The following is a 70,349-nucleotide window of genomic DNA, read 5'->3' on the forward strand; positions in this document are numbered from 1 at the left end:
GGGGGTGGGTACAGACAGAGCCAATCAGGAAAGGTGAGGGGATGAACTTCACAGAACTGACACTCCATGGAGACCAATAATCAAAAGGTAAGGGAGGTGTCCTGGGACCCCAGCCAACCACCATCTCTAGAGAGGAGAAGGTTCTCGAAACCTGGGAGGAGGAAGGGAGTGATTGACTGGACAGGGAGGAAACAACTTTCACTTATAAGGGAAACCAGGGGAGGGGCAAATACATATCGGCAACTATGAATAGCAGTTGCTATAGCAACTTAGCTGACAGGCTAGCAGTGGCGGGAAAAACTGGGGAAACGAAACCATTTTACACATAATAGGGGAGAACAATACATAAATTGCGGGAATAACACAAGAAACTTAACAACACACTACCACACAGGACCCTGCTGGATCTCACCGAAGCACAGCCCGCTGACGTGGTCATGACGCTCCTGCGTGTGGCCCCGTCCTGTGACAGGTATGGGGCCCACCTGCCCAGAGGGCTCAGGGCTCGCCAGCCCATCAGCCTGTACAGCCTGGCCCAGGTGTGTGACCAACAGAGAGTTCCAGGGCCCTCTGGCTGCTTCCTTGGCCAGCCCCGGCACGTCAGCCCCCGAGCCTGCTGCGGTGCTCCCTTGCCGCCCCTCAGGGGCCTGTCCCCAGCAGCCTGGGCTGCCTGTGTGCTGCTGGCGAGTGGCGATGGGCACAGGCAGAGCTGGCAGCCAGCTCAGGTCCCCACTGCTGCCCAGGCCACGGTGCTGTGTCTGAGACCCTCCTGAGACAGAGCTCTAACCCAACAGAGCTGCTTTGACCATGTGGAAGAGCATCATGTGCTCGCCCAGGACTGCAGAGCAGGCGCTGCTGATACTCCTGGATGTGCTTGGGAGCTGGCCAGAGCACAGCATGTGCACCTCGGATGGGGACAAAACGGGTGTCTTTGTCCTGGCTGTGAGTTCCTGTAACTGGCCTTTGCTGTCCCAAGGCTGCCTCTCCAGCAGCTCTCCATCCTCCTTCCCCCACTGCATCTCCCCGCCTCCGGCGCTGGGCTGAAACTCGGCCCAGGGGCAGCTTCAGGCCCACCAGGCCCCGTGCTCCCCCTGCGTCTCTCTGAGCCTCTCCCTCCCCTGCTCGGGCCCTGCCACACACACACCTCGGCACTGAGCGCTGTCTCGGGGGGCTTTGTCCTTTGCAGGCAACTGTGGTGATGTGGAAGATCCTCCAGATGCCCTGTGTCCCACATATGGTGACGGTGCATTTGCCCCGCCTCTTTCTGCATCTGCTCTCCCAAGTGTTTTTCAGCACTCTGGATACGCCAGAGGAGGTCAATGCATTCTGGAAGGGATGCCAGGAGGAATACGGCCTTGCCACCAGCCCCAACAGGTGCTCCATCCCACTCCTCCTTTCCCTGCTACGTCCCTGGGCAGGAGCCAGTGCTCCCAGCATGACCCGGGCTTTGCTGTGCACGCAGATTTGCAGTGCAGACCCTGAAGTCCCTGCTCTGCTGAATGCAGCATGAGGATGTGGTGCTGGCAATGGAACGCAGGTGTGGCTGGGACACGCTGCTGTGTGCTGACACCCACCACTATGCCGTGGGTCTGCTGGCCAGGTGAGACCCCCTTCTCCCCACTGCCTCTGACAGTTGTGCTCTGTGCCTAGGGAGCTCCACACTGTCCCCGAGGTCGTGGCCCAGAAGGCCTTGTCACCGAGGGATGGCCAAGCAGACTGGAAAAGGCTGGGAGAGGAGGGTGCCCACCAGGAGCTGTCTCCCAAATAGCCCAGGGCCGCTTGCAGGATGCTGGGGAAAGACCAGACTCCATGAGTCACTCCTGGCAGAGGTTTGTCCCCCTGGCCCACAGTCTTGCTTCCTTTTCCTCCTGCCAGGGAGATGTGCCGTGTCTCCATGCCCTTGTGTTCCCGGATCACTCGCTACCTGCTCCGGCTGCTCAGCACACAGGAGCCACGCTGGGAGCTGCCCGCCCTGGCGTTCCTTGTGGAGGTGAGCTTGATGGCCAGCGCTGCCTGGCTGAGCTGCCTCCCAGCTCTCTGCCCTCTCGGAGCCGCAGCTGCCTGGCACGGTGCCCGCGCCCTGTGCTGCTGCCAGGGCCCGGCCCCGTGCGGCCCCGGGCTCCTGCCGGCCCGGTCCCTGTCACTGCCCTGTGCCTTTCAGGTTCTCGAGTGCCTGCACTTGAGTGAACGTGCTGCTAACAGAGTCCTGCCAATCTTGTCAAGGCAGCTGCAGAGCGAGTGCAGGGAGAGGCGTCGCCTGGCGCTCAGGGCCCTTCTAGAGCTCATTGAGGAGCCCTCAATGGTGAGAAGGGGGCAGCGGCTGAGGCTGAGCTGGGCAATGCGGTGGCTTGGGCTTGGCAGGGCTTTGAGTGCTGGGGCAGTTGCTCCCAGCTCTCCTGCCTCCCAGTTCAGCTGCCCGAGTGCTTTGGGACAGGCCTTTGGCCTCTGGGCCCTGCGGCAGCAGGATGGTGTTTCACAAACTTGTGTTCTGCACAGACCAAAAAAATGTGGAGCCTGACAGAGAGTCTTGTGGACTTCCTGTGGGATGCAGATGGAGAGATAGTTTTCATGACAGTCATGCTCCTCAGCTTTATCATTTTGGACAATGACATGCTGATGCCTGGCCCCATCACACTGCAGCTGCTTGAGGCGCTCCTGCCACTCTTTGACCACGTAAGGCTCACTGCTCCCAGCCACGGCCACTGGGTGCTGTCCGGACACTTTGTGCCCTGTGGATTTGCAGGCCTGTGCCAGGCTGAGCCCCGTGCAGCCAACGCTGAGGTCTTTTTTTTCTTCCTTCCATACAGAACAATTGGCAGGTTCAGCTCATCTCCATACTGCTCTTCCGAACGTTGGTGACTCTTCCGCAGGAAAAGGGAAAAAAGGCCCTGAAGACGCCCCTGCGCCAGAGCCTGCTGCCCCTCTTCCTCCACTGCCATGATGAGAAGCGGCTTGTGGCACAGGTGAGGACTCGTGGGCTGCTGCTGTCCCCCTGGCAGGGGGCTCGGCTGCCTCCTGCCCTGGCGCCTGCTGGACTGCAGCCTCCTCCAGGCCTTGGCACAGGGACGCGGGTGCTGCGCCCTGGGCTGTGGGGCCACCTCCGTGTCTCTGCTGCTCTCCAGGCTTCTCAGGAAACGCTGCTTTGTGTGGCTGAGTTCCTGAAGAGGAGAGATCTTGAAAGACTGGTGAAGAGTCAGAACATGTGGAAGTTCAGCGAGTGCCTGGTAAGGACAGCCTGCAAGCCCCAGCCTCAGCCCGGAGAAGCTCCCTGAGCGCGGTGCTCAGTGTGCGGGGAGGGCAGCTGTGGCCCTGCCGGGTGCTGCAGCCAGAGGCCGCGCGGGCTCTGCTCCAGGCTGCCGGGGGAGCCCCGGCCCGGCGGGGCTGCGGGGCGGGACAGCACCGCAGCAGCCGGCCCTCTGCCCCTCCCCTCGGGAGCCCGGCGCCGGCGGCTGCTGGCCGCGCCTCAGGGCTGTGCGGGCAGGGGAGGCCGGGGCTGAGCCTGCGCCAACCCTTCCCTCCTTCCGCTCTCTGCAGCTGGCAGAGGACAGGAGCCGAGCGGCCGAGCACCTGCGCCGGGCCCTGCCATACCTGCGGAGCCCACAGGAGTCTCTGCGAGAGACAGCCATCAGGTTCATGGGTGAGTCCCGAGCCCGAGCTCCCTCCCCGGCCCGCCGCAGCTCGGCCCCAGCCCCGCCTGCTGCCCCGGCAGCACCAGCCATGCCCTGGGGCACATTGGAGCCCCGCCTGGCCTGGGCGTTGCTGCTGCCGCCCTCTGGCAGCCGTGCCCTGGGGCGGCAGCGTGCGGCAAGGGCCGGGCTGAGCCCTGCCGGGCCAGCAGCCCGTGTGGCCACAGCGCCGGCAGCGCCGCTGGCAGGGAGCTGTGCCGCTGGGGCCGTGACAGGCTCTGTGTTCACAGGCATGGCCGGGCGGCGCCTGAGGGGGCAGCAGCAAGAGCTGCAGCTGATCTGCACTGGTGAGTGAGTGAGGGCAGCGGGCTGACAGTGGGGGCTGCCGGGGAAAAAGCTGCAAGCCCTGGCCCGGCTGCGGAGGGCTCTGCTCCCGTGGGCAGAGCGCACGGAGCTTTCAGGGCCACGTGGGCCATTGCTGGCCATCAGCTTCAGGCTGATCCCCTTGCTCCCTGCTCCCTCCTGGCCATGGCAAGAGCCGGCTGGGATGGCCCTGGCAGGGGGCTGTCCTGGGCTCCCCGCAGATCCGGCTCTGACCGTGCCTCTGTTCCTCTCTCTTGCAGCCCTGGAACCCCTGACGGAGGACACGAGCAGTGCCGTGTCACAGCTGGCGCTTGACACACTGCATGTCCTCCGGGCAATACAGCGTGGGCGATATTCCACTATGTGGAGGCTGCACGATCAGCTGCGCAGGGCATGGAGGGCTCGGCCTCGCCTGTCGGGGCTTGGCTGCTGCACTGCCAGATGACTGAGGAGGAGAGCTGATCTGGGAGGCTGTCTTTGCTGGGGCAACCTGAGCAAGGGGTAATTTTCCTTTTCTTGAAGATTTTTCTTTTCTTCTTTTCCATTTTTTATCTATATTGTAAATAAATAATATAGAGTATATGTCATTATATATATTTGTATATATTATAGATTATTGTAACTAACTCAATTCTAGAATGTGTTATGATACACAGACTGCCAGGAGCTTTTCTTTGCTGCCCAGGGTCTGCAGGGCAAGAGGCAGGAAAGGGTGAAAAGGGAGCTTGTGCTCAGCAGCAAAGTAGGCTGAGTGGTGGTGAGGCCCTGAAGGGGGCAGAGGGTGCTTGCGCTCAGCCAGCTGCCCAGGCGTGCAGTGGGCAAGGGAAAATGGCCAGAAGGCCCTTGTCCTGTGGTGGTTCTGCTGAAGCCTTTGTGCTGCCGCCAGAGCGGCTGGGCAGGGCCCGGAGCTGCAGGGATCCCTGTGAGAGCGGTGCCTGGAGATGGCCACAAGCCCTGTGCCAGGCAGGAAGCGCCATCTGTATCCTCCTGCCCGTGTGCTGCTGGCTGCCTTGCTGAGGGCTCCCAGGTGCCTCTGCATGGGGCTGCTCTGGAGCTGCTGTGGGGCTGCGGCGCTGCTGCCGGGCAGCTTGGCCGGGCTGGGGCAGAGCCTGAGGGGCTGGGGCGCTGGCAAGCCCTGAGCAATGGGCTGTCAGAGGCCGTAAGCAGCCCTTGTTTGTTTTGGGATCACCGTGATTTTAGGGGGTAGTGCAGGGGGGAAAAGAGAAAATGTGGGCTTCCCTCACCCATGGCTGGGTTTTTCCCAACCATGTAGGAGTTGGGTCTTCCTCAAGGCCCTGACAGAGATAAGAGATTTTCCCTTTTCCCATGTTTTCCCTTTTTGTATCTAATCTCTTTTCAATAATGTGTTGTTTGTTTATCCAGAGGAAGCGTTCCAGGTGGTCCAGTGTGGATGGGGAAGTGCTGGAGAGCAGCTGTGGCATGGATGGGCCGTGCCTTGGAGAAGGCTGAGGCCATGGTTTGGGAGCAGCTTTTCTTCCAGCCGTGGGTGGTGTGAGGTGGGTCCCTGTGTGCTTGCCAGGGTGGGATCAGAGCTTTAGGGAGCTGGCAGCGAGCACAGGAGCATCCTGCTCTGGGCAGCTGCTGAGGGCTGGATGTGCCGTGGCTGGCTGCAGGCTGGGCACATGTGCTGCCCTCCTGCTCTGTGCCAAAGGCAGCAGGGATGGGCAGCTCTGGGCACAGCTCTGGGCACAGCCAGCATGGCCTGGGCACTGCAGGCCTTGGCACAAGGGCACAGGAGCCCTCAGCTGATGGGCACTTTCTGCTTTCTCTCCTTGCAGCCGGGCTCTGCGGGTGCTGAGGCTGCTCTGGGCTCTGCCAGGGCTCTGCTGGGCTCAGCCCTGGGCCCAGCTGGGCTGGCTCTGCCCTCACATTGCTCTGACAGCTCTGCATCAGACGAACCCATTGTGGGCACAGCGCCTGAGCTTTCTGCTTTGGCAGGTGAGTGAGACTCTGCTGCAGGCCCAGAGATTGCAGCTGGGGACACACATCCAACTGGCAAGAGCCAAAACTCTCCACAGTCCCAGCTGAATGCCTGGATCTGCACATGGTGTTTTGTCTGTCCCATTCTTCCTTCTTTATTGGCTGGAATTGTGCAATTGCACTTTCTTCCTCCTCTAGCAGTGCCACGAGTGGGCCAAAGCTGGCGAGTGGGCCGTGCTCCTGAGGCAGTGCAGTCTGGAGCTGGTGGATGGAGAATTGCCCTTCTGCACTTCCAAACCAGAGCAAAAAGCCGTAAGTGGGACTTAGTTTCTCTTTGAAATCTCTGACAGTTTCAAAAGGAAGGTGCAGCTCATTCTCAGGCTGAGAAGGAACGTCATCTTCTAAGAGATTTGGGCTTTGACAGAGTTTCCATGCCCAGTTCTGCTTAGAGCTGGAAGGGCACAAAAAAAATTTAGTCTTGCTTCGACCACAATTTCAAATACCAGTGTTAGAAACAAACCCAAAATCTTTTAAGAGATTGCTGAGGTCAGTAAGATGGATCCATGCCATCAGCACATTTACAATGGAAATAACTGAGTTCTCTTTTTCAAGAGATCATTTACTTCTTAATGCAAAGAATGTAACTTTGCATTTATGTTTTGGTTTTTTCACTAACATTATGTTATGTTTTTACTAAAACTTGGATTTTATTCTTATCTTTTACAATTTACCTATTTTTTCCTTTTTCCTTTTTTTCTTTTTTCAATAGAAAACATGTCCTATCAAAGGAATGTCCTTTGCTCCTGGTTCCCGTGTGGAGCAGCTCCCTTCCTGCTGGCTGAGCTGCTCAGGCAGAGCCCGGCAGCTCCTGGCCCTGCAGGGCTGAGGCTTTTCCCCGTTGCTGGGCACAGACTGATGGAGCAGCACTGCTGAATTCGGGCACACAGAGGGACCAGCAGCAGCTGCCTTTGGCCACCTGAGGCTCCAGGGCCCAAACTCTGAGCAGCCAGGGCTGGAAGAGACTGGCAGGATCTGATCCCTGACTCTGGGCCAGGGCTGCACAAATGACCCCACAGCAGCAGCAGCAGCAGATGGAGCTGACTTTGAGCACAGCCCCTGCCCCTCTTCCCTCCCGTGTGCAGCGGTGTCACAGCAGCCTGAGGCACCTGGGAGCCCCCAGTGCCAGCAGGGACTGGAGATGGCAGCCCTGGGCTCCTGGAGGCTGTGCAAGGAACAGAGCTGGGCACTCCCTGTCCATGGGGAGCTTCCAGATGGAAAAGGCTGCTGTGCCCAGGCAGCTCCAAGGGCACAGAAAGGAGGCTCTGGAGCACTGGATCTGTGCCAGTGCCACAGTCCTGGGCAGCAGCCAGCGAGCCCTGGGGGAAAAGAGGGCACAGCAAGAGGGACAGAACCAGGCAAGGGCAGAGACTGGAGAGAGCCAGGCCTGGGAGCAGGAACAGCTGCTCCATTGCACTCTTGGAGGAAGCTCTTGGCTGGTTCAAAGCGCTGAAAGGCGTGAAGGGCAGAGAGGAGGCCACAGCAAACAATGCTCCTGCTTGCACAGCCTCCCCTCTTCGTGTCCCAGAAGGAATTGCATGGACTGTGTTCTTCTCTCCGAGTTGTCTCGTTCAGCATGAGCAGCTCAGCACCAGGAGCTGAAGGAGCTGAAGCCTCAGGCCACAGGAGCTGGGCAAGAGGGAACTTTTGGAGCAAAGGAATGCCTCTAAAATAGACCCAGCTGAATGCAGTGGATAGAATCATGGAATCACAGAATCCTTTCTGTTGGAAAAGCCCTCTGAGCTCACCCAGTGCAGCCGCTCACCCAGCAGTGCCAAGCCCAGCACTAAACCACGTCCCTGCAATGCCAAGGCCTGGACAGCAGCACTGAGTGAGGCCTGGACAGCAGGCCCTGAGCCAAAGGTGGCCTCTGGATGAACCTTCCAAGGAGAGGTTATCTTTGTATCTGCTCCCTAATGAAATATGCATGGTCATTAGCACTGAGATAGATGTAGCCACTCGTTAGTGAAACATGTATTGACCTTTGTGTATTTAGAAGCCAGACAAGGCCATGAAATTTGATATCTGGCCTTGTTTGGGGCTCTATGGTCAAAGTCAGCTCCCTTGGTTCCTCCTTGAGCCCTGGCCAGGCTTTGGGAGGGACCCAAGAGGAGGATGAAAGCAGATGTTGCCACACTAGCAGTGCTGTCAGTTTGTTCATTCAGCCCTGTCAGAGCTGGGCCCTCTCCCAGCGGGGTTGGAGCCTCACCTGGGGCTGGAGGCACCTGCGGGAATTCCCAGTGCCCAGGAGTGGCTCTGCAGCCCTTGGCTGTGACAGCTTCCCCAGCTGCTGTGTGGGTCTGGGGGATGGTAAAGGCTGAGGGTAAATGCTGCTGGATCTTTGTTAATCACTGCTGCAATCTTTGGTGGGGATGGTTGGGTGCATTGCTGAGCTGCTCCTTTTGTGATTCTTTTCTGCTCTGAACTGTAGGAAATGACACTGATTCCTTCAGTTGGAGTCTGTGTCTCTGGTGCTGACCCTGCCCACTGGTAAAACAAAACTGGCACAGCCTGGCCAGATCCCAACAAAATGTCACTTGTTCAGTGTCAATGTGAGGAATCAGTCCCATCAGAAATTCCCAGCTGGGAAACCCTTCCCTGGAGTTCCCTGGCTCTGGAGTGGGCTGAGGTCAGAGCCCCGTGTGAGCAGTGGGGCAGTCGGGTAAAAGAAGCTGCACCCCTGGATATCTTCAAATGCATCCAAAAATTGCATATGGAAAAGGAAAACACTTTGTGGGTTTGGGCAGACATAGATGAATTTGTTGAGAGTACATAGGAAACAGCACCTTCAGAAGGAACAATTTTTGTTGGAATGCTCCCACATTGAGCAACAGAGAAAGGTTTCAATCTTGAGCTCAGATGCACTTGTGCAAGTGAAATATCAATATAATAAATAAGTATATACATATTTATAGGATAATAAGACCTTCATATTTATACTTATAGATTTATGTAGATATGTCTATATTTGTATTTTCATATCAATATGTACATATAAAATACTAATAATGTGAAATAGTGCTGAAAATACTAATTTGGTATCTTTGGCTGCTCAGGGATGTAACACTAAATACCCTACAGAACAGGATTGGCCAGGACGCTAATGTCAGTGGTCAACTTTGTGAGATTGTATACAACAGAAAAAGGAGAAAGAGATGAAATTGGCTGTTTTTACAGGGTTTTCTGATACTGTGATGCAGAGTGCTTTGTCTGTGCCTGTGAAAAATACAGTGATTAAGCCTGCAGGATTTTTCATGTACCAGACTATTCACAAGCTGCAGGATTGGTTGAAAGGGTGAAGGGGTTGTTAAAAGAGCAGTTGGAAAAATGAGGACATGGGAACTTTGCCCATGGAGAACCCATCTCCCAGATGTGCTCCATGCCCTTACAATGGCCCACTGGGGAAATGGAAACCCTCTGGCTGTGCACAGCTGCCCCCAATTTGCAAATCCAGCCATGGGCAGTGAGACTTGGGCTGCCTGGGAAATTGTTCTGGCTCTGATGCCCCTGGCAGGGCCAGCCCAGAGGCTGCATGCATTGGAATTGGGCCTTCATGCATTGGAATTCATTAGGATAAATTCAAAGCAAATGAGAGCTGTCAATCCTGAAACAGGAATTCAGATTCCTCCAGGACACTTTGCTTTGGTAACTGCTCCCTTGGAGCTTGGCCTTGCAAAGGGTTCCTGTCATGGCAGGAGGAATTGATGCAGAATATCCAGGGGAAATTACAGTAATTCTGTTAAACTTTAATGAACAAGATTGGATTATTCAACCCTATGACAGGGTAGCACAATTATTGATCTTGCAATTTTAAGAACGATTGTGAAAAAGGAGATCCACCTCCAGTCACCAGCATTTGTGGAGATAAAGGGTTTGGGTCCAGCAGCCCTAATAATGGAGCCAGAATGTGGGTCCAGAGGCCAAAAGGCCCTCCCAAGGCAGCTGAAGGAGCAGCTCCTAGGAAAGACAACTCTGAGTCCTGAAACCTGGGCAGGGACAATGGGAATGTGTCCCTGCAGCCCAGGATTGTGTGTGAGAACAAGTAGATCTGACAGGAGATTGTTTTACACATCCTGCCAGACCAGATCTCCCTGTTTGCCCCAAGGGCCCCTCTGGAAAATGCTCTGATCCACGGGGCTCCATGTGAAGGCTGCTGTGACACTGAGGGACTTGCACAGGAATTCCATCCAGGAGCCTGGGTGCCCCTCAGGGACTGGGACCCCGCCCCTCCCAGCCAGAGGGGAAAGGGCCCCCCAAGCCTTGTTAGCCACAGACAGCATGGGAAAGCTGAACAGCAAAGGGCCAGGGGCATTATTCTGGAATTAAAAAGGTGCCAGCTCCATGCACAACAGAATTCTTGTTCCTAACTCCAATGAGATTGAGAAAAAAGAATGAAGAATGGTGTCACTAAAGTACTACTGATGTCTGTAAGGTGTACCTTGATAGTCAGCCAGAATCTTTGTCTGCCACAAACACCTCCAGTGTTTCACCAAGGAATTGGTCATCAAAATGTAATGATGGGTTATGATGGATTGCTGATCTTCCTTTGTAATTCTTTGCTAATGATGATGTGCTTTGGTGAGCTTATCCTTTTGTAATTCTTTGCAGCTGTGCATGATATAAATTACACAATTCCTTCAGTTGGTGTCTGTGTCTTTGGTAGTGACCCTGCCCACTGGTGAAACAGAGCCCCCTCTTGCCAATGTGTTCCCTGGGAAGGCAAAAGCCTTCACTCCAAAATTCCCCCCTTCCTCCCTGTTCCCCCCTTCACACCCTGAGCATGATGTGCTCTGGTCTGGGCTATGCCCGGGCTCAGTTGGGGTCCCCTGTCCTGGCTGTGTCCCCTGCCCAGCTCCTCCCCAGCGTGGCTGACGAGGGGCAGGACAGGCCTTGGCTGTGCTGCAGCTCAGCAAGAACAAAACCATCTCTGCGTGCTCAGCCCTGTGCTCAGCACCCGGCCCAGCAGTGTCTCAGTGCCAGGGGCTGTGCCCTCAGTCCCTGCCAGGGGTTTCCATGGCAACTGCCAGGCCAGGTGACCCAGGTGTCCCCCCAGTGCCAGTTGCCATGGAAACAGTGCCCAGCCCTGCCCCTTTCTGTCTGGCTGACCTGGCCTTTGGCCCTGGCAGTGCCGTTGGCTGCTGGTTCCTGGTGCCTGAGCGGCCAGCGCGGCACAGGGCAGGTGGCCATGGCACAGCCCCCAGCAAGGGATCCCCTCTGGCTCTGGGCACTGACACCAGCCCTGAGCAAGGCCCCAGGGCAGCTTTCCATGGCCACCAACCATCACAACGGGACCGGGCATTGGTTGCCATGGCACCAAACCAAGGAACAGGTACCTGTGGCCATTGCCATGGCACCTGGTGGCACCAACGAGTGTCACTGCAATTGTACCTGGAACAGCCCTGGCACCGCTTTGTCCTGAGGGCTGCCATGGCAGCCGAGGGCAGCAACAGCTCTGCAGGCAAGTGTCCATGGAACCTGGCTGCAGGAATCGCTCCTTAGGCTGGTTTCCAAGGAAACCTGAAATGATGGAGGTTGCCATGGCACCCAGACGCGGCATTGGGGTCCCTGCAGTCTCCATAGCCACAGTCCCTTGCAATGGCACCACTGCATGTTGGGATGATGATCCACCCTCACAGCTGGCCCGAGACAGGTCTGGAGTGCTCTGGGTGGCACCTTGGGCTTGGCACACACTTGAGGAGGATGTCTGTTTGCAGTGGGGAAACTCAGGAGTTTTAGATTGCTTCACAAAGAAATGAAGGAAAATCCCTCTTTGGCTGTGTGCAGCCAGTTCTTCAAGCAGGTCCCAGGTGAGTGAGGTGAGACACGATGGGCTTGGGGAATGTGGAGCAAGGTTGTCCACACTGGCTCAGAGCTCAAGGCACAGCTTCTTTGAGCAGGCCAGAGCTCCTTAGGAGTGTCCCTGCATCAATATCAGTCACTGAATGCTGCAATCATCTCTTGTGTAATAAGAACAGCAATAAAAGACATCCTTTAAAATAGGTCTACATATTTCCTGGAAACTCTTTGAACTATTTCTCCATAACTGTCAAAGGAAACCCTCCTAATCAACTACACTGGAGCAGAGGGAAATCAAGGCAGAGCCAGGGTTTGTCAGGACTTGCTTGATCCTCATGAGCCTCACTGTGCATTTGGAGCTGAGCCCTTGAACATCAGGGCCTGGAAGGAGATTGCACAAACCTTGCCAGGAGTCACAGTCAGAGGAAACACCCAAAGTGTCTCCAGGCATTCATGGCTCCCACGGAGGTCCCTCTCCAACACAGGCTCCTCATGGACTCCTTGGAGGAGAGAATTGGTGGCCAGGATTGCACAAAAACCTCTCAGACACTCAGTGTGGGAAGGAAAATCCAAAGTACCTTCAACACATTGAGTGTCTCAAAGCATTAATGAGCCCCACTGAGTGTCACTACAAAGCTCTCCAGGGACTAATTAACACAGATAATTGGGGCCATGATTGCACAAACCTCTCACAGAGTCTGTATCAAAAGGGAAACACCAAGTTCCTTAAAATAACTGAAGTATCTTGAAGCATTAATGAGCCCCACTGAGTGTTGTTACTGACAAAGCCTCTGCAGAGACTAATTACAACACATAATTGGAGGCCATGTCTGCACAAAGCTCTCAGAGACTCCAAGGCTAAAGGCAAACCCCAAGTCCTTTGACAAACCTGCAGTCCCTGCAGGGAGCGTGAAGGAGCTCCCAGGGCCATTCCTGACCAAGACTCCCCAGGGACTCCTTCCAGCAGATCCTTGAGGCCACTGGGATGTGGGCTAGGGGGGGATGCTGAGGGCAGGACAAGGGGCTGACAGTGCCCAACCTGGCTGGGGCTGTGCCAGGAGGCCCCAGGGCCTCAGAACAAGGTGTCTCCTCCCAGCCCTTGGTGGCACAGACCCTGCTTTGGCCCAGGGCACCGAGACTTGGCTTCTCTTTGTCCCACCTGTCATCACTGCCTCCAGTTCTCTGCTCTGCCTGGGGCCTGGGGACACTTTCTCAGTTGTGTCCCTGACAGGGATCTCTTCAAAGTACAAGAAACTTCAGTGTTTTAATAGAACTGAGTTCTTGAGGGTTCTTGAGGGTTCTGTGACATCACAAAGCTGGTGGTGACATCAAAGAGCTGGCTGTGACATCACAGAGCAGGGGGTGAGGCCATAGAGCAGAGTCTGCCATCATAGAGGGTGGCTCTGAGGCATCAGAGAGTGGGTTGTGACATCACCTGGTGGCTGTGTAACATCATGGAAGAGGCTGTGACATCACAGAACAGATTGTGACATCACAGGGTGACTTTGTGACATCAGTCTTCTGTGATGTCACAGCATTGCTGTATGAAATCACAGGGTGACATAGAGTTGTCCCTGTGACATCACAGGGCCAGTGTGACATCACAGGGTCAGTGTGACATCACAGATGGCTGTGTGACATCACAGGGGCTGTATGAGGTCACTCTGCCCTGGCCCCCCTCACAGTTCCCCCCAGAGCAGTCCAACCCTACTCGTGCACAGCGGGGTCCCCTGTCCCCCCGGGTCCCCCCGCCCCCAGAGGATGTTCCACGAGATTGACCCCAGAGCCTGACACGGGGACGGGGGCCGGGGCCCTGGGGGTGGCACAGGGGGGCAGGGACCCCTCCGGCAGCATCCCCGTGTCCCCCAGGGACAGAGCCTGGGCCAGGGCTCCTTCACCCTGCTACCAATGAGGGCTTGAGAGCGCTGAAAAAATCCCCAGCAAGGGAGCATCAAAAACCAGATTTAATATTAAGGGACAGCAGCACAAAGTTCCTTGGCAAGAGCCACTCTGCTCCTGACTGGACACTTCAGGCACACCAGGGAAACAAAGCAACAACAAAACCAAACAGAATCCAGGGAATCAAACCAGAAATTAACTGAGAACTGTCCGTGTGTGTATGTGTGTGTGTGACACAAGTGAGGGTAAGGATAAAAGTGAATATGGCCTAAAGACTTAACAAGCCTCACACTTAACAGGACTTAAATTACACCTTAAATGTGACCGATACCTTAAACATCAAAGTTTAGCAAAACAACAGCACTTAACACTATTTTACCTTACTTATAACCTATGACTTAGCAATTCAACAGAGGAATAACACTTAACAATATTTAACTTTACCAGTAACTTAAATAAAATGTGACAATTTAGCAAAAGAACAGCTCTTAGCAGCATTTAATTTAGCTTAGACCTTGTGACTTAACCTTACTTACTGATATCTGGATATCTGACTGACTCAGCCATCCAATGCATTCCAACCCCTCAGAGAGCAGCATTTCTGCCACATTTCCCCAGCACAGGCACTCCTGTGTGCACACAGACACAAAGTATCAGTGCAAGGCACCTGTGAGCAATTCCCCTGACGGCAGGCAATGCTCCCTGTGGATCCTTTGGCATCTCCCCAGCAAAGGGCAAAGGGTTGAGCCTGGAGGAGTGGGGGGATCTATTGGAATATGTATCCCAATATAACCAGTTAGATGGTGCCCAGGCCAGTTCTGACCTTCGCTGCTGGGCCACAGGCAGCACTGCGGTGTTCTACCCCAGAGATACCTTGGCTGGCGGCAGAGTGCAGCGGGGCACAAGACAGGACTCCGTTCTCCTCAGGAGAGAGCTTCTGGCGATGGTAGAGAGAAAGGGAATGGATTCTGCTAGAAGGTAGCCAGATGTTTATTCCAAGAGTACAGAGGTCTGCACTGGGCCACTGCTAGTAACAGAATAGAGGCCGCATGGTCTCATTCACATTTTAAGCTCAGGACAGGGGAAGGGGAGGGGACAGGTGAGTCACCAACCAGGTGAAGGGGCAGGGTCTCAAGAGACTAGGGACACCTATCACACGACACCTTGCTGGTATGTTAGCCTGATTGACAGGGCACACTCAGCGAGGGGCGAGGGGGAAGGGAGAAGGTAAAACAGGATATTGCAACACACCACAACAGGGATCGGCCCAGGCTCTGTCGTTGTTGGGGATCCCCAAGTGCAGCAAACGGGAGAGTTCCCGGCTGGGAGAGGCCCCACTCAGAGGGAATCGCTGGCCCAGGAGAGCTCCAAGGGCTCCTTTTGGAGCGCTGTTTGCTGGGCCCCAAGAGAGGGGCTTCAGTCCCAGCAATGGTTCATCCTGGCTGCACTTGGCACCAACAGCTTTCTTTGGCAGTGTGAGAACAGGGACGTTGTGTCACCGAGGGAACAAAAACAGTTCCCAGGGCTGCTGCTAAAGGAACCAGGAGCTGGTTGGGCATCAGCAGTGCCTGGAGCAGACAGTGTTTGTGATGAGCTGCAGAGGAGCTGAGCCCAGGGGCTGTTGGCCAAGGCTGAGGCCCAAGGAGCATTTCTCAGCTGGCAGGGCGGCCTGAGAAGTGGAGAGTGGGGAATGCAGCAGCACAGGGCCCATGGAACCAAGGGACCATTGTGACACTGTGGGGCCTCATGGAATCATGGTCAGCACTGTGACATTGCTGGGCCTCATGGAACCAAGGGACTCTACTGACACTGTGTGGCTCCATGGAGTGTAGAGATCATTGTGACACTGAGTGGCCCCATCAAACCAAGGGTCTATTGTGACACCAAGAGGCCTCATGGCACCATGGAGACCATTGTGACACTTTGTGGTGTTATGGAACCAAGCGGCCATTGTGACACTGTGGGACTCCATGGAGCCAAAGGTCCATTATGACATTGCAGGGCCTCATGAAACCTTGAGGAGACCATTAAGACACTTCACAGCCTCATGGAACCAGGGAGCCATTGTGACACTGAGGGGACTCATGGAATCATGGAGACCATTGTGATACTGCAGGGCCTTATGAAACCTAGGGACCATTGTGACACTGCCGGACCCCTTGGAAACAAGTCACTATTATGGCACTGTGGGGCCCCATAAAAGCAAGGGAACAAAGAACAACTCTGGCTGGTTTGGCCTTCCAGGGACCATCTGACTGGTCCAACTGACCTTGGCATATTGAGGGTCTCTTCTCTGCTGCTGCTGAAACACTGGGGCTCCATGTTTTCCTTCCTATGGAAATGATCTCTCCTCCTCCAAGCACGCATGACCAGAATTGGGATTTCACCTCCTAATTTCCTTATATTCCGTGATTGTTCCAATAGGAATATTGCCAAGAGCAGTCTGTCTTGCAGTGGTTTCACAAGGGTCACTTCCCATCTCTCCTCAAACCACTGGGGAAGGCTCCATGCTTTCCTTCCCATGGAAAAGAACTGTCCTGCTTCTCCAGGTGCCTATAGCCAAGACTGGGCTTCCACCTCCAAAATTCCCATAATCCAAAGACTGCTCCCAGACAAAATCTGCCATTCCTGACAAGTCTGGCTGGCCTTGGCCTAGTCAGTCTCTCATCTGCCTTTCAAACATTAGGCTCTGTGCTTTCCCTCCTATGAAAAGGAACTGTCCTGCACCTCTAGGAACCCATGGCCAGAATTGGGATTTCACCTCCAATATGCCCTATTCTGATAGACTGGAGGAGATTGTTGGCTTGAAACATTTCATGTGTAGGGGAGGAAGGGGCAGGTCCAGCTCTGCCCTGCCCTTTAACCCCAGCCTTGCCCTGCCCTGGAACCCCAATCCCCCCAGAGCCTCTATCCCAGCCCAGCAGTGGCTGCCAGTCCCTGGCACAGCACAGGCAATGCTCCACAGCCACCTCTGCAGCCCCCAGCCCAGCTCCTGAGGGACCAAATGAGCCCAAGGCCCACCTGGGGGAAGGGCCCAGGATGACCAAGGGGAATTGAAGGCTGACCACAAGGCAAGCACACATCTTGAACCCACCTCCTCCTGGAATTTCCATCTGAACAGTGCTGGAATCCAGGAGCTGATATCTGTGTATGTGCTTCTCTGGATCTTTTTTGCCTTTCTCTCTTTCTGTGTCTTCTTTTGTTTCCGTGCTCCTGCAAATGTTGAGTAACCTAAAATTGAACAGGCTTAGAGTTTGTAAAGTTGAATGGGCCAAGTCAATGCTTTCAGAAGTGTTTTTTGTTGACTGATTATCTGTCGTAGTTTGACATGAGAAGAATTTTAAAAAGTAGTACAAAACTTTTTGTGTAACTGACAATCTGTTAAACCACTAAGATACTGAACACGTCTCTGTGAAACGCATATGTTAAAGACAAAATACTCGGGAACCTCCTCTTTCTTTTCCAGGCCACAAAGAAGCAGTGGGCCCTGGCCCCCATCTCAACCAAACCAAACCAAACCAAACCAAACCAAACCAAACCAAACCAAACCAAACCAAGAAACCCTGCCATGGTCAGAGCCCCTTCCCTCCTCGCCAGGCTGCCCCTCCTCCCCATCGGCCCCATTCTAACCAAACCAAACCCCAACAACTACCAAACAGGAAAACAAAACAGGCTACAAAACCCCAACCAGAACAAAGCCAGCCACAGCTATTAAAATCTTACCATCAAGTCCCTTTCCTCCAACACAACTCAAACCAAAAACTCCTACAACCCACAACCCAGAAAAAATAACCCTACAACTAAAAACTTCAACACAAAAAAAAAAAGTCAAAAACAAACCATAAAACCAATCCTAACACAGTCAAACCTCAACTTCCACCACAACTTACTGGCAGGTCAGGTGTCAGTCCTTTCAAAACGTAAATCCTCCCTTGAGTATAGGAAAAAAGCAAAATATAAGCATATAAAAAACAATCTGAAACCATCAAAGTCAGTAAAAAAGAAAATTAATCCCAAATAAAAAAAAAGAAAATTACCTAAATCTTAAAACTATAATCCTCTTAAAAACTATAAAGAAAAAACACTTTTTTCTTTAAAAAAAACCCTATTAAAAGTATTTTCAAAATAATATCAAACAAAAACCTCCATACTAAAATAAAAAAATGTTAAAATAACTGGAATTTCATCTAAAGTTTAAACAGGAACAGAAGTCCAGTATCCTCAAGAGAAAATCTCTATTCCCAGAGATAAAAATAATTTTAAAAATAAATAATAAAAACTTTTACCTTTAAACAACTCATCTTTTAAACAATACCCCATAAGTAGACATGGCCCATCAGCAAACTGTAAAAAAGCTTGTAGCAATAAAAATGACTTCACAATAACTAACTTCTGTCAGCAACTGCTATCCATGACCAAATAAAGAACCACAAAAACCCTATTTTTTCCTCATGTAAAAAAATCTCCATATGCTTAACACGAAAACTTCTCTCTCAAGGTAATCTAATAAAAAGACTATTCTAGAAATAGTAAACTAACTAGAAATTTTAATTTAGTTTCTCCAATTGTCAGTAAAAAGATGTAAAGACAAAAAAAGTGTAATCAAGACTCTATTTTAATTCTTTCTACTTTTTTCTTTTTTAATTTGCTTTTAATAAAATTCATTTATACCTTACTAAAATTTTAGGCCTACTTTACCTTTCTTGTAATCCTATCTTACAACAAAATACATACATAAATAATTACCCAACAATAAAACCCACCACACTCACAAATCCATTAATTAAGAAATCTCAAGATTAGAAAAATCTTGAATTAACAAACCAAAACCACTACAAAGTCATAAAGAACCTTTTTGCCAAAGTTTCTCTGCTTTTGTAAAGTTACCAGTAAAGGCTGTTTTGTTGTTTTGAGCTCCTGAGGATCTCCTGTTGGTATTTCTCCGGGGAGTCCAACTCACAGTACACAAACAATTCTAATTCCCTTCAAATGTCTCAGTGAGACATTTGTTTCAGGGATGGGGGTGAGGGCTTGTGTGTCCTGCTTGGCACAGCCCAGGCAGGGCTTTCCCAGCCACATTCCACACTCCATTTCCCAGCTGGAGCCGCTGGTGCCTCTGAGTTGTGCTGCCCCAGCCCCAGGGACGCTCTCCTTGTCTGCCCATTCCCCCACGGTCTCTGGGCAGGGATGGCCTCAGTGGGGGCTGCTGACATCCTCAGCAACTTGGAGGCTGCTGCTGAATTTGATTTTAATAATTTGATTTTAATTTTCAAAGCATTCGTGGTTAATCAGACAGATCTCAGTATTCCATCTAAAGTGAATGCAATATATTTAAAAAGACAGTGAGAATAGATTTTTTAGGTCAAGTTCAGGGTTTTTTTCCTGTTAATTCATTGGTATGTGCAATCTCCAAGTGACACTGAATCCAAGCACCTCCTCATGCAGTTTGAATAGATATGAAAATCAAGACCCTTCATGGCTGACAATCAATCAGACTCTGTCCCTACCCCCACCCCACCATTTCCCCCATCCAAGCCCTGGCACTCAGAGCAGCCTTGTGCAAATCTGAGCTCCCTCCAGCCCAGGCTGCACCCGCAGCTTTCAGCTCCTTGGCTCCAACTCCCACCTGCTTTCCTTGGAGAAGGAGCTGCCCAAGACACAGAGGGATGTTCATTTATTGTCAGCCAACAAAGCCAAGGGAAGGCACAGCTCATCAAATGCAAAAGTCATTCCTCTGCTGGATATTAAATCCACTTTCCACAGCAGACAGTCTCAGAGCAATGGAAAACACCTTCTGTGCCCAGCACAGATCCCAACACCCCCCCCAAACCCTTCCTGCCCCAATTTTGCCCAGATTTCCTCTTTGCACACACGAGTCACAGGCTGAAGTCAGGAGCTCCCTCCATGCCCAGCAGGAGGAAAAGAGAGAAAGTGAATGAAGACCTCTCCTGTGCAGAGCCAAGGTCCAAGTGCAGCCCCTTCAGTGGGAACCACAACTCATCAGGTTTGTGTCCTTTGGGCTCAGGGCCTGGTGACACTCAGAGACACAGAAAGGTTTCTTGCCAATGAATAGAAGTTGAACATTTGAACATTTTAATAACCACAGCTCTTAATCACACCTCTTCCCTCAGCTCTCTGGGATGTCCCAGCAGCATCTAACATATCCATCATCCCCAAGGGATTTCTGTACAGGAACAGTTTTAGACTGAGACATAAGAAAAGGTAATTCTGTGATAGATTTGACCAGAACAATATATTTAATTCATATGTATTTGAACTTGACAGATTTGGCCACTCCCTGAAGTTAAAGCATTAAGCTAGTCAGTTGAGAGGCACTTGAAAGGCCAGAGGGCATCTGGAGGAAGAAATGTGAGAGAAGCAGGAAGGACATGAATCCAGTGAAGAGATGTCCTGAGACATTTCAACTGGAGAGATGGAAACACCGGAAGGAAGAGGAAGAGGAAATAATAGACTGATCATTGGTGATCATTATTTAAAAGTACTCAAACAACCCAGAGAATAAAAATCTGCTTGTTTATTATGAAACTAACAGATATTAACACCTGTGCCTCTTTCCAGGCAGACATCAGCTGTGTGACCATGAACAGGCAGTGCCATTTGTGCCGTGAGGTGCCCAGCAGGGATTTGATCTCTCCGAGAGCACCTGAGGGAGAGCAGAGCACCTTGCAAGCTGCAGGTTTCTGACAGCCCTGCAGTGCTGGAATTCAATGCCCTCCCCATCTCACAGCAGCCCTGCATTTCCCTGCTGCACCCTTGGTCTCCAGCACAGCCATGGAGGCTCTTTGGGCTCTGGACTGTTTCTGCAGCCCCCAAGCACAGCTGAGCTCTGCCTTAGGCACAGTCAGGCCTGGCCAGCGCAGGCCGTGCTCAGCAATTGCTTGTGTGTGCCTGGCCTTGCTGTCAGCCCCGGCAGCGGCTGCGTGGCCCCTTTGTGGCCCTGTGCTGGCCCAGCCATGGTGGCCCAGCCCCTGTGCAGGCCCAGCCCAGGCCAGGAGCATTGCGGCTGGGAACGGCCCCTGTGCCGTGGTGCCCACAGCAGCCTTGGGGCTCTGTGCCCCATGGCCTCCCTGCTGGGCAGCCTCTGCCAGCTCCTGCAGAGCCCATGGCACCTGTGGGCCTGCACAGACAGCCCAGCCCCGGGCTCTGCCAGCCTCTGGGCCAGCAGAGAGGCAGCCAGGGCTGGCCATGGCCGGGAACAGGCCCTGAGCCCTGCAGGAGGATGGAGCTGGGCCACAGCCAAACTCAGCCCAGGCCAAAGCTGGGCTCAGCAGCCAGGGCTGCCAAGGGCTGGGCACAGAGGCTGGTGCTGGCAAATGTCCTGGGCCCCCTTCCTGCTCTGTCCATGCCCCCAAGGGAACAGATCTGGGTCACTTGCCTGTTTGCAATGCCTTGCACAGGCACGGGCCCTGCCCCACAAGGCCTGGCCTGAGTCCTGCCCCTGCACACTCAGCCAGGCTGAGATGGACACTGATGGTTTCTGGGCCAAGCTCTCTGAGCCCAGCACAGCTCCCTGCAAGCTCTGCCAGCTGCCCTGAGCTCTGGGCAGCACCAAGGGCCTCTCCCCAGCCCAGCCCAGCTGGCTCTGGCCCCACAGCTCTGCTCAGGCCAGGCTGCTCTGGGCACTGCCCCATGGCCTCAGCCCCTGGCAAGGGCACAGCAGCAGCTGCAGCTGCCACAGGACTCAGCCCCAGCCATGGGGGAAGGTGCTTGGCCAAGGCCAAAGGAGGCTCTCTGGCTGCCCTGCTCCCCTCTGCCTGAGGTGCTGAGAGCTCTGCAGCCCCTGCTGCCATCCCATCTGCCCAGGGCAGCAAAAGAGCCCCAGCCTTGGGGTCCTCAAGAGCTGCTCCTGCTCCAGGCCCAGGGCCCATGCCCAGAGCTGGGGCAGCCACAAAGCTGTGCCCATTTCTGTTCATTGCTGCTCTGATGGGGATGGATCCTCAGCCACTTGGAGACTGCAGATGAATTTTAATCCTCCAGAGGCCTCTTCTTTCTTGTGCTTTTCAGTTCAGGAATTAAGTGAGAAAAGCTCATAAAAATCTGCTCAAAAGACACAAAAAAGTAAAGCACTTGGGAATAAATTTTCAATTTTTCTGTGGTTAATTAGACAGATTTTAGAAGTCTATTCAGAGTGAATATGCTATATTGAAAACAATCCAGGCACAATTGTTTTGTCCTGTTTTCTTTACCTGTTTATAGATTGATATCAGCAATATCCAATTGATATTGACCCCGAGCACCTCCTCATGCAGTTTGAACAGACATGATAACCAAGACCCTTCATGGCTGACAATCAATCACACTTTGTCCCCACCCTCTCTCCACCATTTCCCTCATCCAACCCCTGGCACTCAGAGCCTCTGAGGAATGGAGTCACATCCAGGGGTGTCCCCAGGGTTCAGGATTGGGGCCCGGTCAATGAAATCTCTTTACTGCTGATCTGGATGAGGCCATCGAGGGCACCCTCAGTCAGTTCCCAGGTGAGCCCAAGCTGGGTGGCAGTGTGGCTGTGCTGGAGGGCAGGAAGCTCTGCAGAGGGATCTAGACAGGCTGGAGCCATGGGCCCAGGACAGTTGGATGAGGTTCACCAAGGCCAAAGGCCTGGTCCTGCCCTGGCCTCACAAACACCCCAAATCCCTTACCCTGCCCTGCCTCTGATCCCCACAGCCTGTATTGTTTCCTTTATCCCTGCATTGCCAGGGACTTTCTGCGACAAGGGAGCTCTGCTCTGGGCATGGAAGGAGGTGCAAGTGTGGCCACTGGAGTGGGAACCACAACTCATCAGGTTTGTGTCCTTTGGGGGTCAGGAACTGGTGGGACTCAGAGGCACAGAAAGTTTCTCTTCATGGCCAATGGACCAGAGTTTGACAGGACACAATTTAATAACAATCTCGCTCTTCCCTGTGCTATGTGCAATGTCCCAGCACTATCTAATGAGTCCACCACCCAAAAGTGATTTCCATACTAAAATTAATTTTAGACATATGTAGTTCTGTGATAGATATAAACACAATTAAGTTCTTGTATAAGGATGCTCATCCTGGAGTGCAGGCAAAACAGCCTGAACAACTGCTACTTTGCAAATCTATCAGTGGTGGATGGAGAAGGGAGGTCAGCCTGCTCTTGGTGTTGAGGAAATGCTGAAACCAGCTTGACTCATTTCATCTCCTCATGCCCTGGCGGATCTCCCCTCTTTCCCCTTCCACCCATCAGCTTTTGTCTCCCCCCAGCCCCCTGTGAAGAGCCTGGCTCTGTGTTCTCCGTCCCCTCCTCAGTGGCACTGCCAGGCTGGGATGAGGAGACTCTCAGCCTTCCCTGCTCCAGGCTGGACCAGCCCAGCTCCCTCAGCCTCTGCTCACAGCCCAAGGGCTCCAGCCCCACCTTGGAGGCCCTTCCCAGACCCTGCTCCAGCTGCCAGACATCTTTCCTGCCCTGGGGACCCAAACCCGGCCACAGTGACCTGGATAATCCCCGTCCCTGATGTCCTGGTCACACAGCCCTGGCCCCTTGTCCCCTGTCAGGCTCTGGGGTGGATCCTGTGGAACATCCTTTGGTGGAGGCTGTGGCTCCAGGTGGGCTGGGGAGATCCCAGGGGACAGGGACCCTGCTGGGCATGAACAGCATTGGACTTGTTGGGAGAAACTGTGAGGGGGAGCTGGGGCAGAGTGACCAAGCCAGTGACCTGACACAGCCCTGCTGGGATGTCACACAGCCCCTCTGTGATGCCACAGCCTGCTCTGTGATGTCACAGCCCATTCTCCAATGTCACACAGCTGGTCTCTGATGTCCCAGCACACTCTGTGATGTCATAGTCTGCCCTGTGATGTCAGACCTCTGTCCTGCAATGTCACAGCCAGCTATGTGATATAATAGCTCACTCTGTGACCTCATGTTACCAGATGATCAATTGTCTACCCCAGGTGAGCTAACACTTGGAGCTTGTTCTCCAAAACCCCAGGCCTGTGGAAACCACACAATGCCCATTGTGTGAGAAGGGGAACTGCAAGTTCAGCAGCCTCAGTGTCCTGCCAGCTCAGCCAGCCCCACGGGAACGTTGGAGTCCACAACCACCAGGAACCACCACAGAGACCCCAGGACAGAAGAATGCATGCAAAACCGAAGGGGAAATACGTTAATGATTTCAGGGACATGATTATCATATGTATGTTTAGTACAGGAAAATCAATGAATATGTGTGCAAAATACAGAAAAAAAAAAAAAAAAGAAACTTTCCTGTACTCAGCATGCACAGCTTTGGGAGGAGCTATCCCTCGTGCATTCAGCTGAATAAAGAATTGCTGCTTCTTAATGGTACACTGGTGTTAAGAAGTTTTCTGTTTTACAGAATTTTTGGTAACACCCACTGCTGTTCACAAACAGAGAAGGGCTGGTGCCAGATGTGGGGCTCGGAGGCTGCCTGGGGTACAGTGACCATGAAATAATCAAGTGTTTAATGCTCTGTGAAAGAGGGATGGCCAGCAACAAAAATACACTGGAATTAGGAAGGGCAGACTTTGGCATATTTAGGATGCAGATTTAGGGAGTACTGAATCAGGTACTGATGTTTTTAGGGGAAACAGCCCTTAAAAACAAAAGGGTCCAGGAAGGATGGACACATTTCAAGAAAGTAATCTTAAGGGGGAAGGAGCAGCCTCTGCCAGTGTGGCAAAATATGATCTAGTGATCAACTGGCCTGGTTGCTCATGGAGCTTTTGTGGAAACTCAGGGAAAAAAAGAGTGAGCATCCCCTTTAGACAGAAGGTCAGGCAACTTAGGAAGTGTTTAAGGATGTTATTAGGTCATGCAGAAAGAAAAGTTGAGATGTGAAAGCTAAATTAGAGCTTAACCAGGATACTTCCATGAAAAAGAATAGAAAATATTTCTATAAATAAATTATTAGCAAACAATGGGATAAGGAGAACCTCTGCTCTTTATTGGATGCAGTGGAGAATATAGTAACTAAAGATGAGGAAAAGGCTGAGCTACTTAACACCTTGCTTATCTCAATTTTCAATATTAGGACAGGCTGTCCTCAGGACAAGTGTTCTCCTGAGCTGGTAGATGGGCACAGGGAGCAGAACAGCCCCCCCTGTAATCTAGGAGGAAGCAGTTGCTGACCTGCTGAGCCACTCAGGTGCTCACAGGTGTATGGGATCAGATGGGATCCATCCCAGGGGGATGAGGGAGCTGTGGATGAGCTCCCCAAGCTGCTCTCCATCATTCACCATCAGTCCTGGCTCACCAGGGAGGTCCCAGAGGACTGGAGGTGCCAATGTGAGCCCATCCCCAAGCAGGGCTGGAAGGAGGAGCTGGGGAACTCCAGGCCTGTCAGCCTGACCTGGGTGCCAGGCAAGGTTATGGAACAGATAACCTTGAGTGCCATCACAGGGCACCAACAGGATGGCTGAGGGATCAGAGCCAGCCAGCGTGGATTTCAATATCTGCACTGATGATCTGCATGAGGGGACTGAGTCCAGCATCAGCAAATTTGCAGATGACACCAAGATAGGTGTGAGTGTGGATCTGCTGGAGGGCAGGAGGGCTCTGCAGAGGGCCCTGGACAAGCTGGATCCAGGGCCCAAATCCAACAAGGTGAGGTTGAACAAGTCCAAGTGCCAGGTCCTGCACTTTGGCGACAACAGCCCCTGCAGCACTACAGGCTGGGGACAGAGGGGCTGGACAGCAGCCAGGCAGAAAGGGACCTGCAGGGTGCAACGAGGTGTATTTGGCCTTCAAGGGCAGAGAAGGTCAGAGTCCGGCTAGCTGAGGTTAAGGCCGACACCCAGCTGCATAGTCTGCCAGCACCCCTTGGCGTCATAAGGCCTCGGGCTGTGCTGGTTGCGGACTGGATCACTGCTAAAGGACGAGAAGGAAGGAGCTGGACACCCGCTGGGGGCGAAATAGGTTTATTGGAAAACCCACGATGCCAGCCAGGGAGGTACCCGCTGACGTACCAGCAAATGACCCAGAACAAAAGGTGTCTCAGGGTCATAAAGGGAAGGGGTGGATCTGGGAGGGGTTTACAGAAGACCAATAGGGGGAGGAGAGGGTATGAGCTTAACACAAATGACATAGTGGAGAGCCCAATAGGTACAAGGTATGGGAGGGGTCCCAGGACCACAGCCAACCACAACCCCCAAAGAGGAGAAGCTTCTGGAATACTAGGGGGAGTGGGAGGGTGATTGACTGGCCCAGGGAGGAGGAAAAGCATACATATAAGGGAAAAAGGGGAGGAGGAATTATATAACCTAAAAGAGTGACAATAGAACTGGCAGGGCTGGGGCGGGAAAACTGAGGAGTGCAGAACCATTTTACACAAAATGGGAGGAAGCAGATACATGAAATGGGGGAGGAATTAAATGAACTTAACGAACACACTTCAACAGCAGGGAGTGATGGACAGCAGGGTGGACATGAGGCAGCAGTGTGCCCAGGTGGGCAAGAAGGCCAATGGCTCCTGGCCTGGATCAGGAATGGTGTGGCCAGCAGGACCAGAGCTGATGTACTCAGGACTGATCTGGCCCACGCTCTGCACTCAGACATTGCTGCTGCAGCTCCAGAATAGGGAACACAAGGGGATCCATGCAAAAAACTTTGCTGGGAGATTCTAGCTCCTTTAAAGACACCAAGAAGACAGCCCCACATCAACACAGTCTGTGGGCATAGGAAAGGTGCAGAGAAACAAAATGAGAAATGGCACAAACAATGGTTTTACTTTGTGGACAATATTAAAAAATTAAAACACATTAAAACAAATTATTTATATTACTTGGCTTGTCCCTGCTGCAGCCCTGGCACTACCACCCCCAGGACTGTGCCCGGCCCCGAGAGCACTCAGGCCCTACAGCAACACCAGGGCCATCACGGCAGTGGGGAAGGGCCACGGCAGCAGCACTGGCAATACCAAGTGCTGCTGCTGCTGGGCACAGCTGCTGGGCCAGCACTGATCTGCCCCAGCTCTGCAGACAGACATTGCTGCTGCAGCTCCAGAGAAGGAACAAAACGGCATCTCTGCAGAAACCTCTCCTGGGACATCCTTTAGTGCCTTTAAAGCTACTGAGAGTGCAGCCCCTCATTGACACAGTCTGTGGCCACAGGGAAGGTGGAGAGAAACAGAATGACACAAACAATGCCTTTTCTGGTGGACAATATGAAAAAAGTAAAACAAAGAAAAACAACCTCCAAAAGGAAACCCACAAGAAATATCAAAGATGACTTTTATTACACATAATTTGCAGAGACTGGCCAGCAGTTTAATGTTCCTGAATGCATCCAGTCATGTGTCTCCACACTGCAGCCTTGAGCTCCTGGTTCCTCAGGCTGTAGATGAGGGGGTTCAGGGCTGGAGGCACCACCGAGTACAGAACTGACAGGGCCAGATCCAGGGATGGGGAGGAGATGGAGGGGGGCTTCAGGTAGGCAAACATGACAGTGCTGACAAACAAGGAGAGCACAGCCAGGTGAGGGAGGCAGGTGGAAAAGGCTTTGTGCCGTCCCTGCTCAGAGGGGATCCTCAGCACAGCCCTGAAGATCTGCACATAGGAGAAAACAATGAACACAAAACAGCCAACTACCAAACAGGCACTAACTGCAGTGGGCCCAAGTTTCCTGAGGTGAGATTTTGAGCAGGAGAGCTTGAGGATCTGTGGGAGTTCACAGAAGAACTGGCCCAGGGCATTGCCATGGCACAGGGGAAGGGAAAATGTATTGGCCGTGTGCACGAGAGCATTGAGAAAGGCACTGGCCCAGGCAGCTGCTGCCATGTGGGCACAAGCTCTGCTGCCCAGGAGGGTCTCATAGTGCAGGGGTTTGCAGATGGACACGTAGCGGTCGTAGCACATGACAGTCAGAAGGGAATACTCTGTTGAGATGAAGAACAGAAAGAAAAAGAGCTCAGCAGCACATCCTTTGTAGGAGATGGTCCTGGTGTCCCAGAGGGAATTGTGCATGGCTTTGGGGACAGTGGTGCAGATGGAGCCCAGGTCGCTGAGGGCCAGGTTGAGCAGGAAGAAGAACATGGGCGTGTGCAGGTGGTGGCCGCAGGCTACGGCGCTGATGATGAGGCCGTTGCCCAGGAGGGCAGCCAGGGAGATGCCCAGCAAGAGGCAGAAGTGCAGGAGCTGCAGCTGCCGCGTGTCTGCCAGTGCCAGCAGGAGGAAGTGCCTGATGGAGCTGCTGTTGGACATTGGCTGTGGCTGGGCATGAGGATCTGTTCATGGAGAAAGGACAGTGACAAGTCAGGAGAGGCTGCTTTGAGCCAAGCCTGGGCTATTCCCTGCAGCCTGTCCCACTGGGACTCACCCAGCCTTGTTCCTGCTCTGGGAAAACCTTCATCCAGGTCTGTGCCTGAGCTCCAGTTGTTCTGGCTGAGTGTGCCAGGAGCAGCCAGGGGTGTGCATAGGGGCTCTCTTGGAGCCATCCCTGCCCCGCTGCTCTGGGTTTGTGGCCATGTGGCAGAGGGATAAGGCTGGATGTTCAGGATTTGTCAGGGGAATCATTCCTAATGGAGATAGGATTGGTAGCATCTGCACTCCCAAGACCAAATGATGGCAGGAGTTGGTTTTAGGAAGTGTTTTCCTATCCACACATCATTCCTGGCTCTCTGAGATCAGAAATCCCCAGCATTTCTGCTGCACTCAGAGTTTGCCACTGAGAGATATGAGAGGCAAAGGATTCCCTGTGGCTCAGGGAAGGTGAGGGGCTGGATGGGCTTGTTCCCAGCTGCCCTGCTTTGCACCTTTGGCTGTAGTCAGAGCACAGTCACACTCCTGGGTCACCCTGGGATAAACCAGACCCTGCTCAGAGCAGAGGGACCCCTGAATTTCTCACCCTCTCTCAAGGTCTCTGGGCAAGGTCTCAGCACCCCCTTGTGCCAAGGACACTCACAGCTCCCTTCGCAAACACAGCAGCATTTCCTCAGCTCTGGCAGCTCTGCCCTTCCCTGTGGGACATTCAGGGAACTCCCAGAGGCTCTGGCACAGATTTGCACCCAGGAGGGCAGCTCAGAGCTTGGAAGGGCACAGCAAGGAGATCCCTGGCTGCGCCCATGATGGGATCTCAGGGAGTGGAGTCAGCTCATTCCCCTTTCCCATGGACTGCTTTGCTCACAGCCCCACAGGTGCCAGGGAAGCTTGGACACCCCATTCCCATGGACAGCCCTGCCTGGCAGGAATGCCAAGGGCAGAGCCACACTCAGCTGCTGCAAATGCCAGAGCCTCCCTGAGAGCAGCAGATAACAGTGACAATATCAGGGCAGGGCATAAACAAGAGAAGATGTTGTGGTGCTGTGCCTGAGAGGGCAGGGCAGAGACAGCCGGGCACTCAGGACAGTGTTCCCATGCCCAGCTGTGCCCGGCACCTCCCACACACCAACAGTGCCCTCATCCTGCCCCCAGCACTGCTCTCTTCAGCCCCCTCTCCTTCCCTGAGCATCTCCCTGGGCCTGGACATTCCCTCCTGAGAGGAGCCTTGTCCCTGCCAGCGCTCACAGAGCCCATCCCAGCCTGTGTGCCCTGGCCAGGGCCCTACAGAAACCTGCCTGTGTGCAGGGCCCTGGCTGGGGCAGGCTCTGTGTGCAGCTGGGCAAGGGCAGCTCAGGAGAGCCCTGCTGGGCCCTGCAGAGGTGATGCTGCTGCTGTCTAGGGCTGAGGAGTGGCTGAGGGCCCTTTGGGAGGCTCCCAGCAGAGAGACTGACCACCCAAAGTTACAATTCTGGACTCTCTGTAAATGTTCAAACACTCCTTGGATGATCCTGTGTGTCCCTTTCGACTCAGAATGTTCTGTGATTCTGGGTTTACAATTACTGTTCTGCTTCTCTCATCCCCCTTTTGTCTATAATCAAGAGAGAAAAAAACCCCTTGCAAAAATGTTAGAACAGTAAAATAAAAAAAGAGACATTTATTGGAAGTGTCCAGGTGTCCCAGTGGGGAAGTAGCACATCCTGGCCCCTGATTTCAACAATTTATTAAGGTTGATTAATTAGGATATTTAACAAGAACATCCAATAGGAGATTCAGTTGCCGCAGTTACACACTCCTGGGTCAACCCATTGGAGTGGGTCCATGGGCTTCTTTGCCTTCACTTTTTGTTCTGATTGTTCACATTCTGGTCAATTAGAAAAATGTTTTTGTAGGTTCTCTTCCTGATAATAAAACTATTGGATAATAAGACTGATAAGACAGTATTTCAGAAATGTATTTAGACAGTGAGCTTATTGTTCTAAAATCCAAGAGAAAGGTTAGGAAATGTACAAGAGTTAATTAAGGATTATAATTACATAAGTACATAATAGTAGTTTAATACTGTTAATTAAGAATGTAGTAGTGTTAAGTAAGGATTGTAGATTTATGACTATATAATGATAATTAACAGAGCTTTGAGTATATAAAAATGCATAAAATGTATAAACCTTTTTGTCATCACCCCAACTTTCCCATGCTTTTCCAATAAGGAAATTGAAAACACTCTCAGGAAAGCTCCTGATCTTTCCAGCAATCCCATGCTTACCTTCTTTGGGAAGGGTCCTCCGGAGCTGTGCCCAGGCTGGTCTGGAGCTGGAAGCAGCCCTGCCCCACCCAGCCCCTCTCAGCAGCAGCCCCTGCCCTGCTCAGGGTGGCTCCTTCCCCCCACAGCTTCTCCCCAGCGCTGGGAGCAGCTCCCCGGGCCGGCTGAGAGCTGTCCCTGGCAGGCAGCAGAGTCCCTGCCCCAGCACAGCGCCCGGGGCTGCAGGACCCTGCTCTGCAGGACAGCCTGGGCTCCCCTGGCTGCAGCCCCGGCTGCTCAGCCCTGCAGCAGAGCCTGGCAACAGGAGCTGCCTTGGGCTGTGCCTGGGCTGGGGCAGCAGGGAAAGCCAGCCCTGCCCTAGGGCCACAGCCCTGCCCTGGAGCAGCTCTGAGAGTCCTCCTGAAAGGTGCTAAAAGCAGTGGGATGTGCCAGCTCCAGAAGATCCCTGTAGGAACTGCAGCTTCTCTTCCCTCAGCCAGGGAATGACTGTTTCAAACCTGGGCTGATTTCTGCTCTGGTGAGCCCTGAGTGAGCTCTGTTCTGTGCTGCCAGCCCAGGCTGAGTTTAACCCCTCTGTGCCTCTGTGCTGTGCCCAGGGTGGCTGCAGGCAGTGCCCCAGCCCTGCTGGGCTGTGCACAGGAGCTGCTCCTGGGCAGAGCTGTCTCTCTGCAGCGCTGCCCTTGCCAGGAGCTGCCTCTGTGCCACGAGCTTCTCTGCAGGTTTTTCAAAGGACTTTGGGTTTGGCTTTTGCCTTGGAGTCTCTGAGTGGTTTGTCCAATCATGGCCTCCAATTATCTGCTGTAATTAGTCCCTGGAGAGGCTTTGTCAGTAACAACACTCAGTGGGGCTCATTAATACTTCAGGGTACTTCAGTTATTTTAAGGTACTTGGTGTTTTCCTTTTGATACAGACTTCATGAGAGGTTTGTGCAATCATGGCCCCAATTATCTGCGTTAATGAGTCCCTTGAGAGCTTTGTACTGACACTCCACTACTGAGTGGAGCTCATTAATGCCTGGAGATACTCAAGGATTTTAAGGTACTTTGTGGATTTAAGAATACTTTCATGTGCCTTTAAGGATTTCCCTTCCCACACTGAGTCTCTGAGAGGTTTTTGTGCCATCCTGGCCTCCAATTCTCTCCTCCAAGGAGTCCATGAGAATCCTGTGTTGGGTATCTTCCTCCTTTCTGTTTTACAACAAAGATGGAACTGAAAGAATTTTAAAAGGCTTTCTAAAAGCACCAAAAAAACCATGGGACAATTAACAATACAACAACAACCACTAAGAGAATTAATAGTCTTGTTTTAGCTAGTCATCATCCAACCCTTTAGTCTCTTGGATTGGAAGAGTTTATTGAACCAGTCTTTGTTTTCCACTTGAAGCTTCTTGAACCCTTCCTTCAGTACCTGAATGCTCTTGTGGATTGACTCGCTGTGGCTGGAGAGGTTCATGCAACACATGCCCTCAGAGTCTACACAGCCTTGCCCATGTGCCCAGAGTAAAAACTCTATCGCTGTTGTGCAAGGTGGCCTGTCTGATGGTCTCTGTGTCTGAGAGCAGGCCACTCAATGTGAGGGAGGTAGCATTGGTTTGCTTACTTAACAGGAACCCAAAATGGTCTAATTGTCCTAAAGCTTTAGCTGCAGCCACTCAAGGTAGTCCAAACCGGGGGTGCTACCATCTGATACCTGGATTAAAGCTTGCAAAGCCATCTCTTTGATATCATCCAATACTTCTCTGGAGATACCTACTACTTGATTATCTAGTGGGCTGTGTTGTCCCTCTCCAGCTAGATGGTTGATTGTCAATTCCGCCCTTGCCTCATTATTAGCATAGTCTGCTATTAATTGATTTAGCAAACACTTCCATCCCCTTCCCACAGGGTGTATTCCGTAGGTGACAACAACATGGTCAAAATATATTTTAAATTATAGGGGGTTACGACATGTGGAGTAAACATGGCCCTCATTAGGCCATTAAAACAAGGTAAGTCCCTCCTATGGTCTTTTTCTGCCCTACATAGATCCTTGATTTCCCCATAAACCAATGGCTGATACCTGGGATTCTGCCCCCTTCTCTCATAACATACGGGGATAACAAGGAGTTTTGAGACTATTTACCACTCTCCTTGCTTAGCTGCTTCTTTCTGGATCATTTCCCAGGGATTTTCTGGGGTTGAGGGGTGATGTGGCTCTGGGGAATCCAAACTCTCTTCTGGGGAGGAAGAATAACTTGGAGCAGAATAATTTGTATTAAAATTAGTGTGACAGTTTGGCTTAGTATCTCTGACCATAGGGGTTATATTGTTGCTGGAGGGTGATGTAAAGGGCACTGCCATTTTTTCAGGTGTTGGGGAGGAAGGGCTTTGATTTAGGATGGCAGACTTCTGGGACGGAGTTTTGGAGGCATGGCCCAGGGTGGAGGTGGAATGATTGAGAGTGGGGGTGTGACCTGCAGTTGTGGGGGTGGAGTCTGGAGGTTCGTTCAGGGCGGAAGAGAAGGTTGTGGTACCAGGAAGTGGAGGAACCAAGATGGAGGGAGGATGGTCAGTCTCACAAGCCACATTCAGGCTCCTTCCCTCTTAACTCTCCAGGTCATAATGCTCCAAGACTGCGTGGCCATTGCCATCTTGGACCATCATGGAAGGTCTGATAAAGGCAGACCTTTATCAAGGTTTGGGGGGAGGTCCCGAGTTAGGAGTGACCAACGGATTGAATTTTCAACACACTACTTGCTGGTGAGGGGTCTCAAGGATGGTGTAGGAACATGGGGAGCATGTGGGCTGCAATGGAGTCTGTTTTGATCAAAAGGTTGTACAGTTTAACTCCCATGGAGTCCCAAAATTCAGTGGTATGGATTTCGACAGCAGAGGTATCTGGAAAATTTTTAATGATCCACCTCATGATTGATATTTTTTCGTTCTTTGAAAATATTTCGTCATGATCAGTGAGAATTAACTTAAAGGATCCATATATGCTCCTTTCTACTGTGGACATCTGGCTGCCCATTTTTCTTTCTCTGTCTTATGGGGAAGAGCCACCGAAACACCCTAAATCAATGTTGTGACATGGGTGTGTATTGTAAAAACACAGCGGCAAAATGGGCAATAAATGTCTTGCATTTCCCCAAACCCACCTACGATCCTATAGAGGTGAAACCTTCATCGTCCCTGCAGATCCTGGGCAAGGTCCCTTGAAGCAACCCTGAATCCTCTTGGCCCGGCACAATGCAAAATCCCAGTGAGCACTGGCCTATCCATCAGCTAACCCCAGCTGATGTGACTGACACAGGGAGCCCTGAATATCATGGTCCCTGTTCAAATGTCACAATGAAGGTGGCTGCAACAAACCTCTCTGGCTCCCTGACTTCAGGGTCAGGGTGGCAAAAATGAAAAGGAGCGAGTTTGATGGAGTTGTTTAAAAGGAACTTTAACAACAGGGTGAAAAACAATAAACATGGAGAAGTTGAGAACACTATGAGGGGCAGGATCCAAAGACCTGAGACGAAAGGGAAGCAACAACATAGACACTTGGCTGTAGAAAACTAGAACAATAACCATTTAGGGGAAACAAGTAACCAATAAGGGAGTAGACACTTGGACAAGTTAGCACAGCAACACTAAAGGCTTATGGGGGAACATGTTAAGCAAATGATTTCTAGGGCTTGAAACTCCTGCCAAATTCTTTTGGGGTAAAATCTGGCTGACTCTAAGTTACAGCTGGGCTAACTGGCCACATTGCTGCTTTGCACTGGCCCCTTGGGGCCATGCAGCCCAACAGAACCACAAAAATGTCCTGGGTTCCACGAGGCTCCACAGTGTCACAATGGTCCCTTGGATCCATGGTACTCTGCAGTGCCACAGTGGACCCTTCATGTCCCAAGGCTCCCAAGTGTCACATTGGTCTCCACAGGAAGGAAGCCACGGAGGCCCCATGTTTCAGGAGCTGATGAACAGCAACCACCAGAGGCCAAGGCAAGCCTGACATGTCTGTCCTGGGAGGTTTGCTTGGAGCAACCCTTGGATATTCAAAATTATGAATGTGGAATCCTAATTTCAGAATTTTTTTGCCTGGAGAAGGATGATTTTTTCCATAAAAGAAAAGCACAGAGCCCTTTCCAGTGTTTGGAAAACAGGTGAGTTCTGCCACTCAGAAGTTAAAGACCAGCCAGATCTGTCCATCCTGGCAGCTTTAGTCTGGCAGCAATACTTGGATACAGAGAAATTTGGAGGTGGAATCCAAATTTTGGCCATGGATACCTGGAAAAGATGGACAGTTCTTTTCCATAAGAAGGAAAGTGCAGATCCCCAGTGTTTCAGGGGCAGATGGGAGCGGCCTTCCACATTCCAAGGTCAGCCAGATCTGTCAGGTGACCCCTGGGAGACCAAGGCAACCATACCTCTTTGGTTTTCCCTTGCTTCCACAGGGCCCTGCAGTGTCACAATGGTTCTCTTGCTTCCATGATGCCCTCAGGTGTCATAATGGCTCCTTGGTTACACAAGTCCTTAAGGATCTTAGCGGTCTCCATGGTTTCACAAGGCCCCACAGTGTCCTAATTGTCTTTGGGTTCCATGAAGCCTCACTTTGTCCAATGGCCCCTTGGTTCCATTGGGGCCCAGTAGTGCAACAATGATTCTCTTGGTTCCACAAATTCCCATGGTGTCACAATGACCCCGTCCCTCTATGAGGCCCTGCAGGGTCACAATGTTCCTTTGGTTCTGTGGGGCCCCACAGTGTCACAATACTCTCCATGATTCCATGGGGCCGTACAATGCCACAATGATTTCCACGGTCCATGGTGCCCTACAGGATCACAATGGCCCTTTGGCTCCACCAGGCCCTGAAATGCAACAATGGCCTCTTGGTTCCACAAAGCCCTGCTGCTTCACACTGGCCCCTTGGGACCATGCGGCCCCACAGTGTCACAGTGGCCCCTGGGATCCATTGTACCCTGAAGGGTCACAATGTTCCCCTTGGTTCCACAAGTTCCTAGAGTGTAACAGGTTCCACAAGGGCCTGCAGTGTCTCCATGGCCCACTGGTTCCACAATCCTCCACAGTGTCACAATGGTCTCCATAAGAAGGAAACAAGTGAGCCCCCCATCTGCAGGGGCAGATGAGAGGCAGTCACCAGAGGCCAAGTCTAGCCAGACTTGACTGTATGGGCAGATTTTTTCTGGGACTAACCCTTAATGGGTTAATGTGTAGTGGGTTAGTGTCCCAAGTTTGTTCATCAAGTTTCGAAAGTATATGAAGAGAAGAAAGCCAAGAATAGAAAACCCACAAAATAAATATAATGGGCTAAGGTGTTGCAAAATGAATGTCATAAGGCTTAAACCACAATATGTCACAAGCTAATATGTTGAAAGGCTGGATATGCAATATGTAACTACATGCAGCTACGCAGCTATATATGGTAAAGGCTAGTGCAGAGTTGTCAAAACCTTGAAGAAGAGGATGGGCGCTCTCCTCCAAATGACCACCAGAAGGCAGAAAAAGACCCCCTAGCAACTATCGGCGCAGATGCAGAGTACACTGGAAGAATTGCATCTCCAGGAAAAAAAAACATATAAAAAGCCCGTGAACTGTCGGGTCGGGTCTGGGTGGTTGGCGGAGCGGTGACTCTCTGGCTACACCCAGCACTCCCGGGTGGGTGCAAGCCCTTGGCTTCATCCAGAGCTGTAATTTGCCTATTATCAGCTTGCTCTGCTAATTCAATAAATTCTCTACTGATTGAACTTAACGAGTGGTGGCTCATTTCCACTACCAGCTTATAACAGAGACTTTCACATAATCTTGTGTAGTTGCCTGCAAGAAATGTATCATTTTAAGAAGTTTTCCCAAATGACATGAATAGAGGCTTGTAGGATATTTTAGGGGAAATCCTCCAAGCCAGGGAATGGGCTCTGGCCAAGCCTGGGCCCTCCTGGTCAGGAAACATTCCATGAAATCCAGGAGTTTATGTGCTAAAAATATCATCAAGTCACTTTGACTCACTCATTTGGGCCTATGAAAGCTGGATCCACTTTTGGAGCAAATTCAGAGACCTCACCTATGGGTGGATGCACCACGTAGGATTTTCCAAGTGCTTGGAAGAGTTCTCCAGGTCCTCGCTTTGAAATGGGGCTCTCCAGCAACTGCGGACTCTGGATGATGGTAAAGTGTTCAGGCAATTGGGGATGTGTCTTTCTCAATCCCTATCCTTTCTCTCCTGTAATAATGATTAGGTGCATTACCTTGCTTCTTTTTGCTTGTTGCTAAAGCCAAGCACATAGTTGTACTGAATGTATAATTTTACTTTTGTGTTGCCTTAACACTCACAGTAAAATAAGACCATTCTTCCCATTGGTTTCTGTGCTCTTTAAATCACCCCTGCCAGCTGGCAGAACAGGTATCAGAACCTGGTGAAAGCCAGGCTCTGCTGCGATCTAGCTGGGCCCATGGAATGCAGAGGGCCACTGTCAGTCCATGGAACCCATGGAAGCAAGGCTCAGATGTCAAAAAGGCGTGCACCATGGATCCCCAGAGACCCTGATGGAGCCAGGGCTGCAGTGTGTCACAGAGGGAGGGACCTCGTGGCAGCAGGAGAGCATTGTCAGGCTGTGGAGCAACGTGGCACCAAGATTCCACTAGGACTTGACAGAACCCCATGGACGTGAAACGGAGCCCAGAGACACTTCCCAGACAAAGCCCAGGGAGGGGAATTTGCCATTGTGACCCTGTGTGGCACCATGGAACCAAGGAGAGCACTGTGACACTGCAGGGCTCTGTGGAACTGAGAACTTGTGTGACAGTGAGGAGCCCAATGGAACCAAGGGCCCATTCTGTCCTTCAGGGCTTCACAGAAACAAGGTGCCGTTGTGATACTGCAGAACCCAGAGACCATTGTGACACTGAGGGGCTTCATGGAACCAATGAGACCATTCTGACACTCCGAGTCCCCATGGAGCCAAGGGGCCATTGTGACACCACAGGGCCTCACAGAACCAAGGCAACCACCGTGACACTGCACAGCCTCATAGAAGCAAGGGGCCATTGTGTCACTGTGGGTCCTGTCAGGGTCCGTCCTAGTGGACAGATGACCTGATGGTTCGTAGGAATGATCTCAGAGTGCAAAACACCAACATGGTAAAAGGGGGTTTGCAGTGATAATCAAAACAAATGCAGTTTTATTGAAATAGCTACAGCAAAAATGCGATAGAGGGTGTAGTAAACCCCTCAGGTTTAGCCAGGGCCCCTTGGAGAATAGAATGCTGACACAGCAGCAAAGAAGTTTCCTGTCTCCAGGGACATCCGCCTTGTACCTTATCCCTATAGCCATGTAAGGCAATATTGTGTTAAACCCTACCATTGGTCACTTATGGTCACTCTAACACCTTTGCCATTGGTCAGGATTGGATCCAGGCCAAGGGTATAAAAGTAGCATACTGTACCCCTACTAACTTGGAAGAAGAAGAGCTGAGACCCTTCACGGACCCCTACAATAAAGCCATACTCGTGGAACAGCCAGCGTCTTCTGCTTCTCCTCTCTCTACCGTCTGCTGGAGCCTTAGGCCAAGGGAAAAGCTACCTAGCAAGCAAAGCTGAAATCACAAGAGCTGCCTAATCACTATAAGAGCTGAATATCTCCCTGCTTGCTAGGGGCTAACCCGCGGCCTTGGTCTGAGAGCGAGCTGGCTTCTGGCACCCAGTCCCCTTGGGGACTGAGCTCTGGAGCTGTAACAGCTTGCATAGGATAAGACCAAGCAAGGCTCATTTAAGTGGCCGCCCAAACGTGTCGTCGGACCCTGGCCCCCAGGAGACAAGCGTCACCAGAGCATCGGAGCCTTTCAAGGCTTCCAGTTATTGCCGGTTTGGGAAGCCTCTCCTTCTGCGAAAGGACTTTTCGTTTTAGAAAATCTTCTCTGCGGAAGGCTCAATTCGACCCTCAACAATACATCTGGACGAGATAAAGTCTGAGGAGAATTGAGGAGCAGACTCCCTTCCACAGATCCCTGACCCCAAAGGACGTAAGTATTAAGTTTGCGCGCATACCTTGGGTGCTCTGAAAACCTTTTTCGTTTTTTTTTTCTTTTTTTTCTCGTTTTTCTGTGGAAAGGGCTTGAAAATCATGGGTACTTGTTTAAGCACTCTAAGACTAACAACACGTGAGAGAGAGTTATATTTAACCATTGTAGAAACCTTATCTGTTAACAACTTTACTTTTTCTAAAGGCAGTCTGTCAAAAAAGACTCTTAAAAAATTTGTATCTTGGATGGTGCTGAATTTCCCTGAAACTGATAAGATCAGAATTACTGAAAATTCCTTTTGGGATACAGTTGGAAACACCATTTATATGTCTCAAACAAAACAGGACTTTTCTGTTACTAACTTCTTACCTTTATTTCATATAATAACAAAAACGATTGAAAAATCGAACTCTGAAAAAAGTTCCAAACTAACAGATCTTTCCTCTTCATATGCTAATTGCGCTGATAAGATAACAGAGGAATGTGCCTTCCAGGCCACAGAGTCACTGGGCGCTGCAGAACTTACTGCAGAAACCACCTCAGAGGCAGAAGCCAAGCAGGCCGCCCCCACATTCCCCCCCCTCGCGGGACCCGCGCTGCCCAGCTCCCCGTTTCCTGCAGCCCCCCATCTCCCCGGCTCCGTTTCCTCCCCGCGTCCGGCCTCGGGGGCCCCGTTCCCTGTCCCTGCCGCTGTACCCTCCGCTGCGACCACCCCTCCCCCTGCGCCCGTGCTGCCGTTGCGTACCCCCGCGCCGCCATTCCCCGCCCCCGGTTGCTCCGTCGCGGTACCCCCCGCTCCCGCTGCTGTCCCCGCCCTGCCCCCCGCTCCCCCCGCCGCGCCCGCCGCGTTCCCCGGTCCCGTTATCGCCGCCGCCCCCCCCAACCCTGCGCCGCTACCCCCCGCCCTCCCTTCCGTCACCGCCCCCGCTCCCGCTCCCACCGAGACCGCCCCGGCCCTCCCGGCCCCTCCCGCCACATTCCCGAGCCATGCCCACAACCTGTCCTCCTGCGCCGAGCCGCACACGTGTGCAGTAACATCAGCTCACCCTACACCTGTCGTATCCCAAACCAGTGGCATTGCTTGCGCACCCCCAAATCCCCCAGGCGTGCATCCACAGCCCCCATACCCCCCCTGCCCCCACCCGTCCCTCCAACCCCTGACCCAACCCTCCTGCCACCCGAACGGATCAGAGACCACCTGTGGTGTCCCCCCCCCAACCCAATCCGGTCCCTGCTGCTCCAGGGCTACCCCTCACCCAACAGCGCTAACTTCGGGCCAGTCACTGAAAACGGTGAAAAATGCTTCTAAACGAAAGAAAAGGAATTCACGGGTAGCATGTCCCACACAGTGTTCCTCAGACAATGAGAGCTCTTCTGATGAATCTGATTTTGATGCGATTAATATAGACCCATGGGCTCTTATTAAGATAGAAGCTACAAAGTCTGGGAACTGGGACCTAGCACAGAAAATCACAGCCTTTCCGGTCGAGTACAGGCAAGGAAGGAACGGTGGGGAATCTAATATCAAGGCATGGAAACCAATTTCTAATAAGGAACTGGTACAATTGAGAAATATAGCCAAGGAACATGGACGTAGTTCACATATCTTTAGAAATTTCCTAGAAGCCATGTTCTCTGCACATGTCTTGCTTCCTCACGATGTAAAAAATATTTCACAATGCCTTCTGTCACCGGCAGAATATTTGTTATGGGATAGGCATTGGAAGAAACACTTAAAAACGTTATCAGATTCATATACTGCCGATGCTACTAAGACCAACTTCACAGTAGAACAATTGGCCGGCGAAGGAGACTTTCAAAAGCCAGCAGAACAAATGGAAACTCTGAATAAAGAAGCGCTGCAGGATGTAGCAATTGCAGCAAAAACCTCCTTGCTTCTTATGCAGGATGAGTCAATGCCAACAATGCATTTTTCTACTATAAAACAAGGCATTGAAGAAAGCTTTATAAAATTTGTGGACAGACTTAAAGATGCTTTGGAGAAACAAATAGAGAGTACTGAGGCAAGAAAGGAACTCTTATGTAAGCTTGCTTTCAGCAACTCAAATGAGAAATGCAAGGCCATTTTGAGGTCTTTAACTGTGGATACAGACCCTACTATAGAGCAAATGCTAGAATGCTGTACACGTCACATGTCCACTGAAAATACAGTGGCGCAAGCAGTTGCTAAGGGTATTGCTGAAGGAGTTTCTGGTGCATATGCAGTGATAACCTCTAAAGAACAAGCTAAATGCTATCACTGTGGAGAGCTAGGACATTATATAAAGGACTGTCCGGAAAGAACACCCCCCCGATACCATCGGAATTATAATCAAAGACCCCAACATCAGCAACGCTATCAATCGCGTCCTTTAAACTCCTTGAGGCACCCGTCCGACCTTCGGGCGCAGAATACAAATCAAAGGCCACCAAGACCCAATCACGCACAAACCCAGGCTGCTCCAGACCCAAAGGAGAAGCCCCAACCCACGGGACAACCCAGAGGGGTACCCGCCGACAACTGGTAACTGCTTTGTCCATTGACTTTAATGATGAGAATGTTCACTGTGTTCCTACAGGAAAATATGGACCTAAAGGGAGTCCTTCAGACATTTTAATTACAGGTGATTCGGTTAATACTCCGAAGGAAATCTTCGTTGTTCCGGAAGTGCTGACAGTGCAGCCGGGACAAGAGATCCTCATGCAGGTATACTGCATAGACTTACCATTTTTTCTTTCTAAAGGAACTCCAATAGCACAGGCATTTTTACTCCCAAAAAATCACAGGGAACAGATTCCTCTCAACCCTACAGCAATGTGGGCACAAGTCATGGGACCATCCAAGCCTACCATCGAGTGCGGCCTCTCCCACAAAGGAGAGAAGACCCACCTGCCAGGGATGCTGGACACCGGTGCAGATGTGACCATCATCGCCCGTTCAGATTGGCCAGCACACTGGGATCTACAACCTGTTGCAGGCATGATTTCCGGCATTGGTGGAACTACAGTATCCATGAGGAGCAAGAACAACATCCTGGTTGAAGGGCCAGAAGGCAAGCTGGCAACCATCCGTCCATTTGTGGTAAGGGCCCCCATCACCCTTTGGGGACGAGACATTTTGTCCCAGTGGGGTGCTTCCCTACGTATTCCCATTCAGGATTTCTGACTGGGGCCACTGAGTTGAGCGCGCTGCCAGAAATACCCCGTCTCACCTGGAAAAGCCACAAGCCAATCTGGACTGAGCAGTGGCCCCTAAAGAAAGCCAAGCTGCGCGCCCTAAACGGCCTCGTGGAAGAACAGCTCAAAAAAGGCCACATAGTGGAGTCCGAGAGCCCTTGGAACTCTCCAGTCTTCGTTCTACCAAAGCCAGGTACAAACAAGTGGAGACTTCTCCATGACCTTCGCGGAATCAACGAAGTCATCGAGGACATGGGCCCTCTTCAGCCTGGCTTGCCCTCCCCATCGATGCTGCCTAGAGACTGGACACTTGCTATCATAGACATTAAGGACTGTTTCTTCAGCATACCACTACATCCAGAAGATGCTCCACGGTTTGCTTTTTCCGTTCCCTCTATTAACAAGGAAGCTCCGCTCAAAAGATATCATTGGCGTTATCTTCCTCAGGGATTGAAAAACTCGCCAACTATTTGCCAGTGGTACGTGTCTCACATCCTGTCTCCCATTCGGAGATCATTTCCAGACGCCATCATTTATCACTATATGGATGACATTCTGGTGTGTGCTTCAGACAAAGCTTACTTGGACAAAACAATCAAAAAGACTGTTGAAGCCATTGAAAAGGCAGGAATGGAAATTCGTGAGGACAAAATTCAGTACACCGAGCCATGGACTTACCTTGGAGTCCAGATCCGGGAGAGAACTATCCTACCTCAGCAGATCGTCATCAACGACGACCCAAAAACCCTCAGGGACTTACACAGCCTGTGTGGATCCATCAACTGGGTACGTCCACTGCTAGGAATTACATCAGAAGACCTTGCTCCCTTGTTCAATCTTCTTCGTGGACCCAAGGAACTGGACTCTCCCTGCACCCTCACAGAGGAAGCCAGAGGTGCCATCATCAAAGTCCAGGAAGCCCTGTCTTCACGCAAAGCCCATCGCTACGAGCCTAGTCTGCCTTTCCAGTTCATCATCCTGGGAAAAGCACCCAGATTCCATGGACTGATCTTCCAATGGGACCCTCAGCTGCGAGATCCTTTGTTGATACTGGAATGGGTTTTTACAAGTAGCCAGCCCACAAAGACACTTACCACCTACCAGGAGATTATAGCACACTTAATAAAAAAGGCTAGGACTCGCCTTTGCTCCCTTTCAGGGTGTGATTTTGAGTGCATATATTTGCCAATAACCCTTAAAGACTTTGAGGATTTGATCAAGACCAATGCGAGTCTACAGTTTGCTCTGGACAGTTATACGAGTCAAACTTCATCAGACATCCCAGAACACAAGCTTTTCAACCAGAATGAAACTTTCCATTTGATTCCAAAACGAATCCAAAGTAGAAATCCTCTCAAGGCTCTAACTCTATTTACAGATGGCTCAGGGTCATTCCACAAGTCGGTGATTACTTGGAGAGACCCCCAAACACAAGAATGGCAATCTGACGTAAAAACAGTAGAAGGATCGCCACAAATTGCAGAATTAGCAGCTGTCGTCAGAGCCTTTGAAAAATTTAAAAACGAGCCGTTCAATCTGGTCACAGATTCAGCTTATGTTGCGAGAATAGCTATGAGAGCAGAACATGCTCTTCTCAAAAAGAGGTCTCTAACCCAAAGTTATACCAATTGCTCTCTAGATTAATACAATTGATATCCCACAGAAAACAACCTTATCACATAATGCATGTAAGGTCTCACACGGACCTCCCAGGTGTTGTTGCAGAAGGCAACAGGAAAGCAGATGCATTAGCTATGGCAGCAGAAACTGCTAATGTTCCTAACATCTTTGCTCAGGCAAAGCTGTCACACGCGTTCTTTCATCAAAATGTACCTGCCCTGATGAGAATGTTTAAGCTCTCAAAGGATCAGGCAAAAGCTATCGTGGCTACCTGTCCGAACTGTCAAAACTACCAGATACCATCAATGGGTACGGGAGTCAATCCCGAGGTCTGAATAGCTGTCAGCTGTGGCAGACAGATGTAACTCACTTTGCACCTTTTGGAAGGTCAAAGTATGTGCATGTTTCAGTTGACACGTTCTCAGGAGCAGTGTTTGCATCATCACATGCAGGAGAAAAGACCATGCACACAATAAAACACTTTCTCCTCGCTTTTGCCACCCTGGGTGTACCAAAGGAGATTAAAACAGATAATGGGCCAGCCTATACCTCCCACAAGTTGAAGGAGTTCTTCAATGAATGGGGCATAGCACACAAGACGGGCATACCTGTAAACCCCACAGGACAATCCATCGTGGAAAGGACACATCAAACCCTCAAAAGAGTCCTCGAGCAACAGAACAGGAACACGAAAATCACATCTCCAGTGGAGAGACTTTGCAAGGCTCTCTATGTCATCAACTTCCTGAACTGCACAGCGTCAGAGCCTGACCCACCAATACTTCGCCACTTTGCGAATACCACAAAAGCAAAGCTCACGGAGAAACCACCCGTGCTTGTGAAAGATCCTGAAACACACCAAATCTCAGGGCCTCATCAGTTGATTACCTGGGGATGAGGTTATGCATGCGTGCTACTACCATCAGGTCCAAGGTGGTACCCAGGAAAATACGTAAAACCATACTTAGGCACAGCGAACACTACTACAGACGAGGACAAGAATTCTCCTGAGGCAAACACAAGACCACCTCAAAACCAAACCAGCTCAGCCTGGAGACGAAGGCGTCGCCGAACACCCACAAACACAAGAACAGACCGCCCCATTACAAGGCAGCAGACAAAACAGAAAGTCAAATAACAGTCTACTGTAATAGGCCACAGATAGCCTTAACACAAAAGTGTTCTCTGAATTATGTGTTATTACACTGTGTATTGTATAGTAAAAAGTATTATTCCCTTTCCCTAACCTTAAAACCTCATAACCTCCTACCCGCTCCTCCTCCTGTAGTGCAGCTTAGAAATTAAAAGAAAAAGGGGGGGAGGAGGGGAACACAGAAAAGAACAAGGCAGAAATCCCTCTCATCATAAAGATAACAAATTGTGCTTATATTCCCTATCAGAAGCCCTAATCCTGCCCAAAGATGAAAAATATCTCCGTCGGTGCTGTCCTCACCGCTGCCTGGATGCTCTACACCGTACCGCGTGCCTTCGGCTGGATTAGTCCTCAGCCTAGCCATAATGTTTGGGTAACCTTAGCAAAAACATTAAAACAAGACAATATGTGCTTGTCTATGGGAAGCATAGATAATCCACTTTCTACATGTCTAGTAGGAATCCCCTTTATAGCAGACGATTGGCCTGTCCAGAACTCAGAGGTTCTCCGCACCACAGGTAAGAGACCCAATGGGGCTGATACTTGGGATGAGTGGACAAAAATTCTGCCAGATGCTCGAGAGGAACCCCAAGAATTGGATCTATTTGGATCCTCCAAGGCCACATATTGTGTCAAATTTTACTTTAGGCGTCCGAAAAATGATTGGCCAGAAATTGACCAACACAAAAACACATATCGAAAAGATGTATCACCAGTGAACAAAGCCTATAACCCTCATGATTGGTGCAATTACACTGCACGTGTAATTTCAGTGTCCTCTCTCCATCCCAAAGTATTAGCCAAGGGAATGTTTCTCATCTGTGGTGACAGAGTATGGGCAGGGATCCCCTCCCGACTCCAGGGAGGTCCCTGTACTCTGGGAAAACTTTCTACCCTTACTCCAAACATCACCCTGTTACATAATTGGAGAAAAGAAAGAGAATCAAAACGTGAAAAAAGGTCATACACTGAATTAGATGAAAATTGTGATCCGAGATTATACGATTGGAACAGACAAAAAAGATTGCAGTCTCTCTGTTTTTACCCTGGATAGCTGCAGCTAAAGCCCTCGGTGAAATCAGTCACCTTGGGTGCTGGCTCAGTAAACAAGCTAACGCCACATCAGCAGCCCTGAGTGATCTCTTAAAGGAAGAAGAAACCACAAGACAAGCTTCACTCCAAAACCAAGCAGCAATCGACTTCCTGCTGCTTGCCCACGGACATGGATGTGAGGACTTTGAAGGAATGTGTGGCTTCAACCTCTCTTCGCGTTCGGAATCCATCCATGCGAACATCCAGAAACTGAAAGATCTTGTGAAGGACTTGAAAGTAGAAAGACTCCCAGATTGGGTCAATGAAATTTGCGGAAAATGGGGACTAACAGGATGGGCCGCATCTTTAGTTAAGGGATTGTTGTTGATTCTCCTTGTAATTTTTACAGTGTTAGTTATGTTCTTGTGTCTTGTTCACTGTTTCAAAAGAACTCTCACGAATGCATTTTTTGTAAAAACAGAAAGTGGAGTTGTAGTAAACCCCTCAGGTTTAGCCAGGGCCTCTTGGAGAATAGAATGCTGACACAGCGGCAAAGAAGCTTCCTGTCCCCAGGGACATCCGCCTTGTACCTTATCCCTATAGCCATGTAAGGCAATATTGTGTTAAACCCTACCATTGGTCACTTATGGTCACCCTAACACCTTTGCCATTGGTCAGGATTGGATCCAGGCCAAGGGTATAAAAGTAGCATACTGTACCCCTACTAACTCGGAAGAAGAAGAGCTGAGACCCTTCACGGACCCCTACAATAAAGCCATACTCGTGGAACAGCCAGCGTCTTCTGCTTCTCCTCTCTCTACCGTCTGCTGGAGCCTTAGGCCAAGGGAAAAGCTACCTAGCAAGCAAAGCTGAAATCACAAGAGCTGCCTAATCACTATAAGAGCTGAATATCTCCCTGCTTGCTAGGGGCTGACCCGCGGCCTTGGTCTGAGAGCGAGCTGGCTTCTAGCACCCAGTCCCCTTGGGGACTGAGCTCTGGAGCTGTAACAGCTTGCATAGGATAAGACCAAGCAAGGCTCATTTATTCCATGCTACCTCGAACATTTTATCCAAATTCCGAGTATCCTCCCCTTCCAGCTTTTGTAACTTTTTCCTAATATCATCTTGTGATTGCCCTAAAAACAATAATGCCAATTGAAGTTTCCCTGATTGATCTTCTACATCTAAATTAGTAAACTTCCGAGCCATGTCTTTTAGTCGTTCCAAAAAGGCAGATGGAGACTCATTCTTGTCCTGCTTGACCAAATACAGCTTAGACCAATTCATAGTCTTAGGTATTCCTGTTCTAATTCCTTCCACCAACAATTCCTGATATCGTTTTACAGCCCTTATTCCTCCCGTAGAGTTTGGATCCCACCTGGGTTCCTCACTTGGCACCAATTCATCAACTGTTTCATTTAGTTGTCGCAACCTAATCTCCTCACGAGCCTTTTCTCTCATGGCTTTAATAACCATTTCCTTTTCTGTGGAATCCATTATAGTATCCAATAATACCTGTAAATCATTCCAGTCCGGATTCTGAGTTTTTATCACCATTTTAACCACCCTTGCTACCCTTTCAGGGTCCTCCCGATAACTCCCAGCCGATTGTTTCCATATTACCAAGTCCCCTGGAGAGAAAGGCACCTTTGTAAGTATCCTTTCTCCCTGTGGTCCCACAGCTTCCCTTAACGGCGCAATTAAATTTGGCCCCTTCTGCCCCTTCCTTCCTTGGCGAGTCCGCTCTGCTAACGGAGTCCTTTTAACACTTTCACTCTTTTCACTATCACTGCCACTCTCGCTAGATGCCCTTTTTATAGTTATGTCAGCAGGGGGAGCAAAAGGTACATTAGGAACAACCGGACCCCTCGGAAGTGCTACACAATAGGATAAATCTTCTTCAATCGGGGGATACAAATCACGCTCCTTTCTTTCTTTACATCCAACACACCCGCTCTCATCATTCATCTGTAAAACCAAAATACCACACTCCTTTTGCCATTCTTCTTTCCGATATAAAACAAAAACCAAATCTAAATATGCTATTTCATCCCATTTCTCATTCCTCCTTAAAAATTGCATCAAAGATTCCATTATCTCCAATTCCAGTGTACCATTCATCGGCCATCCTGCTTCCCCAATCTCATATTCAGGCCACCAACGGTTACAATAATCTATCATTTTGTTCTTATCTAACTCTTGAGAAAAGCCTTCACCTTTCCACCTTTTCAATATACAACCTAATGGCGTATTTCCAGGTATTTTTCCATTGGCCTGCACCAAAGTTTTAAAAGTTTTAAAAGACATCATATTACAGCCTTTAACTTTTTTTTTTTTTTTTTTTTCCTATTCCACCTTTAATCCCAATAAACCAATATACCTTTTCGCCGTCCTTCCCCAAGAAAAAAAAAACAATAGGAGGCGAATTCCGGACCTGCGTACCCTAGACGTCTTATGGCCGGAGCCTAGGCTTTTTCCATTAACCACCAAACCAAATCCAATTATCACCTTTTTCCAATATAAAGCGCCTTCGGGCTTACCTTCTGCAGTCGTCCGACAGGCACGGGGGTTCGGGCACGACCGATGACTCCTCCGAGAAGTGCTCGGCGCCGGCTTGGAGTGGATCGAGACGCGAACCGCCCCAGCAACCCTCGGAGTCCTGCCGCGGTCGCCAGAAAACTGTTGCCCTATTGATAAAGGACACAAAACTCGGATAAGTTTTGTGCGGCGCTTTATTGAAGGGCCCGGGGGCCTGCGGACTAGCGTCCCCAAAAACAGAACCCCAAAATTCACACATGGGTGTTTTCCTTTTATACACAAGCAATTCATAACAAAGTCTCCAAGAAACAGTGGCCCTTCGCAAAGTCTCCAAGAAACAGTGGACCTTCGCCAAACTACGGACCCTTGTAATACATTCCCTAGTTCACGAGCAAAATCATAAATCTTCTACCTGTCCTATTGTATGCTATCCCCAAACCGGTTAGTCTTCTTACTCTCCTACCCTGGCTTAATGTTTATTAGGTTTCTAAAGCTACTTGCCAGGGTTACACAAAACTCAATCACATAATATCAACGGCTACAAAATTATTTTTACAAACCAATTCACACAAAACTCACAACTAAACTATAATAAAACATTTTGCCAAATTTCATTTCTTTTCCAACAGGGGGGTCCCGCGGGGGGAGGGTGTGTCCCTGGTTTTTGGGAGTGTCCCATTCCCGCGTGGGGGGGTGTCCCTATGTTTGTGGGGGGGGTGTCCTTATTTTGGGGTGTCCCTATATTTAGGGGTGTCCTTATTTTGGGGCGGTCTTTTTTTGTCCCTATTTTGGGGGGCCTGTCCCTATGTTTGGGGGTGTCCCTATTTTGGGGCTGTCCCTATTTTAGGGCTGTCCCTTTCCCATTGGGTTTGTCCCTATTTTTAGGGGTATCCCTATTTTGGGGGGCCGTCCCTATTTTTGGGGGTGTCCCTCTTTTTGGGGGTCTCTCTATTTTTGGGGAGCTGTCCCTATTTTTGGGGCTGTCCCTATTTTTGGGGGTCTCTATTTTTAGGGAGCTGTCCCTATGTTGGGGGGTGCCCCGATTTTGGGGAGGTTTCTCTGTTTTTGGGGGTGCCTTATTCCCATTGAGGGGGTCCCATTTTTTGGGGGTGTCCCTATTTCTGAGGGGTCCCTAATTTTGGGGGGTGCTGTCCCTCCCCCATTTGGGCTGTCCCTATTTTCGGGGTGCTCTCCCTATATTTGGGGTGTATCCCTATATTTGGGGGTGTCCATCCCTATTTTTGAGGCTGTCCATCCCTATTTTCAGGTGTCCATCCCTATATTTGGGGGTGCCCCTTTCCCGAAGGCCCTGTCCCTGTTTTTGGGGGTGCTGTCCCCATATTTGGGGGTGTGTCCCTGATGATGGGGGTGTCCCTATTTTTGGCGGTGCCATCCCTATATTTGGGGGTGTCGCTATTTTTTTGGGGGGTATCCCTATATTCGGAGGTGTCCCTATTTTTTGGGGGGGGTATCCCTATTTTTTGGGGTGTCCCTTTCCCATTTGGGGTCTCCCTCTATTGGGGGCTCGGTCCCGTTTCCCGGGGGGCTCTCACGCGGGCAGGGGGGGTGTCCCGAGTCTCTCCTGCCGCTCCCGGGGCTGATCCCGGGGTTGATCCCGGTGGTTCCCGGGTCTGTCCCGGTGGTTCCCGGTGTTTCCCGGGGGTCCCGGCTCTGTCCCGGTGTTTCCCGGGGGTCCCGGCCCGGCCCCGCGGCCGCTGCGGGCGGAGGCGGCGTTGGCGGCGGGGCTGTGACGCAGCAGCGGCGGCGCGGGGGGGCCCCTGAGGGACGGCGGCACCGGGGACACCCCGGGACCCCCCCGGGACCCCCCCGGGACCCCCCGGGGATGGGAGGGGGCGGGGCCAGCGCCGAGACCCCAAAAACGCCCCCAAAATCCGCCCCCCCCGCGCGGCCGAGGGCGTCAGCCGGGCTCAGGCCACGCCCGCTAAAGGGAGGCCACGCCCATTGGGGGTTCAGGCCACGCCCCCCTGAACGCACCCGCAGCGGCTGCTGCAGAGGGTGGGGCCACGCCCACAGAGCGCGGGCCACGCCCACAACGCGGTTAGCCACGCCACAACGCGGTTAGCCACGCCCACGCCGGCTTAACCAGTAACGAATCGGCGGAGCACGGCCACGCCCACCATGCCAATGCCGCCCTCTGTTAGGGTCACGCCCCTCGATGCGTGCGGGGATTTGGGGGGAAAATTTTGGGGTTTTGGGGGATTTGGGGAATTTGGGGAGCGTGAGGAGGGGTTGGGGAGGGACTGAGGGTTCTGGGCGGATTTGAGGTGGATTTGGGAGTTTTGGGGTGTCTGGGAGAGGTTTTGGGGATTATTTGGGTGCGTTTGGGAGTGTTTTGGGTGGATTTGGGAGGTTTTGGTGGGATTTGGGGATGTTTTGGGTGGATAGGAGATATTTTGGAGGATTTGGGATGTTTTGGATAATTTAGGAAGGTTGGCAGATTTGGGGATATTTGGTGGATTTAGAGTGTTTAGGGTGTCTGGGAGAGGTTTAGGGGTATTTGGGGATATTTGAATGGATTTCGGAATATTTGAGTGAAATTAGGGATGTTTGGGGCAGAATTGTGGATATTTTGGAGGATTGGGAGGTGTTGAGTGGATTTTCGATGTTTGAGCAGATTTTGGGATGTTTCGGATGAGTTAGGATTTGGGGTGTTTTGGGCGGATTTGAGATATTTGTGGTTATTTTGGGTGGATTTACGGAGGTTTTGAGGGATTTGGGAATGTTTGGGGATATTTTGGGTGGATTTGTGGATGTTTTGGTGAATTTAGGGAGTTTGGGCGTTCGGAATCTTTGGGGTGGTTGAAATTGTTTGGTGTGAATTAGGATGTTTGGGGCAGATTTGGGATATTTTGGGTGTATTTAAGGATATTTTGGGCAGATTTGGGGATATTTGGGTGGAAAGGGATATTTAGATGGATTGGGATATTTTGGACAGATTTGGGATATTTGGGCATATTGGGGATATTTGGGTGGATTTGGGACATTTTAGATGGTTTTGGGATATTTGGTGGATTTGATGGATATTTAGATGGATTTGGGATATTTGGTGCATTTGCGGTGTTTTAGATGGATTTAGGGAATTTAGATAGATTTGGGATATTTCAGATGGATGGGAATATTTGGGGGATTGGGATATTTTGGTGGGATTGGATATTTTTGGTGAGTTCCGAGTATTTTGGGCATATTTGGGATATTTTAGATGGATTTGGGACATTTAGGGCAGATTTGTGGATATTTTGGTAAATTCGGGGCTGTTCGGGCGATGTGGGCGGGGCTTGACTCAGACCACGCCCCCGCCCGCAACCAAAACAAGTCCGTGCCGCGCATGGCCACGCCCACTGCATAAACCCCGCCCCGTCCCTGCTCGGCCAATCCCCGCCTCTCCCACCACACAAGCCCCGCCCCCTTTTGGCGGGCGATCCTCCTCCCTCCCTCACCCCGCCTCGCGCTCCCATTGGCCGTCTCTTCGCCCGCCTCGCTCTCCCATTGGCCGAATTCCACAGGGGCGGGCCCACCTCTCCCATCCCGCCCCGCCATTGGCCGCGGCGCGGGCGCTGCTTTCCGCGCGGCGGTTTGAAGGCGCGCCGGACACGATGGCAGCGCCGCCGCCTCAGGCCGTCCCGCAGCGCCCCGGAGCCGCCCTCGCGGCCCTCGCGGCTGCCGGTGGGCCGGGCCCAGGAGAAGCGGGCCCCGTCCGAGGGGCCGCCCGCGGCCCCTCCCCAGCAGGTGCGGAGCGCTCCCCGCGCGGGCCCGGCCCGGCCCTGCCCGCGCCTGACGCCGTTTGTCCCCTGACAGAAACGATCGCGGACCGGGCTCGGGCCCGGAGATGCCAAGGCCGCGCCCAAGGCCCCGCTCAGGGCCCCGCTGCGAACGCTGGGCCCGGCCGCGGCCGCGGGTAAGAATGGTACGGACGGAACCGGGAGGCAAAAGTGGAGAGCGGTGCCAATAAAGGGGGCTTGGGGGGATTTGAGGGGATTTTGGGGCTGAAAAAGGGGATTCGGGGGCATTTGGGGCTATTAAAGGGGATTTGGGGGCATTGAGAGGGGCTCTGGGGCAGTTAAAGGGGATTTGGGAAGGTTTAAAGGGGATTTGGGGGATTTAATGGGAATTTGGGGGATTTAATGGGGGTCTGGGGGCATTTATTGGGGGCTCAGGGCAGGTAAAGGGGGTTTGGGGGTATTTAATGGGAGGCTGGGGGCATTTGGGGCAATTGAAGGGGGTTTGGGGGGGTTACAGGGGGCTTTGGGGCAGGTAAAGGGGAATTTAAGAGATTTAGTGTGGATTTGGGGCAGTTAAAGCGGATTTTGGGGCTTTAGAGGGGGCCTGGTGGGATTTGGGGGCAGTTCAAGGGGATTTGGGGGGATTTAACGGGGGTTTGGGGCAGTTCAAGGGGATTTGGGGGGATTTAATGGGGGTCTGGGGCAGTTAATGGGACTTTGGGGGGTTTAGAGGGGATTTGGGGGGATTTAGAGGCGTTCTGGGGTAATTTAAGGGATTTGGGGGGATTTAATGGGGATTTGGGGCAGTTAATGGGGATTTGGGGAGGGTCAGTGTGACCTGGGGGTGTCAAGGGGATCAAACCCCCCCAATGTCCCCCCAATGTCCCCAGATGGCCCTCGCGAGGCGGCGTCGGTGGCGGCTGCTCCTCGGGCTGGTGAGACCTGAGACCCCTCCCCAGTGTCCCCAGGACCCCCCCAGTGTCCCCAGGACCCCCTCCAGTGTCCCCAACCCCCCCTCAATGTCCCCAGGACCCCTCCTCAATGTCCCCAACCCCCCCAATGTCCCCAACCCCTCCCCAGTGTCCCCAACCCCCCCCCTGTCCAGGTTTAGAGCAAGTTTGGGGAGGAATCCCCCCAAAGGAGCTCCGGTGGGAAAAGCAGATCCAATCGGCCCCTCCCCCCAACTGGTCTGGGAGGAAAGAAAAATACCTCCTTGGAGAAAGGTGGAAAAAAACCCCTGTTTATTAAACAATAAGGCCAAAACAGTATCAAAACAATGAGACCCCTTGCCACTCTAAAAGAGATGACAAACTGAGAAAACCCCGGGTTCAAGCAGCAGCTCACTCAGTCTCTGATCAGTCTCTCAGTGCTGGAATTGTCGCAGGCCAGGTCTGGCCCGGTGGGCCACAGCTGCAGCTGCCGGTGCTCCCCTGGGTGTTCAGTCTAGAGCAGTTCCAAGAGGTCCAAAAAAAAGGGAAAAAAAAACAGTCCAGGGAACTTCTTTGCCCCAGCTAGCTAACACTAACTAAAAAGCAAAAGAAGAGCTCTCTGTCCCGCTGTCTGTCCGCAGACAACACAGTCAGGAGCAGGAATGTGGAGGAGTGAGTGCAGTGTCTGAAAACAAACTGTGCGCTTCTTCTCTCTCCCCCTTCACTCTCTGTAACACTCTTAAAGGTACAAAACTTATTATTATTCAACATAAACAGAATGAGACGATTGGGGATAAAAGCATCATATAGTCAACCCAGGACACCCCCCAATGTCCTCAGTGTCCCCAGCCCCTCCTCAGTGTCCCCAGGGCCACCTCTCTCCTGTCCCCAGTGTCCCCAGGTCCCTCTCCCATGCCCCAGGATCCCCTCCTGGTGTCCCCTTTGGCACCCCCTCAATGTCCCCAGGGCCACCTCTCCCCAGTGTCCCCAAGCCCCTCCTGATGTCTCCAGTCCCTTTCCCAGTGTCCCCAGCACCTCACGGCTCCAATGTCCCCTCCAATGTCCCCAGGCCCTTTCCTGATGTCCCCAAAGCTCCCCTTTGATGTCCCCACCCCCCTTCTGATGTCCCCAGGACCCCATAGCCCCAAGTTCCTCTGGGTGTCCCCCTCCCCTCCAGATGTCCCCTCTCCCCTTCCCTTTGTCCCCACCCCCCCTCCCAATGTCCCCAAGCCCCTCTGGGTGTCCCCGCAATCCCCTCCGGGTGTCCCCAAGCCCCTCCCAATGTCCCCACTGCCCCGATGTCCCCAGCCCCCCTGTGTCCCCCCCAGGCCCAGCCTCGAGCACGGCGAGCTCCAAGGGCGCCTGTGCCCGATGTCCCCAATGTCCCCAACCCCTCGGGGTGTCCCCAGCCCTCTCTCAATGTCCCCAGGCTCGGCCATGAGCATGGCAAGCTCCAAGGGCACCTGTCCCCAATGTCCCCGATGTCCCCTCGGGATGTCCCCAATTCCCCTTGGTCCCCTCCCAGGCTCTGTCACCAGCATGAGCTCCAAGGGTGCCTGTCCCTGATGTCCCCAATGTCCCCAAGCCCCTCTGGGTGTCCCCACTCCCCCTGTGTCCCTTTGTCCCTCCCAGGCTCTGTCATGAGCACGAGCTCCAAGGGTGCCTGTCCCCAATGTCCCCAGTGTCCCCGATGTCCCCAATGTCCCCAACCCCTGTCAATGTCCCCAGGCTCTGTCACGAGCACAAGCTCCAAGGGCGCCTGTCCCCAATGTCCCCAATGTCCCCAAGCCCTGCCAATGTCCCCAATGTCCCCAGGCTCGGTCACCAGCACGAGCTCCAAGGGCGCCTGTCCCTGATGTCCCCAATCCCCTCCCAATGTCCCCGATCCCTGTCAATGTCCCCAGGCTCCGTCACGAACTCCAAGGGTGCCTGTCCCCGATGTCCCCAATGTCCCCTCTGGGTGTCCCCAATTCCCCTTTGTCCCCAGGCTCCGTCACCAGCACGAGCTCCAAGGGTGCCTGTCCCAATGTCCCCAATGTCCCCAACCCCTTGGGATGTCCCCAATGTCCCCAATTCCCCTGTGTCCCCCCAGGCTCCGTCACCAGCACAAGCTCCAAGGGCGCCTGTCCCTGATGTCCCCAATGTCCCCAACCCCTGTCAATGTCCCCAGGCTCCATCACCAGCATGAGCTCCAAGGGCGCCTGTCCCCAATGTCCCCAATGTCCCCAACCCCTGTCAATGTCCCCAGGCTCTGTCACGAGCACAAGCTCCAAGGGCGCCTGTCCCCAATGTCCCCAGTGTCCCCAATGTCCCCAAGCCCTGCCAATGTCCCCAATGTCCCCAGGCTCGGTCACAAGCACGAGCTCCAATGGTGCCTGTCCCCAATGTCCCCGATCCCTGTCAATGTCCCCAACCCCTGTCAATGTCCCCAGGCTCCGTCACCAGCACGAGCTCCAAGGGCGCCTCCAAGCGGCCGCCGTGGGACCTGCGGGGGCAGCTCGGGGACCTGCGGGAGGCGCTGGGCCAGGCCCAGGAGTGGCTGCAGGGGCTGGAGAGTGAGAAACGGGAGCTGGAGAGCGGCAACCGGCAGCTGAGGGAGCGGCTGGAGCGGCTGCAGAGGGAGCTGGGCGAGAGGGAGAGCAGAGAGAGCAGCCTGTGCACCAGGGTTGGGTGAGAAACGGGGAAAAATGCACCAAAAACTGCCCCTAAATCTGCTTAAACCTGCACCAAATCCATCAAAAACTGCACCTAAATCTGCTTAAACCTGCCCCAAATCTGCTTAAACCTGCCCCAAATCCATCTAAACTGCCCCAAATCCATCAAAACCTGCCCCAAATCCATCCACATCCCCTGCTGAGGGAGCTGGGCGAGAGGGAGAGCAGCCTGTGCACCCGGGTCGGGTGAGAAACGGGGAAAAATGTACCCAAATCTGCTTAAAATCCACTTAAAACTACTTTAAGTCCATCCAAACTGCCCCAAAATCCTGAAAAACTGCCCCAAAATCCATCAAAACCTGACCAAAATCCATCAAACTGCCCCAAACCCACCCACATCCCCCTGCTGAGGGAGCTGGGAGAGAGCAGAGCAGCCTGTGCACCCGGGTTGGGTGAGAAACGGGGAAAATGTACCTAAATCCTCTTAAAATCCACTGAAACCTGCCCCAAACCCATCGAAACTGCCCCAAATCCATCAAAACCTGACCAAAATCCATTCAAACCCGACCAAGATCCATCAAAACTTCTCAAAAATCCATCCAAATGGCCCCAAAATCCACCAAAACCTGGGAAAAATCCATCCAAATTGCCCCAAAAGCCACCAAAAACTGCACCTAAATCCACAAAAACTGCCCCAAATCCATCAAAAACTTACCCCAAAATCCACCAAAAGCTGCCCGAAAGGGTTCTGAGGGAATTTTGGGGATCTTGAGGGAGTTAAAATTCCATAAATTCCTCCTAAACCCCTGAAGTTTCCCATAATTCTCTCAGAATCCTCCTGAAAATCCCTCAAAACCCCTCAAAACCCCTCACAATCCCCAAAATTCCCTCAGAACCCTTCTGAAAATCCTTGATATTATCATGAATCCCCTCAAAACCCCTGAAGATCCTCAAAATTCCTTCAGACCCTTCCAAAAATCCCTGATATTTGCCTGAATCCCCTCATTACCCTTCACAACCCCCAAAATTCCCTCAGAACCCTTCAGGAAATCCCTGAAAATCCCTCAGATCCCCTCACGATCTGTAAAACTCCCTCAGAACCCTCCTGGACATTGCTCAAAATCCCCGAATTACCCCAAAACTCCTCAAGAAACTCACCCAAAACACCTCAAACTCCTCTAAAATCCGGGATTCTCCAGTTTTATGGGATTATTGTTTCCGTGGAGCTGGAGGTGTCTCAGTGCCCTGAGGAGCTGCAGCAGAGCCGGGGCTCAAACTCCCTCAAGATCCCCAAAATTCCCTCAGAACCCTTTGGAAAATTCCCCAAATCCCCTCAAGAAACTCACCCAAAACACTCCCAAATTCCCTGAAATCTGGGATTCCTCGATTTTCTGGGATTATCATTTCTTTGGAGCAGCTCCCTGGAGCTGGAGGTGTCTCAGTGCCGTAAGGAGCTGCAGCAGATCCGGGGCCGGGTGGAGGCCCTGGAGGCCGAGGAGCAGCAGCTGCAGGCGCAGGAGCAGCAGTGGCGGCAGGAGAGGGACGAGGCCCTGGGCCGGGCAAAGGAGCTGGCGGAGCAGCTGGAGAACGCCAGGGTAGGGCCTGGAATTCCTGAGAAATCCCTGAAAAATGGGAATTTGGAGCTGTTTTGGTGCTCTCTGATCGGGGATCCATTGTGGGGGGTGGTAAAAAATGGCGGGGAGCTGTGAGGGGAAAATCCACCAGGGGGCGCCAAAAAGGGCGGGAAAATGAGGGATTGGCCCTAAAATTGCTCTGGAAGTGCCTTGAAATGTGGGGGAAATGGGAATTGTCACCAATCCAGCTGCTTCTGTCTCCAAAATCCCTCAAGGGTTCTTAAAAATGTGTAAAAACTTGGGATTTTGGAGCTGTTTTGGTGCTCTCTGATCTGGGATCCATTGTGGGGGGTGGTAAAAAATGGCGGGAAGCTGTGAGGGGAAAATCCACCAGGGGGCGCCAAAAAGGGCGGGAAAATGAGGGGTTGGCACCAATTTGGGCTTTTTTACACCAAAATCACTCTGAAAGTGCCTTGTAAAATGGGAATTTTCACCAATCCAGCTCCTTGTGTCCCCAAAATCCCTCAAGGTTTCCTGAAAATGTGCAAAAACCTGGGATTTTGGAGCTGTTTTGTTGCTCTCTGGTCTGAGATCCTCTGGGCAGAAAAATGGCGGGGAGCTGTGAGGGGAAAATCCGCCAGGGATGCCAAAAAGGGCAGGAAAATGAGGGGTTGGCAACAATTTGGGATTTTTTGGCACCAAAATCGCTCTGAAAATGCCTTGAAATGTGGGAAAATGGGATTTTTTTACCAATCCGGCTACTTCTGTCTCCAAAATCCCTCAAAGGTTCTTGAAAATGTGCAAAAACTTGGGATTTTGGAGCTGTTTTGTTGCTCTCTGGCCTGAAATCTGCCAGGGGCACTAAAAAAAGGCGGGGAAATGAGGGGTTTGTGCCAGTTCCGGCTTTCTTGGCGTCAAAATCCTTCAGGGGAACCTCAAAACTTGTTAAAAATGGGAATTTTCACCATTTCAGCTGCTTTTGCACCCAAAATCCCTCAGGGAGTGCTTCAGAATCCACAAAAACTCAGGAATTTGGAGATGTTTTGTTGCTCTGAGGGGCCAGAAAAATGCAGGAAAATGTGGGATTTACGCCAATTTTGGCTTTCTTGGTGTGGGAGTCCCCCAGGGAGTGCCTCAAAATTTGAGAAAAATCAGAATTTTCACCAATTCAGCTGCTTTTGCACTCAGAATCCCTCAGGGGATGCTTCAAAATGCACAAAAACCCAGGAATTTGGAGCCATTTTGTTGCTCTAGAGGCCCCAGAAAACAGCAGGAAAATGAGGGTTTGTGGCAATTCCGGCTTTTTGGTGTCAAAAATTCTTCAGAAGACTCCTCACAATGTGGTAAAAATGTGAATTTTCACCAATTCAGCTGCTTTTGCTACGAAAATCCTTCAGGGTGCTTCAAAGTTATTGAAAAACTGGGATTTTCGAGCTGTACAGTCACTGTCCAGGCTGAAGGCCACCTGGAGTGCCTGAAAAAGTTGGAAAAATGAGGGGTTTGTGGCAATTTGGATTATTTGGTGTCAAAATTTCTCAGAAAGTGCCTAAAAATATGGGGAAATTGTGAAAAATGGGAATTTTCGACAACTCAACTGATTTTGCACCCAAAATCCCTCAGGGTGTTCAAAATGTGGGAGGAAAAAAAATGGGAATTTGAATCATTTTTGCTGAGTTTCAACTTGAAATCTGCGACAAAAAAAGGCTGGAAAATGAGGGCTTTGCGTGGATTGTGGTGAAACCCCTCAGAAATTACCTCAAAATATGGGAATTTTAACCTCAAATTCCTTGGAGAATGCCAGAAAATCTGCAAAACATGAGGAAAATTAGGGTTTTATTGCAAGTTTCTCTCTCCTGAGCAGCTGAAAAGGCTCAGAAGTGAGGGGGCAATGTGGGTGCAAAATGTTGGGGGGAAAAAAAAGGGAATTTGAATCATTTTTGCTGCGTTTCAACTCGGAATCCGCTAGGGGGCGCCAGGAAAAAAGGCGGGAAAATGAGGGGTTGTGGCGAAACCCCTCAGAAAACGCCTCAAAACGTGGAAATTTTAACCCCAAATTCCTTGGAGAATGTCAGAAAACCTGTAAAATATGAGGAAAACCGGGATTTTTTGCACGTTTCTCTAGTGAGCAGCTGAGAATGCTCAAAAGTGAGTGGGGAATTGGGGATTTTGAGGGTTTTTTTGCAGAAGGCTCAGAAGTGAGTGGCAATAAGGGAATTTTCAGGTTTTTTGCAGAAGGCTCAGCAGCGAGCGGCCTTAAGGGAATTTTCAGGGTTTTTACAGAAGGCCCATCAGTGCGTGTCCATTAGTGAATTTTCAGGTATTTTCACAGAAGGCCAGCATCCCCAAAAATCCCCAAAAATGGGAGAAAAATCCCGAAATGGGAGAAAAATCCCCAAAATGGGAGAAAAATCCCAAAAAATGGGGCTGGGACACAAAAATTTGGGGGGAAAAACCCCAAAAAATGGGGAGGAGATCCCAAAATTGGGGAGAAATCCCCCAAAAATGGGAAGGGAAGGAAAATGGGGAGAAAACCCCAAAATGGGAGAAAAATCCCAAAAAATTGGGGTGAAAAATCCCAAAAGTGGGAAAGGGAACAAAAATGGGGAGAAAACCCCCAAAAATGGGGCTGGGACACAAAAAATTGGGGAGAAAAATCCAAAAAGGGTCCCGGACCCCAAAAATTGGGTTAAAAAAACCCCAAAAGTGGTCCCAGACCACCAAAATTGGGTTTAAAAACCCGAAAAAATTATCCCGGACCCCAAAAATTGGGTTAAAAAAACCCCAAAAATTGGGCTAAAAAACCCAAAAAATATTCCAGACCCCAAAAATTGGGTTAAAAAACCCCAAAAAGGGTCCTCGATCCCTAAAATTGGGTTAAAAAACCCCAAAAATTTGGTTAAAAACCCCCCAAAATTATTCCAGACCCCAAAAATTGGGATAAAAAACCCCAAAAAATTTGGTCCAAAAACCCCAAAAATGATCCCAGACCCCAAAAATTGGGTTAAAAATCCCCAAAAAAGGTCCTGGACCTCAAAAATTGGGTTAAAACCCAATTTTTTGGGTTAAAACCCAAATATTTCACTCAAAAAAATTCCCCCAAAAAATCCCCCGAAATTGCCAAAAAATGCCCCCAAAATCCACCCAGAAAATCTCCCAAAATTCACCCAAAAAATCCCAAATATTTCACCCCAAAAATTGCCAAAATTCACTAAAAAACCCCATAAATTTCACCTGAAAAATCCCCCCAAAAATCCCCAAAATGTGCCCCAAAATTCACCAAAAATCCCCCAAATTCACAAAAAAATCCCAAAAGTTTCACCCCAAAAATCCCCCAAATTAACCCAAAATCCCAAATATTTCACCCCAAAAATCGCCAAAATTCACCCAAAAATCAAAAAAAATTCACCCAAAAAATCCCCCAAAAATCACTAAAATGTGCCTGAAAATTGGCTCAAGAATTCCAAAATTTCAGCCCAAAAATCGCCAAAATTCACCAAAAAATCCCAAATATTTCACCCCAAAAATCCCAAAAATTTCACCCCAAAAATCCCAAAAATTCACCCAAAAATCCCAAAAATTTCACCCGAAAAATGCCCCATAAAATCCCCACAATTCTCCCCAAAAAATCCCCCAAAATTGCCAAAAAATCCCCCCAAAGCAACAAAATATACCTAAAATGTGCCCCCAAAATCCACCCAGTAAAATCCTCCCAAAATTCACCCAAAAAATCCCAAAAATTTCACCTGAAAAATCCCCCAAAAAATCCCCAAAATGTGCCCGAAAATTGACCCAAAAATTGACCCAAAAATTTCACCCCAAAAATCCCCCAAATTCACCCAAAAATCCCAAATATTTCACCCCAAAAATCACCAAAATTCACCAAAAAATCATAAAAAATTCACCCCAAAAATCCCCAAAATTCACCCAAAAATTTTAAATAATTATCCAAAAAATTCCCCAAAATACCCCCCAAAACATTCACTGAAAAATCCCCCAAAAATCCCTAAAAAATGCTATTAAAAATCTTCCTAAAATCCAACAAATCCCATTTCAAACAACCCAAAAATCCCATTCAAAATTCCATTAAAAATCCCAAAAAACCCTCATAAAAATCCCAAAAAATCCCCCAAAATTCCTACAAAAACCCAAAAAAACTCCCCCAAAAATCGACAACAAATATAAAAAACTCCCCCAACAAATACAAAAAAAACCCTAAAAAATCACCCAAAAACCCTTAGAAAATCCCCAAAGCCCCCTCAAAAAATCCCATTAAAAATCCCCAAAACATCTCAAAAATACGTCATAAAAATCCCAAAAAAAACCCCATAAATCAAAAAAAAAATCAAAAAATCACCAAAAAATCCCTAAAAATCCCCAAAGCCCCCTCAAAAATCCCATTAAAAATCCCCCAAAAAATCTCAAAAATACCTCATAAAAATCCCCAAAAAATCCCAGAAAACCTCATAAAATCAACAAAAAATAACAAAAAATTCCCCAAAATATCACCAAAAAATCCCCCAAAAAATCCCTAAAAATCCCCAAAACCCCCTCAAAAAAATCCCATTAAAAATCTCCAAAAAATCTCAAAAATACCTCAAAAATTCCCCAAAAAATCCCTAAAAAATCACCAAAGCCCCCTCAAAAAATCCCATTAAAAATCTCCAAAAAATCTCAAAAATATCCCAAAAAATCCCCCAAAATTCCCACACAAAAACCCCATTAAAATCCCCAAAAATACCCCATAAATCAACAAAAAATATCAAAAAATCCCCCAAAATATCACCAAAAAATCCCCCAAAAAATCCCCAAAACCCCCTCAAAAAAATCCCATTAAAAATCTCCAAAAAATCGGGGAAAAAATGGGAATTTTGGGGAAATTTGGGGGAAAAAATGGGAAATTTCGGGGTTTTTTGGGGTTTTTTTAAGGGGTTTTTGAGGGGGGGGGCGGGGGTTGGGGAGCTCGGCCTCAGCCAGGCACGGCGCCCTCCAGGGCAGCCTGCAAATCATGAGGGGAAAATTCGGGAAAAATGGGAATTTCTGGGGAAATTTATGGAATTTGGGGGAAATTCGGGAATATTGTGGGGGAAAAATGGGAATTTGGGGGAAAAAATGGGAAATTTCGGGGTTTTTTGGGGTTTTTTTAAGGGGTTTTTGAGGGGGGGGGGCGGGGGTTGGGGAGCTCGGCCTCAGCCAGGCACGGCGCCCTCCAGGGCAGCCTGCAAACCATGAGGGGAAAATTCGGGAAAAATGGGAATTTCTGGGGAAATTTATGGAATTTGGGGGAAATTCGGGAATATTGTGGGGGAAAAATGGGAATTTTGGGGTGGAATTATTTTGGGTTAAAATTTGAGAATTTTGTGGTAAAAATTTGGGATTTTTGGGGGGAAAAATTTGGGATTTTTGGGGTAAAATTTTGGGATTTTTGGGGTAAAATTTTGGGATTTTTTGGGGGAAACATTTGGGATTTTTGGAGGTAAAATGTGAGATTTTGGGGGTAAAATTTGGGGAATTTTATCATTAAATTTTGGGAATTTGGGGGAAAAAATTGGGAATTTTGGGGTGGAATTTTGAGAATTTGAGGATAAAATTTGGGGAATTTTTGCATTAAAATTTGGGATTTTTGGGGTTAAAATTTGGGGAATTTTTGCATTAAAATTTGGGATTTTGGGGTAAAATGTTGGGAATTTGAGGGTAAAATTTGGTGAATTTTTACATTAAAATTTGGGATTTTTGGGGTTAAAATTTGGGGAATTTTTGCATTAAAATTTGGGATTTTGGGGTAAAAAATGTTGGGAATTTGAGGGTAAAATTTGGGGAATTTTTGGGGTAAAATTTGGTGAATTTTTACATTTAAATTTGGGATTTTTGGGGTTAAAATTTTGGCAATTTGCGGGAAAAAAATGGGAATTTTGGGGGGGAATTTTGGGAGGAAATTCCTGAATTTTTTGGGGGTTAAAATTTGCGAATTTTGCGATTCCCGACCCCGCCCCCTTTTTTGTTGCCCCTCCCCCCATTGCAGACAGACGCCCCTCCCCCCTCTGGCGAGGGCAGCTCCAGAAGATCCGGGAGAGCCAAGAGCAGGCGGTGAGAAAAACCAGTACAAACCAGCATGGACCAGTATGGAGCAGGTGAGTGACTGGGAATGGGGCTGGGTTATACTGGTTTGTACTGGGAGGGGGTTTGGGGTTACTGGTTTGTACTGGGAGGGACTGGGAGGGGGTAAATGGGTGAAAAATGAGCAAAAAATGGGGAAAATATGGCAAAAAAAGGGTCAAAAATGGCATTGAAAGGGTTAAAATGGCAAAAAATGTGATAAAAATGGGAAAAATTTGAACTGGTTTATACTGGTTTGTACTGGTTTGTACTGGGAGGGGAAAAAATGGTGAAAAAATGGCGAAAATTGGGTGAAAAATGAGCAAAAAATGGGGAAGAAAGGGTTAAAAATGGGGGGAAATGGGAACTGGTTTGTACTGGTTTATACTGGGAGGGGAAAAATGGGGAAAAATCGGGTAAAAAATGAGCAAAAAACGGGGAAAATAATGCAAAAAAAGGGTTAAAAATGGCATTTAAAGGGTTAAAATGGCAAAAAATGTGATAAAAGTGGGAAAAATTGGAACTGGTTTATACTGGTTTGTACTGGGAGGGGCTGGGAAGGACTGGGAGGGGAAAAATGAGCAAAAAATGAGGAAAATATGGCAAAAAAAGGGTTAAAAATGGCAAAAAATGCGATAAAAATGGGAAAATTTTGAACTGGTTTATACTGGTTTATACTGGTTTATACTGGTTTAACTGGTTTATCTGGTTTATACTGGTTTATACTGGTTTATACTGGTCTGACCTCTCTCCCTTCTCCCCTTCCAGCTGAACAAGCCCCGCCCCCTCCGGACGGAAGCTCCGCCCACCGGACGGCCGTCGATGCAAATTTATGCAAATGAGATGCAAAATAAACTGGGTGTGGTCAATGCAAAACGTGGGTTGGGGGTTACTGATTTGGACTGGGAGGGACTGGGAGGGGGAAAATGGGGAAAAAATGGGGAAAATTGGGGTTTTACTGGTTTATACTGGTTTATACTGGTTTGTACTGGTTTCTTTATTTTTCACCCAATTTTCTCAATTTTTTAACCATTTTTCCCCCATTTTTTCCCCATTTTCCCCTCCCAGTCCCTCCCAGTACAAACCAGTATAAACCAGTTCCCATTTCCCCCACTTTTATCAATTTTTTTTGCCATTTTAACCCTTTCAATGCCATTTTTAACCCTTTTTTTGCATTATTTTCCTCATTTTTTGCTCATTTTTCACCCAATTTTCACCATTTTTCCCCTTTTTTTCCCCATTTTTCCCCTCCCAGTCCAAACCAGTCGGCGCCATTTCCTTTCTCTCCTTTATTAATTAATTATTCACTCATTATTTATTCATTCATTATTTATTCACTCATTATTTATTCATTAATCCCCTCCCACCCCCCCGGGGGCGTGGCCTGGCTCTTGGCCCCGCCCCCCTCCCGTCCCGCGGGAAAATTATACAAAAAAAACCAGAAACCCACCCCAAGCTCCGCCCCCTTCATTTGCATAACCCCGCTCCTCTCTCGGCCAATCAGGGAGGAGGAGGGGGCGGGGCGCGGCCCGCAGCACCATAAATGGAAAAGGGGCGTGGCCAATGGGAAAGGGGGGTGTGGGCGTGGCCCGGTGAGCGCAAGGGGCGTGGCTTAACGGAGGGGGCGTGGCTTGGGTGGGTAGGAGTGTCCGGGTGCGTTTGGGGGCGTGGCAAAGTGAAGGGGCGTGGTCAGGGTTGTCTGGGGGCGTGGCCAGGTGAGTGGGCGTGGCCTGGGGAGTCTGTGGGTGTGGTCACACAAAGTGGGCGTGGTCAGGTGAGTCAAGGGGCGTGTCAATACAAAGTGGGCGTGGCCATCTGAGTCGGGTGGGCGTGTCCGTGAAAAGTGGGCGTGGTCAAGTGCATCATGGGCGTGTCCCAAAAACTGGGCGTGTCCATGTGAAGAGTCCAGGTGGATTTGGGGGCGTGTTCATATGGAGTGGGCGTGTCCTCACAAAATGGGCGTGGTTAACCAAAGTGGGCACGTCCCTGTGTAGTGGGTGTGGCCAAATGAATCATTGGGATGGGCAGGTGGGCGTGTCCATTGGAGTGGGCGTGGCCAGGTGAAGCTAATGAGGGGCAATGCAAAGTGGGCGTGGCCAGGTGAGTCAATGGGTGAGTCTGGGGGCATGTCCATGCAAAGTGGGCGTGGTCAGCAGGGTCAGGGGCGTGTCCATACAGCTGAGGTGGGCATGTCCATCGAAAAGGGCGTGGCCAGGCCGGTCCAATGAGGGGCAATACAAAGTGGGCGTGGCCTCGAGAGTCATGGGGTGACTTGGGGGTGTCCATGCAAAGTGGGCGTGTCCAGGTAATTCAGAGGGGCGTGTCCTAGCACAGTGGGCATGTCCAGGTAATTCAGAGGGGCGTGTCCATGCAAAGTGGGATTGCCAATTGCCCCCCAAAAAGTGGGCGTGGCCACATTGGGTCGGGGGTGTGTCCAGATGAGTTAGGTGGGCGTGTCCATGCAAAGTGGGCGTGTCCAGGTAATTCAGAGGGGCGTGTCCTTGCAAAATGGGCGTGTTCCCCATAAAAGTGGGCGTGGCCAGAGATTGGGTCCGAGGTGTGTCCATGCAAAGTGGGCGTGTCCAGGTAATTAAGGGGGGCGTGTCCTAGCGAAGTGGGCATGTCCTAGCGAAGTGGGCGTGTCCAGGTAATTCAGGGGAGCGTGTCCTTGCAAAGTGGGCGTGTCCAGGTAATTCCAAGGGGCGTGTCCAAGCAAAGTGGGCGTGTCCAGGTAATTCAGGGGGGCGTGTCCTAGCACAGTGGGTGTGTCCAGATAACTGAAAGGGGCGTGTCCTAGCACAGTGGGCGTGGCCCCCACCCCAAAAGTGGGCGTGGCTACACGCGGGGCAGCAGCGACCGCTGGCACCGCCTCAGGTGGGCGTGGGCCCCGCCCCGGCGCTGCCAGAACAAGGCCACGCCCAGCAGCGCCATAGGCCCCGCCCACGCCGCCGGCCCCGCCCCTACAGCGATGACGATGACCTCGGTGTCCGGAGGGGCGGGGCCGGGGCGGGGCAGCCCAGCCAATCGCGGAGCGCGGATTTGGGGAAGCCGGGCAGGACGCGGAGGGCGGAGTTGTCGAATTTCCAGTAGAGGTGGGAGCGGTCGAAATAGGTGAAGGCTGCAATGGGAGGGAACTGGGTTATACTGGTTTGTACTGGTTTATACTGGGAGGGGGGAAATGGGGAAAAATGGGGAAAAAATGGGGAAAATCGGTGAAAAAATGGTGAAAATCGGGTAAAAAATGGGGGAGAAATGGGGAAAAAAGGGGTAAAAATGGGGGGGAGTCGTGTCAAAAATCCCGGAAAAAAATTTAAAAATTCCACCAAAAAATCCTTTAAAAAAATTAAAAAAATAAACCTAAAAAATCCCCAAAAATCCCAAAAAAAGCCCAAAAAATCCCCCAAAAAATCCCCAAAAAGTCTTTTAAAAAAATTTAAAAAAAACCCAAAAAAATCCTTTAAAAATATTAAATAAAACACAAAAAAATCCCTAAAAAATCCCAAAAAAATCCTTTAAAAAAAATTTAAAAAAAACAAAAAAATCCCTAAAAAAATCCCCAAAAATCCCCCAAAAAATCCTTTAAAAAAATAAAAGAAAAAAAAAATCCCTAAAAAATCCCCAAAAATCCCTCAAAAAAATCCCAAAAAAATCCTTTAAGAATATTAAATAAAACACCAAAAAAATCCCTAAAACATCCCCAAAAATGCCCCAAAAAATCCCCAAAAAATCCTTTAAAGAAATTAAATAAAACACAAAAAAATCCCTAAAATATCCCCAAAAATCCCCCAAAAAAATCCCAAAAAAGCCCAAAAAATCCCCCAAAAAATCCCCCAAAAATCCTTTAAAAAATTTAAAAAAAACCCCAAAAAATCCCTAAAAAAAATCCCCAAAAATCCCCCAAAAAATCCTTTTAAAAAATTTATAAAAAAACCAAAAAATCTCTAAAAAATCCCCAAAAAAAGCCCAAAAAATCCCTCAAAAATCCCCCAAAAAATCCTTTAAAAAATTAAATAAAACACAAAAAAATCCCTAAAAAAATCCCCAAAAATCCCCAAAAAATCCTCAAAAAATCCTTTAAAAAATTTTAAAAAAACCCGCAAAAAAATCCCTAAAAAATCCCCAAAAATCCCCAAAAAATCCTTTAAAAGAATTAAATAAAACACCAAAAAAATCCCTTAAAAATCCCCAAAAATCCCCCCCCAAAATCCTTTAAAATTAAAAAAAAAATCCCAAAAAATCGCCAAAAAATCCCAAAAAATCACTAAAAACATCCCAAGAACCTAATTTAAAAATCCCCAAAAATTCCTCAAAAAATCCTTTAAAAATAAAAAAAAATCCCAAAAATTCCCCCAAAAAATCCCCAAAGTCCCCCCAAAAAATCCCAAAAAAACCAAAAAAAATTCGCAAAAAATCCCCCCAAAAATTCCCAAAAAAATCCTTTAAACGTCAAAAAAAAAGGAGACCAAAAAATCCCAAAAAAGAAACCCCAAAAAAATACAAAAAAATCCCCCACAAAATCCTTTAAAATTAAAAAAAAAAAGTCCCCAAAAATCCCCCCAAAAATCCTTTAAAATAAATAAAACAAAAAATCACCAAAAAAATCCCCAAATAATCCCCAAAAAATCCCCCAAAAATCCCAAATTGTTTGGGGATATTTTTTTTTATTTTTTGAGGGATTTTTGGGGGATTTTTTTGGGAATTTTTTTGGGAATTTTTTTTTCTTTGTGGGGTGAATTTTGGAGATTTTGGGGGGCTTTTTAGGGGAATTTTGGATGCATTTTTTGGGAGTTTTTTGAGACTTTTTGGGGGATTTTTTGGAGGATTTGGGGGCATTTTTTGGGGATTATTTGGGAGATTTTTTTTGTGGGATTTGAGGGATTTTTTGGGGGACTTTGTGGGGATTTTTGGACTCATTTTTTGGGGGGGTTTGAGGGATTTTTGGGGGGAATTTTTGGTGATTTTTTGGGGATTTTGGAAGACTTTTTGGAAGATTTTTTTGTGGGATTTTTGAGAATTTTTTTGCGGATTTTTTGGGGGATGTTTTGTGGATTTTGGGGGAATTTTTTTTGGAATTTTGAGGTTTTTGGGGGATTTTTGGGGGACTTTTTGGGTTATTTTGGGGGGATTTTTTCAGACTTTTTCAGGGTTTTTTGGGGAGATTTTTGGGGGGATTTTTGATGATTTTTTGGGGAATTTTTGGGGATTATTTTGGGGGATTTTTGGGTGATTTTTGAGGATTTTTTGGGGGATATTTTTGGGGGAGATTTTGGGATTATTTGGGGAATTTTTGAGGATTTTTTGGGGGGATTTTTTGAGGATTTTTTAAGGAATTTTTGGGGCGATTTTTTTTGGAATTTTGAGCGTTTTTTGAGAACTTTTTAAGGGATTTTTGGGGTTTTTTTGGGGATATTGGGGGGATTTTTTCAGATTTTTTCAGGGTTTTTTGGGGATATTTTTAGGGATTTCTGGGGGATTTTTTGGGGGGATATTTTTGGGATTTTTTTGATTTTTTGGGGTGAATTTTGGGGTCTCACCGTCGTCGGGTCCCATGAAGGCTCCGCGGGGGCTCGGGGGGACCCCCCAGACCTCGAAAAATCCCCAAAAAATCCCGAAAATATTCCCCAAAAAGTCCCCCAAAAAAACCCCTAAAAATTATTTAAAGTTCAAAAAAAATCCCAAAAAATATAAAAATAAATTTAAAAAAAAATCCTTTAAAAATAAGAAAAAATCCCAAAAAATCCTTTACAAATCAAAAAAAATCCTTTAAAAATCAAAAAAAAACCCCAAAAAATATCAAAAAAATCCCCAAAAATTACTTTAAAAATCCAAAAAAAAATTCCTTTAAAAATCTCAAAAAAATCCCCAAAAATTACTTTAAAAATCCCAAAAAAATCCCCAAAAAATCCCCCAAAAATACCCAAAAACTCCCAAAAATTTACTTTAAAAATAAAAACAAATCCCAAAAAAATCCCCCCAAAAAATCCCAAAAAAATCCCAAAAATTTACTTTAAAAATAAAAAAAAATCCCAAAAAAAATCCCCCAAAAAATCCCCAAAAAATCCCGAAAAATCCTCAAAAAATCACAAAAAAATCCCCAAAAAAATCTCCCAAAAATTCACCAAATATCGCAAGAAATCCTAAAAAATTCCCCCAAAAAATCCAATAAAAACCCAAAAAATCCCCCAAAAAATCACAAAACTAAAAAAAAATTCCCCAAAAAAAATCCCAAAAAATTCCCAAATTTCCCAAAATTCCCGAATTTCCCGGAATTTCTCACCTTGAAGACGAAGATCTCCCCGCGCAGCGACGCCACCGCGTCGAAGTCGCCGTCGCAAATCCGGGGCCCGAAGGGGGGGCCCGGGGAGGGGCGGGGGGCGGGGCCTGGGGGGTGGGGGAGGGGCGGGGGGCGGGGCCGGAGGCGGAGCCTGAGGGCAGAGGAAAATCCAAATTCCAATTCAAAATTCAAACTCAAAATTCAAAATTCAAATTAAAATTCCAAATTCGAGATTCAAGCTTCAAAATTGAAAATTGAAAATTCCAAATTCAAAAGGAATGAAAATTTAAAATTGAAAATTTGAAAATTGAAAATTCAAATTTGAAATTCAAATTCAAAATTCAAGATTGAAAATTGAAAATTGAAAATCGAAAATTGAAATTCAAATTCAAAATTCAAAATTCAGGATTGAAAATTGAAAACTGAAAATTGAAATCCAAATTCAAAATTCAAGATTGAAAATTGAAAATTGAAATCCAAATTCAAAATTCAAGATTGAAAATTGAAAATTAAAATTCAAAATTTAGGATTCAAATTCAAAATTCAAGATCGAAAATTGAAAATCCAAAATTGAAATTCAACTTCAAAATTCAAGATTGAAAATTGAAAATTGAAAATCCAAAATTGAAATTCAAATTCAAAATTCAAGATTGAAAATTGAAAATCAAAATTCAGGATTGAAAATTTGAAAATTGAAAATTCAAAATAGAAATTCCAATTCAAAATTGAAAATTGAAAATCCAAAATTGAAATTCAAATTCGAAATTCAAGATTGAAAATTCAAAATTAAAATTCAAAATTTCCTTCATTCCCACCGATTTTTGGCGGTTTTCAACTTAATTTTGGTGTTTTTCCACCTCATTTTGGTGTTTTTCCACCTCATTTTGGCAGGTTTGCCTCATCCCATAATTTTTCCACTTTTTTTCCCAGTATTTTTCCCACTTTTTTCCAATTTTTCCCTCATCCTGATGGTTCTCAGCTTCATTTTTGTATTTGCCCCCCTCATCCCACTATTTCCCCCCTCATTCCAATGTTTTTCTCCCTTATTTTTGATTTTTTCCACCTAAATTTGGGGGTTTTTTACTATTTTCCCCCTCATTCTGGTGGTTTTCAACTTCTTTTTAGTATTTTGGGTCTTCTTTAGTTATTTTTTCTACCTCATTTTGGTATTTTTCCACCTAATCTTGGTGGTTTGGGCCTTATCCCCTCAGATTTTTACACAATTTTAATATTTTTCCCCTTATCCCAATAATTTCCCCTCATCTCGGTAATTTTCCCTCTCATTTCTACATTTTTTGCCTCATTTTGCTGCTTTTCCACCTCATTTTGGTATTTCCCCCTCATCCCATTATTT

General features: G+C 49.7%; 2 protein-coding genes across 3 annotated transcripts in view; both read right to left on the reverse strand.

The window, feature by feature from the left end:
• Positions 1–24,384: 24,384 nt before the first annotated feature.
• On the reverse strand, positions 24,385–27,886 carry LOC135461235 (olfactory receptor 14J1-like). Its single transcript, XM_064738240.1, has 3 exons — positions 26,971–27,886; positions 24,623–24,677; positions 24,385–24,409 (listed from the first exon to the last, which is right to left on the reverse strand). Exons 1-3 carry the CDS (start codon positions 27,884–27,886, stop codon positions 24,385–24,387), a joined length of 996 nt encoding a protein of 331 aa, XP_064594310.1.
• Positions 27,887–64,774: 36,888 nt separating this feature from the next.
• LOC135461233 (uncharacterized proline-rich protein-like) overlaps positions 64,775–70,349 on the reverse strand; it is a 6,854-nt gene continuing 1,279 nt past the window's right edge. Inside the window, exons 1-2 of one of the 2 annotated variants that reach the window (XR_010443348.1) lie at positions 68,256–68,312; positions 64,775–65,839 (exon numbers count right to left, since the gene is read on the reverse strand). Coding sequence is in view for 1 of the 2 variants with exons in the window: in XM_064738239.1 (XP_064594309.1) it covers positions 65,682–65,839; positions 68,999–69,146 (306 nt within the window). In the remaining variant the exon portion in view is untranslated. Of the gene's footprint in view, positions 65,840–68,255; positions 68,313–68,998; positions 69,147–70,349 lie in introns of those variants that run through there. The other variant, XM_064738239.1, reaches the window with a different exon arrangement.

This window comes from Zonotrichia leucophrys, unplaced genomic scaffold (genome assembly GCF_028769735.1).
Source record: "Zonotrichia leucophrys gambelii isolate GWCS_2022_RI unplaced genomic scaffold, RI_Zleu_2.0 Scaffold_229_81052, whole genome shotgun sequence".
NCBI lineage: Eukaryota > Metazoa > Chordata > Aves > Passeriformes > Passerellidae > Zonotrichia > Zonotrichia leucophrys.

Excerpts from the sequence above, each read along its gene's own strand:
- LOC135461235 (XM_064738240.1), bottom strand. The coding sequence starts at position 27,886 with ATGTCCAACAGCAGCTCCATCAGGCACTTCCTCCTGCTGGCACTGGCA. Across the intron at positions 24,678-26,970 it reads GTGGAGACACATGACTGGAT|CCTTTTCCTCATCTTTAGTT; the intron begins GCATTCAGGAAC and ends TAAGTAGCTCAG. Across the intron at positions 24,410-24,622 it reads GCATCCAATAAAGAGCAGAG|CTCCATGAGCAACCAGGCCA; the intron begins GTTCTCCTTATC and ends TTTCCACAAAAG.